The sequence below is a fragment of the Peromyscus eremicus genome, chromosome 3, assembly GCF_949786415.1.
Source record: "Peromyscus eremicus chromosome 3, PerEre_H2_v1, whole genome shotgun sequence".
NCBI lineage: Eukaryota > Metazoa > Chordata > Mammalia > Rodentia > Cricetidae > Peromyscus > Peromyscus eremicus.
Genome location: NC_081418.1, coordinates 47,205,608 through 47,277,696, shown reverse-complemented (window position 1 = coordinate 47,277,696; position 72,089 = coordinate 47,205,608). Strand labels below are relative to the sequence as shown.

At 41.4% G+C, this 72,089-nt stretch overlaps 1 long non-coding RNA gene across 2 annotated transcripts; it reads left to right on the top strand.

Moving 5' to 3' along the window:
• Positions 1-24,749: 24,749 nt before the first annotated feature.
• Positions 24,750-69,534, top strand: LOC131905740 (uncharacterized). 2 transcript variants are annotated; one of them, XR_009378034.1, is made up of 2 exons: positions 24,750-24,859; positions 69,334-69,534. It is a non-coding gene; the product is annotated as an uncharacterized LOC131905740 (long non-coding RNA). The 2 variants fall into 2 exon arrangements; XR_009378035.1 differs by lacking the exon at positions 24,750-24,859 and adding an exon at positions 49,360-49,460.
• Positions 69,535-72,089: the final 2,555 nt, after the last annotated feature.

Sequence of the window (72,089 nt, the reverse complement as noted above, 5' to 3'; positions counted from 1 at the left end):
ACAACATTGGATGCTCCTCCCAACATGCTGTGCTTTATAGGATTTGTCTCCATGGAAACAATCGTTTCCCATGACCTGCCCAAGTTCCTCTATCACTGTACATATTGTCTTCCCTTTCAGGGTTGCCTTTTGTAACCAATTCTCACTTCATCTAATTTCCTCATACGTCTTTTACTAAATTCCCTCAAGTAATAGTTCCAGCTATTACTAACTCTTTTTGTGCCACTACTTCAAGAACTGCATGAGAAAAGCCATGTGTAAAAATCAAAATATTGTCTCTGTCTCATCACAGACCTTCTATCCTATTATTTCACAAAGCAACAATAAATTGGCCTTGATTATAAAATATAGACTGAGGCCAGAAAGATAGCTCAGCCAGTAGAGATTGCTATATAAGTGTTAGATAGACACACCTGAGCCCAATACCCAGAACCTCATGAAAAAAAATCTGGGTGTAGTAGTGCTTGCTTGTAATCACAGTGTTAATGAGGGGGGACAAGAGCATCCTTGGGGCTCACTGGCCATCAAACTTAGGTGGCTTTGTGAGATCCAAGACAGTGAGAGGAGCTATCTCCAAAAAATAAGCTGAACAGAGCCTGATACCAAAGGTTGGCATCTGGCTTCTACATAACTGTGTGCACACATGGGAACACATGAGCATGCCTATACACACATAGGGAGAACAATGTAGACTAACTAATGCTCATTTATCTTGCACACCTCCAGTAGATAAGATTTAGGGCTACTATAAAGTCAGCTCATCCCTAAGAAAAATATTAATTATGTAGGGAATTTATATTATGTTTTATTTGCCTATTTGAGTAACTCAAGTCAAGAAACAGTTTATGGAGAGAACCAAAATTCATCATAGAATTTGGAGGATGACTAGAAAGATGATTTGCATGTGAAACTGTAGATTCTATCCAGTAATTAGTTAAGAAGGCCAGAAAGAAAGACAAGGGGAATGAAAGTATGAACTTTTATTACAGATGAACACATTATAGAGATAAATACTTGGTGCAGCAAAGGTGAAAAAATGCTACTCTCTAAAAGTTTATAAAATGGGTAAAGGTTGGGTGACACTGAGTTTCAGGGATGGAGTGATGACTAAAGCTATATCCACTGGCCTTTCACACTTTATCGGAAAGTCTGTCCCCAAGATTAAGTGGAAATCCAATCTGACAGGCCATTATCTAGTACATGAAGTTCCCAGGGCCATTCTGTAAAGAAGAAGGGAAAAATATTAGCAGAGCAGATTAAATATAAAGTTATTAAGTTGCTGCCGATATATATAAGATGGTGTGATAAACAAACCTGAAGTCGCAAGCCAATGTTATTTTTTTTTTCTAGAACATTATTTGATATCAGGGACAGGCAGAAAAATAAGCTTTTTATCCTTGCAAACCCATGTCAAGAAACTTATCTTAACTGCTCACTCACTCGAGACGGCTCATACTGAAAAGCAGCAAGATCAGTCTTCAAATGTGGTGCCCCTGAGAGCAAGGTTCTGGCTCAACACTCTCCTTAGAGTCCCACTGTGGATAGCTGTCCTTTCTGTTGCATACACCAGAGGGAAGCGATGCTCAGTAATTATCTTAGGTCTTCTATTGCTGTAAAGAGACAACATGACCACAGTCACTCTTATCAAGAAAAGCATTTAACTGGGGCTAGCTTATAGTCCAGAGATTTAGTTTGTTGTCACCACAGCAGAACACAAGCAGACGTGGTGCTGGGGAGGTAGCTGAGAGTTCTATCTGGATTGACAGACAGCAGGAGAAGAAAGTAAGCCAGTGGGCCTGTCTTGAGCTTCTGAAACCTCAATGCCCACCCCCCGTGACACACTTCCTCCAACAAGGCCATATATACTCAAACAAAACCATACCTCCTAATAGTGCCACTCCCTAAGGGCCAATAGAGGTCATTTTTACTCAAAACACCACATAGCCAGCCAGAGCCAAAAAGACAAGCTGTGCACGCTGCAGAGGGCAGAGTAGAAGTGACCCAAGGCCTTGAGGAGCCCAGAAGACCGTGAGTTGATCGCAAACATTGGGCCTGGTGTTGTTTACACAGGTGGAGTTTGGTTTTGCTTTGGTTTGATCATGGCTGTGCCCTGGTTCTCCCTCTTGAAGTAGAAGGTATTCAATTTTGATTTTTACAGGAGCCCACAACTCAAAGACTTCAAACTTTTAAAAGAGACTTTGGCTTTTTGGAGAAATTGGATATTTTAAAGAGACTAAAATTTGCCAGGCAGTGGTGGCGCACGCCTTTAATCCCACACTCGGGAGGCAGAGGCAGGCGGATCTCTGTGAGTTCGAGGCCAGCCTGGTCTACAGAGCGAGTTCCTGGGCAGGCTCCAAAGCTACACAGAGAAACCCTGTCTCAAAAAAGAAAAAAAAAGAGAGACAGAGAGACTAAAATAATGTGTTTGAATTTGTAAGGACTGTGGGACTTTTAAAGTTACTTATAATTTTAATGTGAGATCTTAGGGATAAGTAAGAAAGGAAGGGCTGTGGCTTGATAATGGAATGTCTGTATGTCAAGTTTACAGGGCTATCTAGTCTTATGTCAACTTGACACAAGTTAGAGTTATCTGAAAGGAGGAAATCTCAGTTGAGAAAATGTCTCCATAAGTTCCAGCTATAAGGCATTTTCTTAATTAGTGATTGACAGAGAAAAGCCCATTGTGGGTAGTGCTATCCCTCTGCTGGTAGTCCTGGGTTCTATAAAAAAAAAAAAAAAAAAGCAGACTAAACAAGCCAAGGAGAGCAAGCCAGTAAGTAGCATCCCTCCATGGCCTCTACATCAGCTCCTGCCTCCAGATTCCTGCCCTGTTTGAGTTCCAATCCTGACTTCCTCTAATAATGAACAGCAATATGATAATGAACAGTGTAAGCCAAATAAACACTATCCTCCTCAACTTGCTTTTTGGTCATGGTGCATCATTGAAGCAATAGAAACCTTAACTAAGACAGCAACGTGCATTCATTATTCTGGTCCTTGGTTCCCATAATAAGGAAGAATAATTTTACCCATCCCTGATTGGTGCTACATTTGACAAAAATCGTTATTCTTATGAACTTGCACACCTCTTCAGTTCACATGGAATGAATTAACTACTTCTAACAGTAAATCATTTATTATTGCACCTGCTCCCAGTAGTATGCTGTTTTCAAACAGATGGACAAATGGTATTCAACAACTGTAGAGGAAACCAAGGACTAACTTTGTGCAGGTGGAAGGACCCACCTTAGTATTTTCCTCCACTTACATCAGCTGCCTCTTTGATTGCATTTCTCAGAAGATAACTGATTGGGAACAATGAGGCAGGAAGACTTTTCATCTGTGAGAGCGTGCATTTCAGAAAATTCAGCATTCCTGACCCCACCAACTAAACACTGACATTTTTCCGGCCCCAGCGACAATCTAAAAGCCCTGGGTGTTCATTAATGTCCTCTAGAGGGTGCTATGTTCAGTGGTCCTTGAGCACTGCTAGTGCATTAGTGAGCTCACTTGGGGACATTAATCAGCAGTTGGGTTTTTGTTCTTTTTCTTGAATTAAAATAAACTTTATTCAAAAATACATTTAGAATCTGGATCAAGTGAAAAAAGAAATGCACACGAACTCATTCTCTCACATGAATTGCTAAAGTTCAACATGTTAAATTTGTTGATTTCCTTTCTCTGGGAAAGGATTGACTTTGCCCCTTAAAAATTATCTTAAATGTTTTATACAGACTCACATTCCTAATATGAGATGATTATAGTTGAACAGCTAAATAAAGAATACCAACAAGGTCAACTGGGCTCTAATCACCACAAGAGAATCAAGTGCCAACTGAAGACAGGGAAAAGAAAGTGGATAGCCTACAGCACCACAGGAGGAAAGGCAATCGAGGTCGAAAGCGTGCCATCTGGAGTGTTCTGATCCCATAGATTGCACTGATGGCATTTGATGGCCGTTCAGGCCTCCGCCAATGGGGATTAGTTTTGTCAACCTTCCCAGTCTAAGAGCCCTTGCAGGTCATGGGCCCTAGAGAGCCCTGACTCCATGGCTTTGGTTCTAGCTGTGCATTTGCTGACTGAATATTCTTGATCAAGTCCCTGAGCCTCACTTTCCTCCTGGGTGAGAAGCATATTGATGCAGTGAAGGATAAAACAGCCTGAGAATTATGTACGTTGATGTATATGAAACATACAACAGAGATTGACTCTCCATGAGAGACTCTGCTTGGTTTGTTCTGGACACACACTCCATTCCAAACAATACACTTAGAAACACCTCTTTTAAGACAATCCAGGAACTAGGGCAAAGAGCTGACTCGAACTGAATTGGTTTGGGGTGAAAGTAGTAAGGCAAATTGTCCTTTCAGTAAACTTTTAGAGAGGATCCCCTATTTGTTATCTTATGCTGTGCATAATTGGAGATGCATATGAATAAAATCAGATTCATTACGGGAAATGACATGCACAGGAGAAAAAAGGTTATGTAATTTAATATAAAGAACCACCCACATTGTACTCCTAAGCAACCAAACCCCTCTTGATCTGGATAGAAGGAAGCTCCAGGCAATAACTGGGATTCTTCAGTACCCTCACTCAGGGACCCCAATGTCAATCTCAGTAATGTACTCCTTTCTGATCTGAACTGAACAATCACTTTGCTTTGAATAAAGCTTCTGATCAGAGGCCAAGAACCGGGAAACATCCAACTCAGACCCCAGCCCCAGTAACCCTGGGATTAAGTGCTGTTAGTGGCTTTATGAAAACCCTTCTTGCTCTTCCTCACCAGGAAAAAGCAGTCCCTAGGCTTATAGTTATACAATAAATGTTAAGTGAGCCCTGTCATGTCTCTGATTCTGATTTCATCCAATTTGATTAAAGTAAAAAACACTAATGAGAAAATTTGAAATATTCAGTTAGGAATTACAAGGTGGTGTTTATAGAACTATCTAACATAATGCACACATGCTGGTTTTAAAATGTATTGGTTCCTATCTGTCCTTAAAAAAATAAAGGACAGTAAGAAATCCTTATTACTGAAACCACAGGATGGACAAGGGTTTAAGGATGAAGAAAAATGGAGAGCCTAAAGGTAAAAGAAAACAAAAAACAAATAAACAAGACAGCAACAACAACAACAAAAGGGTAGAGGGCTTGGTTCACCCAGACTCACTGTCATAGTCAGCACCTGCTACACCTAGCCCCCACCTGCCACCTCAGATGTCACCCAGCAACCTCCATACAACACTCACTCCTATAAACCTCCATCTAGTTTTTCCCAGCAGTGAGAGCCCTCCACTCTCTATCACCTACAGTGTCACTTAAACTCAGGAATCTTCATAAATTCATCACTGTACGTAAAACATTCACAAGGAAACAGAAATGTGACTTTTCCTGAGTTGATCACACACAGCACTGTTTGGAACAAGTACAATTTATCTTCTACAATGGAAATTCGTCCTCCAGGTTTTCATTGTTCAAGGAGATTGCTTGGGCAGAGAGATGAGGATGTTGGAGACTCCGTTTCTACCTTGAGGAATAAACTTTGACAGCAATTGCCTTCTGTTGAATTCTAGGGAGATGGAGAGAGAGAGAGAGAGAGAGAGAGAGAGAGAGAGAGAGAGAGAGAGAGAGAGAGAGAGAGAGAGATCTTATTATTGTCTTATTGTTGTTGGCTTATTATTGTTACTAACAACATCTAGGCAAGCTAGATACCTTCTAAGACCCCTTAAGAGATGGTGGGCGAGGAGGTTCTGTACCATAGGCTGAAAAGCAATGGACCTGATCACCACGTGACATGTGTAACATATGGGATGTGACAGTAGTCAGCCTGTCTCAATCACAGAGTGGCTTCCTGTACTATCCTCAGCCCTCTATTTAGGACCTGGTTATCTGGAAAGGCTTTGCCCTGCCTTGTAGCATGGATCTTAAAAGGTCTTATTAGTAAAATCAAACGTGGAGCCAGGTATTGGGGTGAATGCTAGAAGATCAGAGAAGCAGAACAAGCCACAGCTACCTCACCTTGCCAATTCCTCAGCTGATCCTGTTTCCTCAGACTGGATCCTTCTGAGTTCTCATCTGAATGGCTCTCAGCTGAACTGCTGCTAAAAGCCTAAAAGCTTAACCAGCTCTAGTTCCTGGTCCTCAAGCCTTATATATCTTTCCGCTTTCTACCATCACTTCCTGGGATTAAAGACTCACTTCCTGGAATTAAAGGCGTGAGTCACCATGCCTGGCTGTTGCCAGTGTGGCTTTAAACTCACAGAGTTCCGGATGGATCTCTGCCTCCCAAGTGATAGGATTAAAAGCATGTGTGCTACCATTTTCTGGCCTCTGTATCTAGTGGTTGTTCTGTTCTCTGACCCCAGATAAGTTTATTAGGGTGCACAATATTTTGGGGAACACAATATCACCACACTGCCTGGGAGGTGACTCTTTCCAGCCTTAAACAAATGAGAAAAAGAAAATACATAAAACGATGTTTCAGGCATTGTACAACAGGAAGCTCACGGTTGTGATGGCCAAACGAAGTAACTGACAATGGCCCACTTCGCTGTCTGGAGGCAGAGGTCAAAGTTCAGGGAAATGAACCAAAATCTATCCTGCTAAAGAGCTGGAACTAGAAAGAAAGATTGAGAAAAGAGAATGATGCAGAGAGAGAAAGAGAACTCTGAAGAGGAGTCTCCTCAGGTCTATGGTTGAGTATAGATCCATGCACACATGAGAAGAAAATTTCTGAGGTTGGAAAAAAAAAGCACTAAAAAGCTGTTAACTTCATAATTCCAGAATTTATACTGAGTTCAGAGTGGTGTGTGAGCCCACTAACCAATATGTAACAGTAGAATATTGGATAGAATTCTTAGGAAGCTTATGTTTTTAGATGTTGGACGGAAATAAGACTGCCCCATAGCTATGGTACCAACACATAAAGGCAAACCTTGCAAGGATCCAGCTTATCTGGGAGCTGCTTAGCTGTACACCAGAACAAAAGCCAACACTGCTTGAAGAACTCTTAGAAAATATACATTCCAATAAAGTAACATTCACAACATTCAGCACAATGTAGAGAATGAGACTGACTTTAAAAGTTATTTCATATCTTATATCCACAGTGTAACAATCAATGTCAACTTAAATGACAAGATATGAGAAATACCCAAATCGAACTTACAGAAATTTAAAACATAATAAAATGAAAATATATAGAAAGTTTTCCCATGCAGGGTTCAAAAGAACATGGAGACACATTGTTGGGGGTAAAAAGTTTCCTAGAAGAGTTATTAAAATCGTGGGCAGACAAATGAACAGCAGCACAGTGGGAGCTCTGAAGAGAGTTCAGACCCCAGCGCCAGAGTCAGACAGCGTGGTGGGGACTCTAAATAGAAGGATCAGCCCATGTGGTAGCATCAGAATCCTTTCTCCTAGGCCTCTGGGGAAGATTAAGCATGAGCCTGTGGCTAGATTCTCTGTTTTCCCAGCAGGAAGCAGGGAAGTGGATATAGAACAAGATGTGTTGCCACCCCTGGTACCTCTTTGATGTAAACTCACTTTCCCAGGTAAGAAGTCTAGGCACCTGGAAGTCTATTAGCTGGAGAGCCACAGGCAGTGATCTCAATAGGGTGCCTGCTGGTGTCATACCAGAGGAGGGGCTGCTGTGTGTATTATGGCCTGAACAGGAGTCTGGTCTGGATTCTAAGAAATCTAGAATAACACTGATAGCAGGTTAAACAGTGCAAAGGAAAATTCAGGAAATTTAATGATGGGGACAGCCAGGTATGATGGCTCAAATCTGTAATCTCAACACTCAAAGATAGTGAGACAAGAGAATTCCAAGTCTAAGGCCAGCCTGAGCTACAAAGTGAGTTCCAGGACATCCTGGGCTATGGTGTCTACAGTTTGAGACACTATCTTAAAATAAGACAGAGGTGGAGGAGGATGAGGAGGAAGAAATGGAGAAGGAACAGAAGAAGGGGTGGGGAGTCCGAAAATGAAACATGAGGAAAGCAGACTTAAAACAAATGTAGACTGGAGGCGATATTAAACCATCTACCAGGTATGACTAGAGCTCCAGAAAGGACTCTGGAGGCGATATTAAACCATCTGCCAGGTGTGACTAGAGCTCAAGAAAGGACTCTGGAGGCGATATTAAACCATCTACCAAGTGTGACTAGAGCTCCAGAAAGGACTCTGGAGGCAATATTAAACCATCTGCCAGGTGTGACTAGAGCTCCAGAAAGGACTCTGGAGGCGATATTAAACCATCTACCAAGTGTGACTAGAGCTCCAGAAAGGACTCTGGAGGCGATATTAAACCATCTACCAAGTGTGACTAGAGCTCCAGAAAGGACTCTGGAGGCGATATTAAACCATCTACCAGGTGTGACTAGAGCTCCAGAAAGGACTCTCGAGGCGATATTAAACCATCTACCAGGTAGGACTAGAGGTCCAGAAAGGACTCTGGAGGCAATATTAAAACATCTACCAGGTACAAGTAGAGCTCCAGAAAGGTCTGTGGAGGCAATATTAAACCATCTACCAGGTATGACTAGAGCTCCAGAAAGGACTTAGCAACAGAAAATACATAGAACTATTAACCACATTCTTCTAATTTTAACAGGCCCAAGAAGCTGATAGATCTAAAGTAAAGAAAGGACATCAAGTTAAGTCCTCCACACTAAAAAAAATAAATAAAAATTTGTGATTGAAGTTAAAATTGAAGCTGGTGATCTAGAAGAAGCATTGAAAAAAGAGGACAATAAAATGGCATCTGTAGGGGGATAAGGGAACAGAACAAACCCATACTTAAATTTGGCAAATCAATAAATATCATCATTTACATATAAATTAGTGTTATAGAATATTAATCTTCAATAATCCAAAACAGAAATCAAATGTTCAATTTTAATTTTTTTGTACTACTTGAATTTTCATTTCCATAAAATATATTTCTTCTGTAACTGTATATTTTTAAAATTCAAGGTTTAGTCATGGGGGGGGGGGGTGATGGCTATTCTTGGTTGTCAACTTGACTATATCTGGAAAGAACTACAATCCAGAAATGGAGGGTACACCTGTGATCCAGATCTTGAGGCAGGAAGACAACATGCTTTTGATCTGGATCTTGAGGCGGGATGACACACACTTTTAATTTAGACCTTGAGGCAGGAAGGCACACCTTTAATCTGGGCCGTATCTTCTGCTGGAAGGATGATGAAAGAAGGAAGGGGGTGTTAATCCTTCTCTGGCTTTCCCTCACCTTGTCAGCACATTCATTCCTTCACTGGCATTGGAGCTTACTTCTTCAGGATTCCAGTATATATGGGAGACCAGCTGGGACACCCAACATCATGGGACTGAGCAACTACTAGATTCTTGGACTTTCCATTCACAGCTAGCCATTGTTGGATTAACTGGACTGCAGCCTATAAATCATCCCAATAAAGTCTTTATATCTATCTACTTGTCTATCTGTCTATATGTCTATTTATAGACAGATATAGATGATATATAGATGATATAGATATATAGACATATAGATATATATATAGAGAGAGATTCGTTCCATAAGTTCTGTGATTCTAGAGAACACTGACTAATACAGGGGGAAACAGATTTAAAAAAGACATAAATCATAAAATTGAAAGACTTCCTATGTTAAAAAATATATATAAATAAACACTGCATATGTAAGAAATAAAGATAACCTACTGAAATTTACATCATAGTATAAAATCTTGTTTAGACAACTGGACTATTGAGATTTAATGGGCTTGGCTTCTCTGTGGTGTCTAGAAGACACACTCTGGCAGCAGGCATCCTCTGGCTCTTACTATCTTCCTGACTCCTTCTCTCTTTTCCCTGAGTCTCAGGTGTGGGGTTTGTATTGCAGATGTTGCCAAAACAAGACCTGCATAAGTACAACACCAGTTAACAAGGATGGAGGGAAATTCACAAGGCCTCACACCAGATGAAGAGCTACAGGGAATCAAAAGCTTCTAAGAGAGGGGGAATCAGTTTTCTCTGGGGAGAAGCCTCCCCTGATAGCTTACCCAATCCCAAGTGGTCAGGCCTAAACATATATACATATGAGCAACATGAAAGGGACTCAGTAGGTTGTGAATGTGTATGTGCATGCATATGTGTATACATACATACATATATATACATACATACATACATATAATTAAAGAAGAGGTCATGATTTGAGAGGGAGGGAGATCACAGACAGAGTTAGAGGACGGAGAGGGAGGGGTAGAAATGATACAAGTACGGTATTCATGTATAAAATTCTCAAAAAGTAAAATTTAAATTAAAAAATCAAATATTAAAATTAAATTAAATGATCTTACAAATCAATCTGCACTGAAACAATACATTTTTAAAATGTTTTTTTTTAAATGCTCAAATATGAAATCCAGGTAGAAACTCAATTTCAGAGAGGATGAGATGCAAAAGCAAGCCCACAAATATGCTGAAAAATAAAACATATTTACAATCACAGCAACAGAAACACACCGTTTCTTCTTCTATGTGAGTCCTGTGGGAATGATTGCTCAAACAAGGAAAGCAGGATACTAAAAATGTCTCTAGAACATTCTTTACTGCAAAATTTCAGTAAATCCATATAGAATTTAATAAACTAAAATAAACAGTGTGGTATTTTCAACAATCATTTAAAAAAAACACCACAACCTGCAACAATATTAGTGAAATTTATTTAGCTATAGGGTATTAGATTTAACAGAGTATAAAATGAAAGCTTGGAAAAGTATTATGATAAAATATTCAATGCAAATAACTAACCATGAAGCAAAAGTAATTTGTTCTGCTTCCTAATACAAATAAAAGCAGAAAACAGTGTCATACCAATCACCTGAATTATAAAAATCAACATAGCCACAGGAAATCATTGAGCTTTGGAAGTTTAACAGTGGCCCTGACTAGTTATTTTTAAAATTGAACAGACTATTACGTATTAATTTTTTAATAAAAACTAATTTATAAAGTGTTTTTCCAAAGACTTTAAATGAATGGCTCTGAAATACACACATGGATAAATGCATGCATGCATATGTGTGTATATGTGTGTGTACATGTGTATGTGTTTACATATGACAAATCTTAATAAATTTGAATGTACTCATTTTATGAGTATTTTTATATCTGTGTGTACATGTATGTGTATATGTGTATGTGTGTGTATGTGTGTGTGTGTGTGCACATGTGCTTCACAGCACACACATGTGTGGAGGTCAAAGACAAATATCCAGACTTGGTTCTCTTCTCTTACCTTATGGAATCCAGGAATCAAACTCAGGTCATCAGGCCTGGAAGCTAACACCCTTACCCAGTGGGATATCTTGCCATTCTGGGCAAGGAGTTATTATGGGACTGACTCTCTTCTAAGGTTCAAGGAAATTTCTCCAAGAAGTTAATTAGAGTGCCACTAGTTTGGTGTCATGCTTTTAAACATAATAAAAATGATGTTTGCTTCCCAGAAATCACTGATAAAATTAAAAGGAACAGAACACAAATTCAGGTCTGCAAATATAAATGCAACAGAGTTTATGAAGAGCAAACGAAAACTCCAGCCACAGAAGAGACATGTGTTGTCTCAGGTAGAAAGAGAAAGGTTTACGTTGTCACGTGAATCTCCATGGTTCCAACTACGGGTGGATTTAAGGACCTTCTAGGGGAAGCGGCTCAGCCAGTGTCACCGGGAGTTGGCTCCTGCTCTGTCCCAGTCTGCTCAAGCCTTCTTTGAAGTCTCCTTTGTTCATAACCGAGCCCACCTGCCCTTGACATACACTGAGTCTTCATCTTAGTAGTGTTTTGTCACTCAGAAATCATAAAGCTGTCCCCAGTGTAAGTCACTATTTATGCAATGGTGTTTGTACCTGTTGCCGTTCTCACTACTGTGACAACACATACTAGGCAGGCAGTGAGTGACTCAAGGGAGGAGGGCTTATTTGGCTCATGGATTGAAAAGATGGTTTATCATAGCAAGCAATGCATGGCAGTGCAAAGCATGGGGCGGCTGGTCACACTGAGTCTGTTCTCAGGAAGCACAGGGAGATGAATGCTGATGCTGAAACCAATGTCGTTTTCTTTCTTCCCTTTTATTTGGTCTGAGATCCTATCATACGGGATGTTCCACCCACATTCAGACTGAGTCTCTTTCTTCTTTATTAATTGCTTTTTTATTGCTGTCAAAGGCAACTTAGGGAAGAAAGGATTTGTTTTAGCTCACCATTTCAGAGCGACAGAGTCCGTTATGGTGGATGGCATGACGTAGCCTCAGGAACAGGAAACTAGCTGATCACTTTTCACCCATGCAGGAGGGAGAGAGGGGGGAGAGAGAGACACAGATAGAGACAGAGAGACAGAGAGAGCCAGAGACAGAGAGAGAACAGGAAGTAGGAGAGACTGCACTCAAGGCCCATCCCTATCTCCATGCTTCCTTAGCAAGGTTCTACCTCTTAAAGTTTCTGAACAGTTCACTACCAACTGAGGACCAAGCATTCAAATACATGAGCCCATGGCAGACATTTCATACCCCTCAGTCAATCTTCCCTGGAAAAGTCTTTGCAGACACACCCAAAGATATGACTTATTAATGCCATAAGTGTTTCTCATTCCAGCCAAGTTGACAATCGAAATTAATCATCACAATCCCCACATAAAATCCATTCTTCCATTCATTTATTCAATTGATTATGCAACCAATACTTTCAGTAGTTTGCACTTTGCTGGTTTTAGAGCACACACTGGTGAAAAAGGAGGCATTTGCATGTGGAGTTAAGAGGCAAGTTAACAGATGGATACAAAAGAAGAAAGAAGTCCTCTTAACATCACATTTGGATGGCACTGTCCCCAGTTTATTGATAGAGTGGTGACTGATGTCTAAGGAGTACAAGACACATTATTCATGCGGCTGACTATGAAGTCAACAAAACAAATCAATTTTCCTCTTCTTGCTGAAGATAAATAACAGCAGTTCTATTCACACCTGTAAGAAGCTACAAAACACCCATCAAAGTTTATGAATGATAGGCAAAGGAAGTCCCAAGATAGATCCTAACATCATTTTCCATTTAATAAAGAAAAGTTGCTGGAACACAATAAACATCATTAGTTATGAGAAATGTTTCTTTGGCTTTATAAGTTAATTAAATGGGAAAGGGAATTTTTTCAAAACAACAGAAATATAGCTGAGGCATAAGTTATAAATTCAAAGAATATTAAAGATGGCATAAGTGACATGGTTCCTGTAGGGTTTAATCTTCGTTGTTAATTAAATTTGGAATCACTTAGGCTCTCTAGGCATGTCTATGAGCATACTTCCCAAGAGAGTTGTCTGAGAAAAGACCTATCCCGAGTACAAGAATCACAGCCCCAAGGTCTGGTGTTCTAGTCAGAATAAAAAGGGAGTGGGGGGTCAGCTGAGCACCAGCGTTGGACACTCACTCTTTGCTTCCTGACTGTGGATGCAATGTGCTGGCTGATATAGACTCCCATTGCCCTGCTTCTCCATCGTGATGGGCTTTATTCTTTCTTAAAACATAAAAGCCAGAAGAAATCTTCTCCCCTTAGGTTGGTTCTGGCAGCCATAAAAAAAAATGTAAATAACACGGACTCAAACAGTCACAGCACCTTACTGAAGATCTCAACTCAACTCACAAACTAGATTTCAATGAGAACTGGGCCTCCTAACATCTAGCCATGACATATTTGTTACTGGGAAGTTTTTCTTTGAAGGGGAGAAAGGGGGTCCCTCATTTTAACACCTAGTAAAGGCTAACTTTATTTAAAGATAAGAGAATAATAGATAGCTTTATTTTTAGATGTTTATCTATCTCCGTCAAAAATAAATTTCCCCTACATGAATCACCCGATGATTTACCTTTATGCACAAAAGGGAAAAATCAAGGTTCTATATTTTATTTAAAAACAAAACAGTGGAGCTGAGAGGGTATAGTTCAGGTGGTAAAGGGCTTGCTTATGGGCATGAAGGCACGAGTTCAACCCCAGAGCACACAGAGAAAGCTCTGAGTGTAGAGGTTGGTATGTACTTGTGATCCTAGCACTGGGGAGGTAGAGGCAGGTGAATACCTAGTTCTCACTTACTATCCCAGCCCAACTGTCAAATTCCAGGTTAATGAGAGACCCTGTCTCAAAAAAAAAAATGGATGATACCTAAAGAACAACATCCAAGGTTTTCCTCTGAACTACACACACACACACACACACACACACACACACACACACACACACATTCACACACTCACAAAAATAAAAATAATATATCTCCTACCTTTCATTCAGCAATTTGAATAGTCTTATCCTTGAAAATCAGTTGGTATGAAGAGCTTCTGAGATCTGAGGTCTAACTCTGAAAGCAATACACTAAAATTTAGCGTTTGGTTCCTCTAAATAGCTTTTGACAGAAAGCCTCCCAGTCTATGTATGCTATATTCTGTAAATGTTTTCAATCTCTAACTTCATCTAAGATGTTTCTTAGCACCTGGGCCTTTGTGCCAGAACCTACAGGTTTCTTTCTTTACTGAAGCTGCTCTTTGTGCAAGCTTACAGTTCTAAGGCTTTCCAGAAAGAAAACATGCTGGAATCAAACAGGAGAGTGCAAGTCAAAGAAGTTTAGAACCCCACTAAAAAATAGACATTATTACATTATTATACAAGAAATAGAGGCCCATAATTTTCTGTCTCAACATCCATCTAGGATGCATGGTTGTGGCATTTTGAAAGGTATATTCTAGGGGCAGGAGAGAAGCAAAGAAATATTTACATATATTTAGCATACATGATGACCTCAGAGCTACCACTACTATTTCATTTATTCAAAGACTATTTATTTAATATCTAGTGCCAGATGAAGATCTAAAAACATGGGATACATCAATGAACAAAATAAAAACCCCTAATGGGCATGGAACAGATTGAGGTAGGGGATGTGGGTCTTAGTGCCATTTTTAACCATGTGACCATATTTTCTATTCAAAATAAAATTTTAACATAAAAAACCTTGCGCTCATGGAATTTCATGAAGTGAAAGGGAGAAAAACATAATCAACCCAATAAATATATCGTGTGTGAGATCATATGTTAAAAAAGTAAAGACATGCTGGGCAGTGGTGGCGCATGCCTTTAACCCTAGCACTTGGGAGGCAGAGGCAGGTGGATCTCTTGAGTTCGAGGCCAGCCTGGTCTACAGAGTGAGTTCCAGGACAGGCTCCAAAACTACACAGAGATACCCTGTCTTGAAAAACAACAACAACAACAACAAAGTAAAGATACAAGAAAGGTAAATCTCAGCAGAAAGATAGGTCAGAGCACTGAAAACAGGTTGGGAAAGACATCCTGAGAAAGTCAGAAATGGGCAAAGATTTGCAGGAAGTGAGCAGTTATATCAAGATGTCTGCCACAGAAAGACAGCTGTTGTAACTTCTCACTGTTTCTTAGAATTTTTTTTAAATGATCATGTACAAATCGAGACTAGAATATGGGTCACTAGAGGCTAGGGAGGAAGTGGGGGAGGGACTAGAGGGATATTCGATTAGGTACCCAAGTATAGTTGTATGGAGAAATCATTCTAATGTAGATTAGTAGAAGAATTATATAAACGATAAACCAATTTACAGAGTTGAAAATAACTGGAGACAAACTTGAAGATTCCCAGCACATAGGAACTTCAATACTTCAGAAGTTAAAAATGTTAATCACCCTAATTTGTTCATTAGACTCTATATGTGTATATCAAATTACCATACACAAATACAAATACTATGTCAGTTAACTTTTAAGAGGATACAAAGAGGAAGCGTATTCCAGGTAGAGCTTGGGAGAGACATGGTAAGTGGCCAGGGTGTTTTAAAGGAGGAACAAGAGGAAAGGGAGGGGGCTCAGAGACTTGAGGGGGCAGGCTGTGTCAGATCTTGTGACTGGTTTTGCTCTGAGATGGGGATCTGAGGGGAGCAGTAATTAGACCCAACTTCTGTTTTAGCAAGGACACTCTGCAGGTGGATTGGAAACAAAGAAGAAGAAAGACCCTTAAGAAGTTATTCCAATAACTCAGGTAGGGAGTATGGTGGCTCACCCTTGGGGGTTCATCCTCAAAGCAGACTGGGAAGAAATACTTGGACCTGATATAATTTGATGGTTTTCTAAGTTAATGCAGAACATGAGAGGAAGAAGAAAGTCTAAAACATCTACTAGGTACTATTACAAGGAGGACAAACAAACCACCATCAGCTATGTTTGGAAAGGCTACAAGTAGAGCAGGTGGGAGGGGAAATTATTTAAAACTGAAGAGTTTGCTTTCTTCTACACAAGCTGCATATGAGATACCTATTAGATGCAAACAGAAGAGCAGAGTAGGCCACGGGCTGTGAGGAAGGAGCTCTGGTATAAAGGCCCACGTCTAAGAGTCATCACAAGGGGCGTTATTTAAAGCCAAGAGTCTAAATAAAATTACCAAGGAAGTTTGTAAACACAGAGAAGAGGACCAAGTTCTGAGCCCCAGACTATCCAGCATCAAAAGTCTAGGCAGACAAAAGAAACAGTGAAGAAGAAGGATGAACCTAAGAAGGACTGACTAAGATGTAAGCCCAGACTTGTCAAGTGAGAGACATGAGAAGACACAAGAAAAGATAAAAATCTTTCCCACACGAGGGGGTCTTCAGACTGCTAGTAGAGTTGGCAAGATGTAGGTCATTGGTGGCCTTAGAAGGGCAATTTTGGTGGCATTTATGAAAATAAAAGCCAATTGAAACAGCTTAAGAATTAATGGGAAGAGAAAAGTTGGGAAGAATTAGGTTTTGCTACAGAAGAGAATAAAGAAATATATTAGTTAATAGAGGAAGTGGAATCAGAGATCTTGTTTAGTATTGGGGTGAAAGAAAGGCATATTGAAATGTGACGGCCATCCCTAGTAAAGAAGGGAGGGGATGGTGCAGACATAACAGAGGCCTGCTCAATCAATATCTATGTAGCGGAAGAGATGAAATCTTGTGAACCAGCTAAGTTTAGGCTGAAGCAAAGCCGCTTTCTAGAGGAACAGGAAAGGAAACAGAAGTGTGGCTGCTCAGTGTTGGTAGAGAAATGTAGGCTTCTAGAAATTCTACCCTGATTGCTTTGAAATAAGTTTCTCACCTGAGAATGAGATCACAAGAGCAAAACAGGGAATGTAGGACAGTCTCCTTCTAGGTGAGCATGAGAGGAAGGGCTCCAGAGACCAACTGTCTGACTGCCTGGCTACATAAGGAGCCTGCCCAAGGTGTATGGTCATGAATCTAAAGTGAAATAAGATAGTGTGGTGCTGTTTTCCTCTCAAGACGTTCAGTTGTATGGTACAGGCATAGAAAGGCAGAGACTGTTTATCTAGGTGGTGGCTTTGCCAAAAAGGAGGAAGACTTATGTGGTAGACACACAAGAATCATTATGATAATGGACCCAAAAGCCGAAGCTCAGAAGACAGAGCAAACCTAAGTCCATGCACATCATCTGCCCTTCTGTATCTGTCTTACCTTGCATGTGAGTGAGTGATCATGTTTTCTATACTTTCTAAAACTAAATACAGTAACCAAACCCATACCCATGACTACTCGGTTAATAAGCATTGATGGTCTAGTCACTTGTGGGTGTGAAACATAGCAAGTCCCCAATCTCCAGAAAGCCTTCCAAAGACAAGCCCCACTGTCCTTGGCAGATGGTCTATAATTTTTATATCTGAAGCACCATATGTCGAGTGCCAAGGCACTATACATACTTAGCTTTGAATTTTTAGGTTTGGGTGATAATGTATTTGGTAGCACCTGTGCTTTATACTGTGCCATCCAGAAGCTTCTATTTTCTCCTCCCCACACATTTATCACCTCAACCAGATGCTCCCAATTTCCTGCTTCCTCAGAGCACAGCCTGGCCAGCCTGGGATGGCCTCCCATTTCACCAGGTCTTATGTAAGAGCCCTGGTCCAGGAGCACTGAGATGCCATCTGTCTGTTGCCCTTCCTGTTTCCTAGAGATTACTGGATCCCTACCTGCTGTCTCAGAAACATTTGAGGGATGAACTCACTTGTTTTCCATCTCATTGATTGCTTCATCTCTAACCTGCAGATGTCTCTGATCCTCTTTAGGACTGCCATACCTGATCTGGGCTTTTTCACCTAGGTACCAGTGATGGCATCAGTAGAATATGATTGAGTTCTACAGCATAAACGATGACACCGCCAACCTCATTCAAAAACCGTGGAAGTGTTAGCATCCTGACATTCGCGCTCCAAGTCACTCAACACTGTCGTGATGACACAGATTGAAAGTTATTCACATTCTTACTTCAATACATTGGACCAAATAGCATTTTAAGTAGATATTGCTATAAGATACAGGCTTTCAAGTTGCTATCCTAGGAACAAGGTGTACTGCCAGGGACTCAGATGGGAACATACCTCATTATCAATGCCCTGTCACTTACATTACTTAATTTTTATTTCAGGCACAGAATCAGTGTGTCCACAAAGGTTTTTTTTTTTTTTACCTTTATGACTTTGACTTCCACTTTTGAAACTGAAATTATTTCTATTATAATTATGTTTAAAGTTGGACGTGAATATAATGAAATCGCATCACAAACCAGAGCAAGAAATTACAGCTGAAGGCAAATGCATTTTGTACACAATTACTCATAACTGGGAGTGTTATGATTCTTGGCTATGTAGCCCAGGCTAGCCTCAAACTCACAGTAATCCTCCTGCCTTGGCCACCTGGGTGCTCGAATTAGAGGCATACACCACAATATAGGCTCAAAAAAGTCTTAAGTCACCATTTTGCTTAGTGAGACAAGCCAAACATTTGAGTTTGATTTTTATAAACATCTATTCAGTGCTTTATAAGTATAACATAGCGGTTAACTGCAAGCACCAAGGAAATCAGTTTAGTGTGCTCATGCATTCCTCCTCCCAAAGAGAGAGAATTAAGGATTAGAACTAATGTGAATAAAGAGAGATAGCTTTGCAACTCAGATTCCACTTGGCTTGGGCTGTGCATACGCTCCTCTTCTACCAATGCACTCAACAGCCTACGACACTCACCTGCATGTGATAGGAACACATACCCCTCTCCTAACCATGCACCTAGCAATCCAGGACTTCCCCTCCCTATATCAAGCAATGGAAATGAGAAATCCCCCTTAGCAACCTCTTCATCATCCTTATTTCTATTCAAATGTGTTCCTGGATGTATCCAAGATTGGGAGACAGAGAACTGACCCATCCTAGACTGGGTTGGGTACATGCACAACAAGGCAAACTATGCCCTCTGAGTAAATTTGAAGGAAGAATCCTCCATTTACCATCTTATACCTACACATAATCAGTCATATATATGATTAAAATCAAATGCATCCTGGGAACAAACATATGAAGTAGAGAAACTTACATAACCTAAGTCCACTGTTCAAAACAGAGAACCACCCAAGCTACACCCCTAATGATCAACTCCTTCCTTTGGGGCATTTATGAAAAGAAGTCCCACATGATTGCAAAGACCCCCATGTATCTCTACTCAGGTGACCAGTTGCCTCTCTTGGAAATGTGTTCAACATGTGTACTTTTACTTTGCTTTTAACAGAACTGCCTGCTGGCTGACTATGTGTGTGCATCTTTTCTAGTTCTTTGAACAGGACACTGAGAACTCCAAAACAACCAGGCAGTGACCACCTGTAACAGGACTACTGTGTTCCCACCTGTGATCTACATGAAGATAACAATCTCATTGCTTCACAGCCAACCTCCCATGATAGAGCCAGATTTATCCAAGTACCTAAAAACTATAATTTGACAACTTTTTCATGATTAAATATGCTTTTTCAGATTGGTATTTTGTGCCCCCAAATACTAAAGTTTCCATCTAGATTAACTTCTTGGGTGGGAAGAGATCCAAACGCCATAAGTAGTAGCACAGGAAAAGAAAAACTTAGCCAAACTTTAAAAATATACCAAGTCATGGGTATTTGTGGATTATTCATCACCTTGCCTTAAAAACGAAAACTCTGGCATTTTGCTTCTAGTAACCAGATTCGTAGTCTTTGTAATGACAAGCCCCCTTAGGAAGGTTAGACAATCAGGATTTATGTAATTATTTGTCCCACCTCATGCATTCCAGAAGCCATTTAGTCATTCTACCAAGTGATAGGGGAAGAACTGTTTGCTTTAGCACTGTTGATAAATGGATCTTGTAAGTCGCCCTGACTCCTTTGAAGCCCACACCTAGTAATTAACCCTTCCATCTGGAAGCATCTTTTTCCACACTTCTAGTCGAGAGACATCAAGATCCTAATAGCTGTGACTTCAGCAGGCCTCCTGCTAATGATACTTTCTGCTTCCGTTCCCGATTGCTGGAACGCTTCCCTCTAATTTAGTGACCTGAAGAGGGATATTAGGAAAAGTGGAAAACAATCACTCAGAAACTCATTAAAATATCTCAGTACAAAATGAGAATGGCCTGCATGAGGAGAATAAAGAGCGGAAAGGATTAATAAAGATTTCAGAGTCATTACAACAGCTGTCAGTCTGGCTTAGTCAATCAGAAAGAGAGTGGAAAAGAAGAGGGGGGAGAAATAGAATGGAGGTTAAAAAAAAGACTACAGGAGCTGCTCAAACAAAACGAAAATAACCTTACATCGCCATGACTGTCTGTTCTGGAACTATCTTTATGAAGAAATCCAGTCTCTTCCTGAATTCAAGCACGATTTTTATAAAAATTAAAAAATGGTTTCTATCTTTTACTGGAGAGTATTCTGATAGAGATTGACAAGTTCAATATCCCTTGGAAGTAGCTCTGCCTGGAGTTTAATACAAGCTGGTTATTGATACTCACAGGGGCAGATTGCTTTTGTGGGTACGATCAGACAGACTGAGACTCAAAAGATGGATTTTCATATCAGATAAACTGTTTATGAGTTATTTGCACTTAATCTATACAGTTGCCCTATGGGTATTTTCATGCTCCCATGCATACCAGAGCCCATAAGCACTTAGATAGCTATAAATCTAATAAGAGACAATAAAGTCTGTCATCCTTAAGAGCTCAGGTCAACTATCATATAGTCAGAGAGACTTCTGCCTCCTTCCACCCCTCTCCAGCCAACATCAATACACTCTTACAATATCACACCCTATCCTTCCTAGCTTGGGACAGAGTGTGTATTTCTGTGTTTACTGTGTCCCTCTAGCATGCACTTCAAGAGACTGAACTCTGGTCACCATTGTATCATATCCAAATGTATCTAAGGATAATGAATTAAATACTTCCTTAAGTATAGGTCTAGAAAAGGGGTCTAGACTATTGCATGATCAAAAACTAATTGTTTATCTTCTTTTCCCAAGATTTTTCATCTTGGATAAAATGGCCAATTCAATAAAACTTTGTCCAAAGCCTCACGGATCACTCAGCTGTGCCATGGCCTCCACACTGAGGCGCTCCCAATCTGGCACTTCCCACCCAGCATTTTTTAGGACTTACTGTTTTTTTATTTGGGAGTGGGGCTTTGGCTGGGGAGACAGCTCAGTCAGTAATGGGCTTGTTCTACAGAGCACCCAAGTTTCATCTCCAGAACACCCATTAAGGGGGAAGAAAAGGGGGACACATAAGATGATAAACCCTTGTAATCCCAATGCTGGAGAGGTAGGAATCCTCAGCTCATAAGGTAGCCTACTTAGCAAGTCCAACACCAAGGAGAAATACTGTATCCAAAGAAAAAGTAAAGGGTGGATGGCTCATGGCTCCTGAAGAATGCTACATGACTATTCTGTGGCTGCTTTAAGTATTCACCTACACATGCAAATGAGCGCATGCGCACACACACACGCGCACACACACACACACACACACACACACACACACACACACACACACAAAGCTTCTGACAAGGCCTTTGGCTGCTTATTACGAAGTGGCAAACTGCCGCTGTGGGTCATCCCCTCCAATTCTGCTTTCATTCTTTCCCTGTGAACCTTGCACTCACCTGTGGCAGGCCCTCTCCTGCTCCAGTAAAGGCTATACTCACAAACATGCAGACATGCTTTAAACCATGGGCATTTCACAGATGCTGCTTGCATAAGAACTAAGTTCTGGTGAAAGGGGCCAGCTTTATTCAGCTATACATATTGAAGTGGATCATCCATTTTCTAGCTAGTTCAAAAATGAGACGGTAATATAAATTTCTTTAAATTCTGTTCACGTTGTGTAAATGTAACTATTCAGATCATCAACTGCTCATTTTCCTCATGAATATGATCAGTTTGATATTTTTCCAGTCTTGAAATAGTGTTGATCCAGTGTGGGGAAAGTGGTGGGTGTGTCCCCAAGCAACTTGTTTAATAGCACAGTTGTCCAAATATCTTGTTTACTTTAGTCAACTATTTTGACCCTGATAAAGCCTTACATTGCCCATCTTTTAAAAAACTAGGTGGCATCCAGCTATTTATTGCAGGATGAAGGCCAAGGCCACAGCACCCATATAGACATGAGAGAATGACTTTCAGGAGTTGGTTTTCTCCTTCTACAGTGTGGATTCCTGGGATCAAACTCAGGTCATCAGGCCTGGCAGCAATCACCTTTACCCAATGAGCTATCCTGCTGGTCCCAATACTGTTCATCTTTAATCAGGGAATCCAATTGTGCTGCTTACTGCTGAATCAGGTTTTTAATCATTCATCCAAGTTTTATTAAGGAATGAAATGTATCAAAAACACTATTAGTGTTCTGTCGGCTCTTGCAGCCCCTTCAGAGTAACGAAGGGTCTCCAGATAGTTCTCCTTTTGTCTGTTTACTGTGAAATATGGGTGCTTCCAGCTTGTCCTGCCTAAACTTTGCCCCCTTCCTGACAGCTGAATGCAATAGACCAAATGTGTCCCTTAGGAGAAGAGAAGCCCATCCCTTCCTAAACATTTCTGCAGAGTCCATGGGAGGGCTAGCATGTATCAGGGGCACTTGTCTCTCCTGACTCCAAAGCGTTTGTGCCTTTTTTCCCTCAACACTTCTCTGTGTACCTGAGTCCCCATGAGTCATACTCTCCTGCATTTCCCAAGATGGCTCCCACAGCAAACAAGCCTTAGAGTCATCAGCTAATCAGCTTTATCAAAATCCAAGCCATCCTCTTGGGCTGACAGTACAAAGGAAAAACAAACTCAAAATCATTACCACTACTCCTGGAGCTGAGAGTGATGCCCCAAGAACCCACGTCTTCTGTCAGAGGAAGCTAACATCAGCTAAGGAGGATCTCGGGAGCCCCTCAAACCCACGATGAAATCTATCATTTTATTGTGTTTACTTCTTCTTTACCCTTATTCTTTCTCCCTTCCAGCTAGGCTTAGACCCTCCCTTCAGACAAATTTACTGTTTTCCCAAACAGAATTCCTCTCCCTGGGATGAATTCTGGCACAAATGTTAAGATATGTAAATACCTGCAGTCAACATTTTGCTTCAATAAATGTGGAGTTTCCCCCTCTGTGTTATCCACATGCATCAGCTTTTACTACTGTTTGTCTAAGCAAAGAATTTTTCAACCTGAAAAATTCAGCTGGAGTCACTGGAGTCTTTAGAATTTCCCTTAGGGAGACTAACCTGTGGGAGGCACTTGGTCCTAAAAAAAAGGGGTTACTTTCAAGACATGTCGTTTTCTATGACTGCTTTCCTTTGCCTCCTACCAGTGAGTGTTCTCTATTCTCTCTAAAAGATGAAGAAGGCAAATCCTTGAGTTTAACCCAAATACAATACTACTTGAAGGATGTAGGAACAGTCAACATTTCACAATGATCAAGGCCAGTTCTGTTTTAGTTCAACCACCAAGGGTCTGTTTCTTAAAAAGAGTTCTCTGGGAATAGATTATTGCTTCCTGTTTCATTCCTAGAAATGGTCTTCCAAACAGCTCTTTAACCCCAGCTAATAAGAAGGGGAAACATTGCATTAAATATAGCTTTGTTTACAGGCAACCCATTAGCATGCCCCTTAGATGTCTCTCAATATTACTTTCTGTATAATGTCCAAACACTGATCAGAAAACTGAAGTGCAAACAACGCTCCATGACCGACATATATTCTCTCCGAACAGTAAATGCAAAGGGGTGGATGGCTGACAACCTTTCACCTTTTGCCTGGGTGTTTGGAGGTCTTGAAATACCAAACCCAATCCAAACTCACCCATAAAATGCGAACTTCACTACTCCTACTGTGCCTGCTAGGCAGCCTGAGTTTTCTCAAACTGACAACGGGCCCAGAAGCTAACATGAAAGCATTGGGTAATTTGGAGACATGCCCTTAGTATTAATTACATCATCACACTAGCCATCAATTCTATTATCTGTTCTTTTGACCTCAAATCAGTAACATCTCTCTAAAAATAAAGTTAATACTTTCTAAATATGCATGGTAATTATAGACAAAAATGAAAATAAAATATTTTCGTGATAAAGTAAGTCAGCCATGATCTTGCCACTCTAAAGGTAATCCTCTATTTAAACATGTGTCTATATGTGAAAATGTACACTGCAGTTCAACACTGAGACCCCATCCACATTGCAATTTAAATTCTGTTGACTACAGTACTTTAATATTTTAAAGGTGTCCTGTTGACATAACAGTCACCCTGATGACAAGAAGGTCTGCTAAGGGTCACAGTGGCCTCATAGGTATCTCTGTCCAGCCCAAGCCTCTATAGATCCTCCCCATGGATACCTTTGGGATGCCAGTAGATGGCCCACCATAGCTCAAAAATGAAATGGATGCCAAGATGGCTGACACAGAGACTGGGGTCCAATCATGCCCTCTGAGATTCCAGTAGACAGGTACAATTCTGATTTCAGAATAGTGTTCTTGTTTCATATTCACTTTTCAGTTCACTAATCAGTATATTCTGGCTACTAGGAAACAGATGGTCCTGCAGGTCCAAAGCAATTAAAAGTTATATTCATGCATATTTCTGAAAGACATTGGTTAAAAAGTAGCTTTGGGGACTATGAGGAACTAATAGAAAAGGGAGCAAGGTCAACTGCTATGTAGAACTTAAAATGGCAGTGCTCAAGGTATTCCTGCACCCCAAGCACCAGGGCCTTCTATGCATCTCCCGTAGCATCACCTCAAAGCAGTGGCAGCTCACATGAAGATACTACAAGGTAGTGGTCCATGACAAGCAGCCATTTGAAACCAAGGTTCTGTTATATTTCCAGATTAGGAAGGGAAGAAAATAAAACATCCAAGCAGCTTCTCATATACTAATGTGAGATAACCCAGGAAACTAGTGTTAGTGGGGCAGGGGAGAGGCCAATAAACATAAATCATATATGGAAATAAGATATCTAGAGTATGTGTATGAGAGGGAAAATTCCCATGGCCAAAGAGGTACCTCTCCATATTTAGTTATTTTCTAACAATTCTATATCTATTTTGTTCCTGATCACACATGAGTATAATCTGTTTGCCTTGAGTTGATCAAGAAATGGTTGCTTCATTCTCTCTATAACCATCATGTTTTGTCCTAAAGATCATGAAGGGCTTTAATCCCTAGTAAATGTACTTAACCTCATTTTGCCTTCTCAGAAGGCAACTCCAAAAGGCATCTCCTCTGAGATGAATTTGAAGGTTTCTGACCCTAGAGTGGACCACTCAGAATCACTAAGAGAATAAGCTGAGTGAGGCTTCCTTCTGTCCCACACAACCAGGGAGTTCACAGCTACGCCCTATAAAGCCAGGGGAACAAGGCAGCCTATGTCTAAAATAAACTTTTTTGTCAACTCTTTTTAAAAGACAACTCCTACTTGTTTGGACCCTGTGCAAACAAGGAGACAGGCAGACTAATGTTCTGTGAGTCATCTGAGTCATCTACAAATTAAGTGGATTCAAAAGAGTAAATGAAGACGCATTAAATGGAGCAGCATGAGCTGAACATTTGTGTGATGACTGTGCCCACAGGGCATGCTTGTCTCACCACAAAGATCTTTTCGTTCAGTTTCTCTGAAAGACAAATGATATAGGTTTACTCTTCAGTGTGGAAAGCTGGGCCATGTTTGAATCAATCTAGCAGAATAGAAAAATCAGGAGGAAGAGGAGGAGGAGGAGGAGGGAGGGGGAGGAGGAGAGGGGGAAGAAGATGAAGAGGGGAGGAGAAAACAGAAGGAGGGGGAAGAGGAGAAGAAGGGGCACAGGGTTACACTGTTTTGTTCTGTTTTAACTACCCCATTTAACCCTCGCAAGAACCTGAGGAAATAAGTACTGCCATTCCTATTCTACAGACAGGGAAGTTAAGAAATGAAGAGGTTTAAAAAAAAAGTTGTCAGGATGAAAGGCAGGAGCAGAGCCAGGCAGATCTCTGTGAGTTTGAGGCCAGCCTGGTCTACAGAGTGAGATCCAGGACAGGCACCAAAACTACACAGAGAAACCCTGTCTCAAAAAAAAAAAAAAAAAAAAATTGTCAGAGTGCTGTAGTAAGGTGGGTAGGCAGGGTTCAAGGCCGGAAATTAAAGGTATAGTTAGCATTATATCAACACCTGGATATAAAGGAAAAAGTAATGTTCTAAGTCAATAGTGTTGATTTTTCTGGAATTTGGAGTTGATTCAGTTGGGTGAATTGTTTTCTTCTGATGTGAGTGACTTTGTCACGGAAGAAGTCTCTACCTAAAAGGCTAAAACACAAGAATTGCTTAAATAGGTATCACAAATGGATACCTTTTGGGTTTGTTTGTTTGTTTTTGTTTTTGTTTTTGGCAATAGGGACTAAATTTAGAGGTTTGTGAATGCTAGGCAAACAACCTACCTCTGGGCCATTTTTTTCTTTTACTGATAGCTGAAGTTAGGTTTTACAAGGAAGAAATGTGTTCCATGACTGGAATAACAGTGTATTGTAAGAAATCCCATTTGAAAAACAATTATGTAAGCTCGAATTAGACATATTTTGAATTTGGTGGCAAAAGATTCACTTCTTTTCTTATTGAAAATTAAATCTCCATTATAGCCAAACAACAGCTTTTGTATTCCTTCTTCTTTCCCATAAGTCACTGGGGATCTGGGTTTTTAAGCAACAATGCTTCAGAGCCTCTAGTTCTGCACCCATCCCAAGAGCAGTTGAGAAACACTCCTGAGTGCCATTTCCCACATCCACCTTGAGACCGAGCTTCTGTGGCCAGGTCTTTTTGATTATTTGCCTTGTCAATAACAATAACAACAAAAAAAAGTAATCAGACATTTTCTTTCTCAATACCATTTATTAACAATAATCACTGATACTATTAATACGGATTCCATTTATTCAACAAGACAAATGAAAGTTGCTCAGTTCAGAAGACCTGGCAGTGGTAGCAGGCATAACCCCAACATACAAGCAACTGTGCATCTTTGGAGAGCAGAGATCTCATCTTGTATTGCTATCCCCAGGATCTATAAATTGTTAATTCCAGTATACACAACTTTTAAATTGGTTAGTAGACTGAAAAATGTGACCAATAAAGCTAATCCATTGATAAGTGTCTTCCCTTGATTCCTTACAAGATATAGAAATCCCCTCTTATCTTTGAAAGATCCATCCCAAGACCCCTGGTGGCTGCCTGAAAGAACTCTAACATAAATATGATATGTTCAATTTATAACTTGAGCACAACAAAAAATTATCAACAGTAATGACAAAACAGAAACATTTTAATAATACCCTGTGACAAAAGTTATTTAAAACTGGATGAGTTGTTTTTATTAAATGGGTCTCTCCAATTAATATTATTGGAACACAACTGATCCTAGGTAACTGAGACAACAGAGGGTGAAGCCATGGATGGATGTGTGAGATGTTGACAGAAGGGAGGAGGGAGGGAGGGAGGGAAGGAAAGGGAAGAAAGACAGGGTAAGATGGTTCCCAAACAGCTGATAAACCGGAAAAGAAGCAGCAAGGCAGACGCAAAGACGACCAAGGGGAGACTCGAGGACGTTGGAGGCATGTTAGTTAGTGTGAGATGTAACTTTCCATTCAAGTCTAAACCCTGGGCTAAAGATAGATAGAGTCACCAGCCTTCTGCCCCATATCTTAGCACTGTCCTGTCCTTTCTACTCTGCACCCCATCTGATATCTCTATTAGATTCCTATCTCTCAAGTATTAAGAGCCTGGGTATAAAATTTCCCATTTAATCTATTTTCATGAAGCTGTGTACCCACAGATCAGGTTTCTCAAGAAAGTGTCTATTCATCCCTTATGTAACCAGCTCAATGAATGCGCATCTTAAAAGAAAATAATAAAGCAGCTTGGAGACAGGAGCTGGGCTTGTCTGCTAAGTGGACTTGACCCATAAACAGATGCTCAGCGACAACGGCCTATTGGGCTGCTCAGTGCTAGAGTTTCCCAATTCCTTGACATCCCCATCACCAGGGTTTGAGGGGGTCTCAATAGCTCCACGGACAGCAAAAGCTCTTTGTGTGAAATAAACCTTAGAGCATGTTTCTGTGGGATTATCCCCACGACATTCAGATTCCTGACAGCCTCCATTGCCTCCTGTATGTCCATCTGTGCCTGACGCACCTTGTATGAACACCCATCACTGCTTTAAACAACAATGGATGAGTCACAAGACACAGGCTTTGCTCTTCTTTCTAAAATCCATCATTTATCATCCTCTGGCTTTCTTTTGATGTCTTTATTGTGGAATATGCACAGAGGTATACATAATATTGACATACTGTTTAGAGAATAGAGACATATCTAGATACCTAGGTTTTTTTCTTCCTTTTCCTTCAACAGATATTTTTCAAACATCTTGTGGACTCCTTGGGAAATAATTAAAACATTAAGTCCAGATTGAAATATATATACATATACATATATATATATATATATATATATATATATATATATATATATATTCCATCCCTGTAGAAATAAATTGGGAAAAATCCATAAGACTTTGAAGAAAGTTTCTTTTTTTTTTAAGTTGGAAAAAAAATAAAAAAAACAGAACCAGGTTCCACACAGTAGCATTGGCTTCCTGACTTAAAAAAAAAAAACGTCTCTCTTCATCTTCCTCTTTTTTTTTCTCATCTATTTTCCTCTTCTCTAAAGTCATGTGGCATTAGACAATAAACAGTCCACAGGTGGTAGCTCTCTGAGGCATAGCTTCAGTGTGACCACCACGTGACTCCAGGACAAGGTGAAGAAAAACCCCATTTCCAGCTGTTCTAACCTGGTGCCTACCAGCAGTCTCAGCAAAGGAAGTACAGCCTAAGGCAAGACCACAGTCACCTTCCACAGCCTGTAGAACTCCCACCCTGCTTCTGCTGAAGACACTTTAACTCTCAGGTGCACTCAGTCACCCTAACTTGGAACTGAGTTGCCTGAACTATTTTCGTCGTCATTGTGAAAGTTAATATTCACCCCCCACAGAGAGGGGGGAGGTGGGGGATGGGGGAGAGGGGGAGGAAGAGGGAGAGAGGGAGAGAGAGAGAGAGAGAGAGAGAGAGAGAGAGAGAGAGAGAGATCCCATCATCACTCCCATCATCTTTCCTTACACAAGGGAGTGCTCTGTACCCGGCGTCTTAGTTTGCTTTTTTTCTTCTTTTTTCTTTTTCTTTATTCTCTCTCATACAAAACATCCTGAACACAGCCTCCCCTCCCTCACTTCCCCCAATCCTCCCCCAGATCCACAGTGGCTCCTCCTTTTCCCTTCAGAAAATAGCGGGCCTTCCCATGCTATCAACCCAACATGGCATAACAAGATACAATAGGACTAAGCACAAACCCTCATATCAAGGCTGGACAAGGAAACTCTGTAGGAGGAAAAGGAGTCAAAGACACCCACACTCCCACTGTTAGGGGTTCCACAAATACCCCAAGCTAACAACCACAGCATGTATGCAGAAGACCTAGAGTAGGCCCATGTAGGCTCCACAATTGCCTCTTCAGTCTCTGTGAGCCCCTAGGAGGCCTGCTTAGTTGATTCTAAGTGCCCTCTGGCTCCTACTATGCTTCCTCCTCCTCTTCCACAGGGTTCTTAGAGCTTGAGCTGATGCTTAGGCATGGGTTCCTGCATCTGCTCCCATCAGCTTCCAGAGGAAGCCTCTGTGATGACAACTGGTATCCCTGTGTGCCCAGCACATTTCTAGAACTAAACAAGCTTGGATTGCGTCCAACCCTACCAGATTCTAAGAGAGTAATACTTTAATTTTGCTGATGAGAAAACCAAAACTCAGAGTAGTTAGAAAACAGCCACTGAGGAAGCTGCCAGGATTTGGTTCTAGAAAGTACTACTACTGACTTAAATGTATAAATGACTGACATGTTTGCTCATAAAATGAGCATTGTGCATTTTTCTTAAAGCTAGATCTGATCCGTTTGCAATACCGTCCTTTATTTTATGATGTGACTCTTATTTAACAATATTAAAAATGTCCTTTCCTTTATGAGAAAATAGTGGCATATATGGTAGGTGATATAATATGAATTTTATTACTTAATAAAATTACATTTTGGAAGTTGTTTTTGTAGGTGAAATTGCAGTCAAGAAAGCACTCCCTCACAATGTCTGTATCCTGCAGGAATTTGAGAGGAAGTTCAATTGCTCTCATGCTTCTTCTGCAAGATCTGGTTCCCTTAGGAGTAAGATATGGAGAAGAGGAAGAGCCAGTGGGGGAAAGGAATGTCTAATATTTATTATGAGATTTGTTCAATTAATATTTTTAAATATTTATTTTTAATTTTTTGTATTCCTGTGTGTGTATTCCTGTGCTGCACATGAATACAAGTACCTGTAGATGCCAGAAGAGGACACTGGATCCTCTGGAACTTGAGTTGCAAGTAGTTGTGATTCACCCTATGTGTGTTCTGGGAACCTAACTCTGGTCCTCTGCTTAATCAGTACATACTTTTAACCACTGAGCCATCACTCCAATCCTAAGACTCTCTTAATTACAATTAGATGATTTCAGGTTTTTTTCAATTATCATATAGATAATGTATCTGAAATATCTGGGGATCAAAATTCAATTTATGTCTCTACCTCTCTTGACTTGGATCTCTACCATCAAGTACCACAAAAGACCATTTTGGTGAATGACAGCCTACTCACAAGACCATTAGTAGTCTGTACTCATTTTTTTTATTGTTCCAATAAAACACCTTCTATAAGCAACTTGTGGAAGGACGGATTTATTTAGGCTTACAGTTACAAAGGGTTAGGGTCCATAATGGTAGGGAAGTAGCAGCCAGAGTGGTTGGAGCAGAAGTCAAGGGCCCAAATCTCAAAAACGTAAGCAGGAAGCAAAGGAAGTGAAGTGTGAATAGTGCATGGCTTTGAAACTTCAAAGCCCACCCCTAATGCACTTCTTCTACCAAGGTCACATTTCCTTGGCCTCCCCAAACAGCACTACCAACTAGAAACCAAGTATTCAACCACCTGAGCCTATGGGGAAAATCCTTATTTAAACCAACACATAATCCCATAAATTTATAGCATGCTAAGGTGTGGTCACCATCGTATTTTGTGTGCTTCTAATCTGTGGTGTTCATAAACAAAAAGTTTCTAGTGACTCATGTGGTGATATTGTGTTCCCCAATATATTGTGAACACTAATAAGCTTATCTGGGGTCAGAGAACAAAACAGCCACTAGATATAGAGGCCAGAAAATGGTGGCACACATACACCTTTAATCATAGCATTCCAAAGGTAAAGATCTGTCTGAATCTCTGTGAATTCAAAGCCACACTGGAAACAGTTAGTCATGGTAACACACGCCTTTAATCCCAGGAAGTGATGGCAGGAAGCAGAAAGGTATAAAAGCCGTGAGAACCAGGAACTAAAGCCTGGTTAAGCTTTTAGGCTTTTAGCAGCAGTTCACCTGAAATCCATTTGGATGAGGACATAGAGGCTTCCAGTCTGAGGAAACAGGATCAGCTGAGGAATTGGCGGGGTGAGGTGGCTGTGGCTTGTTCGGTTTCTCTGATCTTCCAGCATTCACCCCAATATCTGGCTCCCGGGTTTGTTTTTATTAATAAGACCTTTTAAGATTCGTGCTACAGACTCATTTCTCAGGATGTGTTCCAGTCTGTAAAAGACATCCTAACTCTGTTGGCTTAAGTCAGGCTCAGGCTTCATGAGCCAAAAATGTATCAGCACCCTCAGTCCTTCTCTATGTTATATTCAAGTTTAAAGAAATGTAATTATCTTTGACTGAATCTTAGGTCTCACACCCACCCTTGAAGGAGTGGCTATGGCTCAGAAGTGGTTTTATACTTCTTGGCCACTTTGATTTATACATCTGTATTAGTTATTTTTCACATTGCTCTCACAAAATGCTTGACATATGCAACTTAAGAGATGGGTGGTTTATTTTGTCTCACAATCTGAAGAGAGAGTCTATCATGGCAGGGATAAAAAGCAGTTTGTCTCCTTATATCTGCAGTTAGAAACTAGAGAGAGATGAATGTTGCTGCTCAACTCTCCTTTTCCTTCTTATTCTGTCTAAGAGCTCTTACAGAACGGTGCTGGCCACATTGAGGATGGGGTCCTCCCACCTCAGTTAACCTGTTCCAAATGTACCGCCACAGACGGCCTAACTACCATCAAACTGACAATATGAACCCCACAACATCACACTCTAAAGCTGGTCTTAGAGCCCACCCTAGAAATAGCTCTTCATCTGAGAGAAGTTAGAAGTTTGGTCCTCAAAAGAGACAATGAGGCATTTGACAAGAGAAGTAAGAATGATGCCTAGCGGTCAAGTCAGGAAGTAGCCATTGTTCATGGAATGTGAATCACTCTCTGGGCTTTGGGATACTCCCCTGTCCCTTCTCCCTTTAAAACTGAAAGAAAAACAAACGATCCTTGTGTGAGAAACAGGTCCTCATCTTTAATGACAAATGACAAGTTGAAGAAACCAGTGAAAAAGAAACAATTTTTAATACTCGACTCTGCAGAATAGGAAACAAGCCTAGGGAAAAAGCAAAACTGGCTGGCATGCCAATTTGACAGTAAACAACAGTTTTTAAAAGTCCTTGATTTTTGAAAAATTCCAGCCCTCTTTTTCCCATAGGCTGGTGCTCCGGGGAGATATGTTGTTCCTACTCATCTAGTATAGAACCTCCTCAATCTCCCCATCCTGTTGATTCATGATGCAAAGTCTTATCTAATGACTATCCCAGGGCTGCTTAAGATTGCCTCCTTTTCTTATCATGGGCTCAAGAACATAGCAAACTATCCATAAATATTCAACCCTCAAAGTTCTGAGACCAGAAGGTACCAGCTGCCAGTCAAGGGAGAGAGGGCTCTGCATCTAGCTTATCTGTGACTTGTTGGTAAGTTCTAAGTATGCCTCCTGCTGAAAATGGACCAAAGCAATTTCTTACACCTGTGTATTTCGGTCATGACTTGATGGGAGATCAGCATCTTCTACCCAGCCCACTCCCACAGAGCAGTGAAACACCCGGGACCATTGGCCACTCTCCCTCTCCTACTTTACCAAGAATTAAGACTTGTTTAAATAGTCATCCCTTCTTTCCCGACCCCAGTTGAAAGAGCTGAGGTTAAAGACACTAACTATGGCTCAACTAATCCAGAACAACTCCAAAGGGATGTTAACCAGATAAAGAAATAATTTTATCCTAAAGGGATTTAAAACCCTCCCAAATGGCCATCTGCACCTCAGCAGAACCTGCCCTTTAACCTTAAGAAAGCCACTTGTCAGGGCTGGAGAGATGGCTCTGTGGTTAAGAGCCCTGTCTGCTCTTCCAGAGGTCCTAAGTTCAACTCCTAGCACCCACATGGTGGCTCACAACCATCTCTAGTGGGATCTGATGCCCTCTTCTGGCATAAAGTTGTACATGCAGATAAAGCACTCATATATACATAAATAAATAATTTTAAAGAAAGAAAGAAAGAAAGAAAGAAAGCCACTTGTCTAATTAAGTACACTAGCATGTGCTGGGAGACAAGATCTGCCTCACTAGCACATGCAAGGACAGCTTTTTCATTTACTCTGTAGCAAACACAGTAATCACAATTACAATCGCACAACCATCCCAGAAACCCATTCCCTGAAACAGTAAATCTGTCCAATCAAAATTAAGTGTTTGGGGCTGTAAACAGTACTCAAAGCTTCTCTCAAAATCTAAAATAAGACCATCATTTTCAGCTCCAGATACCACTAGGTACCCACACTTTGGCAGTAAATAAAACTGCTTTAATAAAATATAAAGCTGTGACTAAATTTAATATGGAAGAGATCTGAGATCATTAATCTTCAGACTTAATGTGAGAAACGGTTCTCATTATTTCCCAAAGAAAATGTTCATATTTGGGGAAAATAATAGTCATAAAATAAAAATAATTTGTTTTGGGTGTTAATGTAAAAGCACACTAGTCAAGTTCAATCTGGGCAGTCATCTAACACTAGGTGGCACAGTATATGGGCTTCAACGGACAAATGTCATTATAGAATTGATATGTCATCAGAGATGATGCCTTGCTCAGTCCTCCATCCACTTACCATCTCCTCATGGCTCCAAACAGCATTCGTGTCCACTAATCCCTCCTTCTCACCCCTTCTCCCAGTTCCTAATCTCATTAAGCAAACTGTAGTTGAACTTACTAGACATTTTGATTCCTCCTTCAAAGCCACCACTAACCTAAGCCTGGGAAGATGTTAGTTACTTTTTTTATTGCTGTGCTAAAATACGATTACCAAGGCAACTTATAGAAGAAAGGGTTTATTTGGGGCTCACGGTTCTGCAGGGTTAAAGTCCATGATGACTGAGCAAAGGCATGGAGTTGGGTTCACGTCTTGACCCACAGCATGAAGCCATAGAAAGAGTGAACTAGAAATGTCACAAGCTTTTTAACTCTCATACTTCCTCCAACAAGGCCACACCTCCTAAATCTACCCACACCTCACCACTAACTGGGGACCAAATATTTCAACATCTAAGCCTATGAGGGACATTCTCATTCACCCACCACAGGAAGTAACAAACATCCATGCAGTCATAGTTTCAAGAAGGAAGTCCAGCATGAGTCCAAATATACCTCATCTAACCTACACCTAGCAAACTAACAGGTGATCTAGAAAAACCAAAATGAGGAAAGACAGACTAAGCAGTCTTGGAGAGATGACTTATTACATGGGAATAAGAAGTAGCCAACAACAGTAATTTTGATCTGGTTTTAAAGTTACATAAAACTAAATAGCTATACCTCTTCAGAGTCCTAGACATGGACAATGGAGGTCCCATCTGCTAAGAGACAGAAGGAATGGAAGTTTTCAGCAAAGGAGAGTGAGCTATGGGATCCTGTGGGATCCAGTAGATTTCCAAGGTGCCTTGTCATAGATCCAAGTTAGACTTTGGTTTGATTACATGCTAAGTTGCAGTTCTTGATATAGAACAACCATACACAAAAACCTCAAGCTAATGTCCCTTGCTTATTGAATACTTCCAACTATTTGGAAAAGTAGATTTATCTTCACAGGCTTATCATAATTGGATTGTGAATCAATATAAGAAACCTATTTTCTAACAATAGCTTAATATCTAGAGACAGCAGGAAGAACACGTACACAAGCAACAATGTGACTTGTCACCACCCCTTACCATTTTCTTCTTAATAATCTTATTTCAGAGATTGAGAAATTGACAGACATTTTCCAAGTTGCACAAAATGGAGTCAAAATCATCACCTGAGATGTCAGAGAAGTTGAAGCTCCTCTCTAGCTCTGCAAGGAATAATGCATTTTTATTTCCCAAATAAAAGTTTTGAGCTAGCTTTTCAATGACATTTCTTACTAACTTTACCCAAAGGTTTTTGGAAGAAATCCAGTCTTGATCTATAAACCAGAAAGAAATTCCATGCTAATGCTAAGCCTGATACATTTTGGACATTAGGATAAGTGGCTATTTGTTAAGTAACAGTTCATCACCCAGGTTATGGCATTCTTCCCTGGAACATTCTTTCATTTTAAATATATCATCTTTGGGAACTTTATATCCCAGCATAACCTGGCACACAATAAAGTATGCAATTGCTTAAAATATTTCAGGCACCAAGTTGGTTACAAACACAAAATAAGCCTCTTTCATTTATCTAAAAATAAACATTAAAAGATCAGAAGCTTTTATTTATCTACAGCAAATAATTTTCTTAGCTTTTCTGACACACTTGTAGCCATTGTGTTGAAACTCTACAATTAGAACATGATTCACTTGCCTTTGCCTATGACGGTACTGTGAGAGCCCTTACTTGTGTTTTTCTTAGAGACCTCCTAGGGTGACAAGGGAAATCTAGAATCCAAATTAGAATACAAACCCTCCTCCTTAGAAGATGCTTTTTATAAGCCCAGATATTTGTTCTACAAATTGTACGAGAATGAAAGCAACTCCCAGTAAGATTTCCAGGCCCATCACAGCAAAGCCAGCCTGATACCAGGTAGCTCCAGAACACAGCTGAATATAAAGAGGCTGTGGTGGGCTACCTATAAATCCAGCACTTGGAAGGCAGAGGCAAGAGATGCACAGAGCAACCTACTCAACTGGCAAGCTCTGGCTGGGTTCAATGGGGAGACTCTGCCTCAAAGAATAAGGTGGAGAACCATCTCAAAAGATTCCTGATGTCAAGTGAGCCCAATACCAGGTAGTTCCTTAAATGGTTGTGGCCAAGGAATGTGTCACACTCTGCACTTCTCTTGTTCTTCTTCATTATCCCATCAGACAACACTGGCAATATATTGTGTGCAGCACCCTCCCTTCCTGAGAAGCCAGAGTTTCTCAACCCAAGAAGTATACGAGAACCACCTGGGAGAAACTTGAAATCCTGATGTCCAGACCAGTCAATTCTGAATCTCTGGGAAGGGAACCCAGAGACCCCAAATGATGTATATTAAGAACCACTGTTAGGAGACACGCATGTTCAGGTATGTAGAAGGGCATCAGATACAAAATCAAAAGTACCACTCAATAGGACAGTGACAAATGGTCACCAAATTTGCAGTCATCTTTCTGCTCACTAGAGAATCATAAATAGCCCTGGGATTGCTTGAACGTGAAGCTCAAGGAAGTGAAACCCAGAGATCAAGTTGCAAAGGCAGATCGGGCCCTAGACTGGAAGACCGTGAGTAGAGCAGATCGGTGGACTTTACTCGGTGGTCGCTGGGGACTCACGGAAGGTTTGGGTGCAGTGATATGGCAAGAGGACATTTTAGAAAGAGCCCTCTGCTAACAACAATGGAGTCAAGGGAACAATAAAGGAACAATTAGGGTAGTCCAGAAGAGAGGCCACACAGTCTAGAACAGCAATGGGACTGGAAAAAAAGGGAACCCTTCACTCTTGAAGGAGTGATGTGAGGATTGACAGGTGTGGACTCAAGCTAAGGCAAAAAGAAATCAGAAATCAGGAAGAGAAATCATTTTTACCATGTTTAGTTTGAGAACCATCTAGTGAAAAAAAATTACTATGTAGTCAGAAATATGAACCTGGGGGCAGCAGACAAAATGGACCACCATGAAGCTTTTCCTGTCCTCAGACTACAGAGAAGTTTAAAAGGAGATCAGTGGTCAGCACACCCAGGTCTGAGGAGTTCCATGTTGACTGTCTTCTTGACTACCAACACCCAGCAAAGTTCCTGGTGCATAACAAGTGTTTGATAAATACTAAGTCAAACTGAATGGTCAGGAGCAAATTAAGAGGTAATGTTTGGGGAGATTGAAAAGGATTTTGACCAGTATCATAGACTTGCTGAACACATGTCCTGCTTGACTTCAATAGTGTGAAGAAAAATATAGGAAAAAGTGCATGAAAAAAATCCTGATATACCAGTGGGAGCCACAGGACCACCAAAAACTAATACAGGATGCTGGAAGGCTAGCTGCCCAGCTGTCCTGGCTATGTAGTTAGGAAAGAGCACCTGTAGTCTAATAACCAGCCCTTCCCAGAGCTTAACTCCTAAGGAGCTGGTAAGGGAAGCTCTATGGATAGAATGAACTAGGCCACTGAGCAGAAGATTTATGTTTTGCATAGAGCTTCAAATATAAATTCAAAATGCAAAACAACTGATACATAGTGAAAGAGATGACTGGTTGACATCTCAAGGAAAATCTTTTGTTAAGAAATGAAGTAGCACTTCCTACAATACCACTGTACTAATCAACTTTCTGTTACTATGATGAATGCCTGAAATAAATCAACTTATAAAAAGAAAAGAGTCTGGAGAGAGAGATTGGTGGTAAAGCCCTTGCTGAGTGTGGCAGTTCACCTGTAATTCCAGCACTCAGAAGATCACCTAAGCAAGCTAGCTAACTAGACTAGCTGATTGGTGAGCTATGGGTTCGATTAAGAGACCTACTTCAGTGAATAAGGCAGAGCAGAAGACTCTCTAGTCAACCTTGAGGCTCCACATGCACAATGTGTATGTGCACCTGCATATATGTGTAGCATGAATCTTAAAAAGTTCTTATTAATAAGAACAAACCCAGAGCCAGGTATTGGGGTGAATGCTGAAAGATCAGAGAAGCAGAACAAGCCACAGCTTCCTCACCTCACAATTCCTCAGCTGATCCTGTTTCCTCAAACTGGAAGCCTCTGAATCTCAGCCAAATTGCTGCTCAAAAGCCTAAAAGCTTAACCAGACTCTAGTTCCTGGTCCTCACACCTTATATACCTTTCTGCTTTCTGCCATCACTTCCTGGGATTAAAGGCGTGAGTTACCATGCCTGGCTATTTCCAGTGTGGCTTTGAACTCACAGAGATCCAGATGGATCTTTGCCTCCAGAAGGCTAGGATTAAAGGTGTGAGTGCTACCATTTTCTGGCCTCTATGTCTGTCTAGCGGCTGTTCTGTTCTCTGGCCCCATATAAATTTATTAGGGTGCACGATATATTGGGGAACACAATATCACCACATATATGTGTGTATCCCACACATGTGAACATACATACAAGCACACATACCACATATACATGCAAAAAAGAAAAAAGGGAAAAAAAGGGGAGTTCACATTGGCTCCATTTCAGATGTCTCCATTCATAACCAAATTGGTCCTGTTGCTCTGAGCCCATGGAGGAGCAGCTATCATGGTGGAAGTGCAGGGCAGAGCTGCTTTCCTCATGACCAGAGACCAAAGGGAAAAGAACAGAATAAATAAAAGGACTAGAGTGACAATAAGTCCTGTAAGGGCTTGCCTCCACAAACTGAAGACTTCCCAATAGGGCCCATCTCTTTATATATATATATAATTTAATTTTACAAATCAGCCATGGATTCCCCTGTCCTCCCTCCTCCCACCCCCCTCTGCGCTCCCCCAACCCACCCCCATTCCCATCTCCTCCAGGGCAGGGACTCCCCTGGGGATTCAGCTCAGCCTGGTAGATTCGGTCAAGGCAGGTCCAGTCCCCTCCTCCCTTGACCCAGGCTGAGCAAAGTGTCCCTACATAGGCCCCAGGCTCCTAACAGCCAGCTCATGCACTAAGGACGGATCCTGGTCCCACTGCCTGGGGGCCTCCCAAACAGTTCAAGCTAATCAAATGTCTCACTTATCCAGAGGGCCTGATCCAGTTCCATGGGGGCTCCTCAGCTATTGGTTCACAGTTCATGTGTTTCCACTAGTTTGGTTATTTGTCCCTGTGCTTTTTCCAATCATGGTCTCAACAATTCTCACTCATACAATCCCTCCTCTTTCTCGATGATTGGACTCCCAGAGCTCCACCTGGGGCCTGGCCGTGGATCCCTGCATCTGCTTCCATCAATCATTGATGAGAGTTCTACCATGACAGTTAGGGTGTTTGGCCATCTGATCACCAGAGTAGGTCAGTTCGGGCTTTCTCTTGACCATTGCCAGTAGTCTATTGTGGAGGTATCTTTGTGGATTTCTGGGGACCTCTCTAGCACTTTGCTTGGGCTGTAGAGCTAAACAGAGAATTCTCAACAGAGGAAGTTCAAATGGCTAAAAGACATTTAAGGAATTGCTCAACATCCCTAATCATCAGGGAAATGCAAATCAAAATGACTCTGAGATACCACCTTACACCCGTCAGAATGGCTAAGATCAAAAACATGAAGACAGCTTATGCTGGAGAGGATGTGGAGCAAGGGAAACTCTCCTCCACTGTTGGTGGGAATGCAAGCTTATACAGCCACTTTGAAAATCATTATGGTGCTTTCTTAGAAAATTGGGAACCAATCTCCTCCAAGACCCAGCTATACCACTCTTGGGCATATTCCCAAGGGCCCATCTCTTAAGGGCTCCATCACCTCTTAGGAGTACCAGCTGGGAATGGAGACATGGGGTGTTTGCAGAACATTCCAAATCACCAGCGTTATTATACAGATGATGCTAGACTTAGTAATTCCAGTTGTAATGCTTAAATTAAACATCAGCCTGGAGAGAGAGAGCACTGGCTGCTCTTCCAGAGGACCTGGGTTCAATTCTCATCACCCACATGGTGGCTCACAACTAGATGTAACTCCAATTCCAGGGGATCCGATGCCATTTTCTGACCTCTGAAGGTAACAGGCATGTACACAGTGTATAGACAAACATGCAGGCAAAACACACATGCACATAAAATAACAATAATAATTTCAAAATTAAAAATAAAATTAAATAAATAAAATGAATCCTCACACTAAAGTATTTACAGCCAATAGTTTAGGGTTTTGTATAATCCACTTTGATATGTTTCCTAAAACATTCTTTCCAGAAAAGTTTAATGAGCAGGGAAGACCTGAAGGTGGGCAGTACTATCCCATGAGCTGAAATCCAGAAAAGAATAGAAAGGAGAAGGCAAGCTGAGCACCAGCTCATCTGGCTCTGTTTGCTGACTGCAGATTCAATGTGAACAGTGGCTTCATGCTCCTTCCACTACATCTAGAGCTGTTGTTACACGCCACCCCCACCATGGTGGATGGTCCCCTCAAAGGATGAGCCAAAATGAACCCCTCCTTAAGTTGCTTTGGTCAGACATGCATTCACGACAAGAAAACTAACTAATACAGGAGTGGGTTTGTTGTCATGATAAACCCACCATGCTGTTTGTAGGCCTTTGGTACAGGTTTGCAGAAAGTATGTGGAGGAGTTTGGAATGGCAGGCTGGAAAAGCTTAGGATGTTGTAAGCGACTTTAACAGGCCATTCTGATGGAAGGTTGGAAACCAGAATGCTGAGAGAAACAGACAATGAAGGCTGGGCTCGTGAGGTTTCAGGGAGAACAGGGACTTCATCAGGAACTGAGCCAGAGGTCATTCATCTGATATTATAGCATTTCAGAATCTGACTTTTTTCTTCCTATGTTCCAAGAACTTGAGTGAGGCTGAATTCAAAAGTCATGGACTGATTTATTTGGGAGGGGAAATTTCACCACAGGACAGTGTTCATGCTGTGGCTTGGTTAACACTCACTGATCTTAGATCTACAGGGAGACAGCATAGAAAGATATGAAAATCTGCAGTTTGAGGGGAAAGGACAGTGAGAGTTGGAAATTGTAGACAACGTATATGTGGACAAAACAGTTCTAATTTTTAAAGAGATTAGCACTGTTAAAGAGAAACCTGGTGCTATGTACTGAGACAGTAGGAAAAGTACCCTGAGAAAAAGGCCTACCCACTAGAGGCTCCAGCTTGTAACAATGCAATTACATTTGAAAGGAAGGCCTGCATTGACAATGTTGTTGAAGGGGTTCCCCAATCCCAAAATGGCCACCAAAGAATTTTTTCCTAGGGTCAGTCTCAAAGACACAGAGGCAGACGCAGCTGTCAAAGGGGCCAGGCTACATCTCAAGCAGGCAGCAGAGTCATTCACATGGTACTGACTTAGCAGACACAGACAATTCAACTATGAGGAGTTCTGGATGCTTGTACCACCATTTCTACAGCCCCTGATACCAACTAATGTGTGGCAAGGTCAAATTCCATTCAAGGGGCCCTAAGCAATGCTGTGTGAAGATAGGAAAGTAAAGCCTCAGTTTGAAGGGAGCCCCTGTTAAGGGACAGTTGACTTCATTTTCTTTTTAATTAAACAGTGATGGACTTTGATCATGTCCTTAGCTAGATGATAACTTGTTTTGTTTTGTTTTTGTTTGTTCTTCTTCAATAATCTTGTGAATAACACATTGTAAATTGTTTCTATTGTTCCAAGAATTGACTGACTGTAAAATGTTTTGTGTTATGTTAACTGTCTGACCATAAACCCATAACATGTACCTTTCCTGTGATCATAAAAATAACTACAAAATTCCACTTTTAATCATTTGCTTGATTGGTATAAAGGGACTACTTTGCCTTTAATCTTGGCCATTTTCATTCTCCTATTATGGGCTGAAAATATGGCCCATCTACTAAGAAATTTTCATCCTGTAATATCTAGGTTTAGCTCGTGGTTTTCAACACTATAACACCCCCAGGATGTTGGTGATGCCAGGGCTATGGGATGCCCACCAAAGAAAGCTGCAGGCAGGGTAGAGATGGCTAATGAGAGAGGTATTTGCCCTGCTAGGCTTCAGTCTTGCTTTGGTCAAGTATTTCCTTGCTATAATCTCATTTCTCCCCTTTGAAACTGGAATATTTATTCTGTAACATTGTATATCAGAAGCATGTAGTCTTTTTTCATAAAGGACCGTGATTAAGAGGTTTGCCTGAGTCTCCAAAGAGACTTTAGACTTTTGAACAGGATTGGGACTACTAATGACTATGGAGACTTGTAGAGATAGACTAAATTCATTTTGTATTATAAGATGAAAATGAATCTTTAGAGACCAAATGTAGAATGTTATGATTTAAAGTGATGTGATTGACTGTCAAGCTGGGGTTAATCATTATCAACTGGACAATGGAAACACACACTTGGGTATATCCAGAAAAGTTTTTTTTTATTTTTTATTTTTTTTTTTTATTTTACAATACAATTCGGTTCTACATATCACCCACGGATTCCCTTGTTCTCCCACCTCTTGCCCCTCTCCCCTTCCCCCCAGCCCACCCCCATTCCCATCTCCTCCAGGGCAAAGCCTCCCCTGAGGACTGAGATCAACCTGGTAGACTCAGTCCAGGCAGGTCCAGTCCCCTCCTCCCAGGCCGAGCCAAGCGATCCTGCATAGGCCCCAGGTTTCAAACAGCCAACTCATGCAATGAGCACAGGACCCGGTCCCACTGCCTGGATGCCTCCAAAACAGATCAAGCCGATCAACTGTCTCACCCACTCAGAGGGCCTGATCCAGTTGGGGGCCCCTCAGCCATTGGTTCATAGTTCATGTGTTTCCAGAAAAGTTTAACTGATGAGAGAAGACTCACCCTGAATACGGGTCCAAGACTGAATGCAAAGGACATGGCAAACAGCACCAGAATTTCCCTCTTTGTGCTTCCTGACTGCAGACAAAGTGTGATAAACTACATCACAGTCCTGCCACCACACTCACCTCCGTGCCTTCCCCACCATGAGGGCACATACTCTCAAACTATGAGCCAGACGACAGCCTTCCTTAAATTGCCGTTCTCAAGTGTTTTATCCCAACAACAAAAGTTAGCTAATACAGCATGCATATTAAAACTATTAAATAGCCCTATTTTTTCTAATGCTTACAGTAACATTAAGCTATATGGGCCCAACTTTGTTTTTTATAATCAATAAGTTCCTGAAATTTAGTCATTTTTCCCAACATAATATTTTTATTAATTATTTGTGAATTTCATAAAAACGCACCCCAAACATACTCGCTTCCCATTCCTCCCAGGTCCACCTTCCCACCCTTGTGTCCCCCCAATAAAAAACACCAAGTTCAATTTGTGTTGCCCATATACTCACTGGAGCAAACTCCTAGTGGGAAGCCCCTTAAAGAAAATAGGCTCCTTTCCCCCTCCCACATACACATCCACACCCACCAGAAGCCATCAACTGTGAAGAGCTATACTTCAGTATCTCCTTTAATCCAGGAGGCAGAGACAGGCAGATCTCTGAGTTCAAGGCCAAACAGGTCTATAGAGAGAGTTCCAGGATAGCCAGGGCTACACAGACAAACCCTGTCTCGGGAAAAATAAAATAAAAAAATTAATTTAGTCAGCTTTTAACTGATGTGTAGCACATAGTACCAACATGCCATTAACCCATCTTTTAACCTAGTGTGACTTATATTGTTATCTACAATTATGCTGTGTGTTACACACGTGTGTGTGGATGCACATGCAGGTGCGTGTGCAGGTTTGTGCACATATGTATGAAGGACAGAGGACAACTTTGGATGTCATTCCTCCTCAAGCACCACCCACCATGTTTACTGAGAGGGACTCTCCTCACCTGGAGCTCACTAATTTAGGCTCAGCAGACTAGTCAGCAAGTCCCAGGGATCTGCCTGTCCTCCTAGCCACTGCTAGGATGACAAGTATGTACTATGGCACCCAGCTTTTTACATGTGGATTCTTGATGGTGAACTTGGGTCCTTATGCCTGCTCAGAGAGTGTGTCACTGAGTAAGCTTCCTCCCCTCCACAATTGGTTTTTGGGGTTTTTTTGTTTATTTGTTTGGTTGGTTGGTTGGTTAGTTTTGGTTTTTTTCGAGACAGGGTTTCTCTGTGTAGTTTTGGTGCCTGTCCTGGATCTCGCTCTGTAGCCCAGGCTGGCCCTCAAACTCACAGAGATCCACCTGGCTCTGCCTCCCAAATGCTGGGATTAAAGGCATGCACCATTGCCACCTGGCCACAATTGTTTTTTATCTTATGGATGTTGCAATAAAGTTCCTTCCACATGTCTTCAATGCATTTTTATTCTTTTCTGAGACAGGGTTTCTCTGTGTAGCTTTGGCACCTTTCCTAGAACTCACTCTGTAGCCCAGGCTGGCCTCAAACTCAGAGATTTGCCTGCCTCTGCTTCCCATGTGCTGGGATTAAAGGTGTACACTACCATTGCCTGGCTTCAATGCATTCTTAAAACTTTCTGAAAACTGCAATCTGAACTGCAATGTATGAGAATATGAACATTGAACAGAACATTGAACTAGAAACTTTGGTTGAGTCTATCATCAAAGTGAGATGTCAGATCTTGGATAAAAATATATCATGATTTTATATGTGTATATATATTATGTAATATTATATATATGTATATAATATATATAATATATATAAGATAAAAATATATCATGATTCTAGTCTATTTAAAACAAGGTTTCACTACTCTTCTACCTTCAAGAAATATCCAAGGGTCAGATTGCTGAAGATGGAGAGAGACCAATGATGAGAATTCCAGCAGAGAATCATTCTTCAGTCCCATTCTGCCATAGTCCCCGATGAAAGAATAGATATGGGACTCCTTGATGCTCTCCTTAATCACTGAGTCTAACTTGATGAGCTTAATTTGTTACTCTGGCAGTAAGGAGAAGGGTGAAATGGGACCAAATTCCACCCAAATAACAAAAAGGGTTGAAACAAGTCTTTGGCTAATGGCCAAACCAAAGACAAGATGGCTTCCTTAGGCTGACCTGTTCTAACCCAGTCACTGCCATGTCCACCTGATAGTCAGAGATACTGCTGGGGCCATGATCAACCATCATGCCTGGAGAAGGCTTGCCTGTAGATGTAACGGTCTTATTAAATAAGAAACACAGAGCCAAATGCAGAGTTAAAAGCCCAAGAGGTCAGAGCAATAGCTAAAAGCTGATGCTAAAATCCCTTTTCTTACCCTTCGCTGCCACTGCTGTCCTTCCCCTCAGAAAGAGACCTACTTCCTGTGTGTCTGTCTTTTTATTGACTTTCTGTTCTGCCTTCTCATTGGCTGTAAACCCAACCACATGACTTCCTCGTCACTGCCCATCTATACAGACCTCTAGGGATCTATGGTTGGTAGATTAAAGGTGTGTGTCTCCATGCTGGCTGTATCCTTGAACACACAGAGATCTGCCTGTCATGTGATTGAGATTAAAGGTATGCGCCACCACTGCCCAGCATCTGCTATGGCTTGCTATTAGCTCTGACCCCCAGGCAACTTTATTTATTAACATACAAATAAAAATCACATTTCAGTACAAATAAAATATCACCATACTTGCCAGCCACCTTGTGAGTGGTTATCTATGTAACATCACTTTCAGACTATGGTTAGGGGACAGGGAGGGTAGCTCTTGGTTCACTGGAACTGGCATCATTTTACCCCTCATGACCACAGGATCTCTGCTACTATCATCATCTGAGGACAGGTCTCCTCTATCAGGTTCCATATCCCTGGAAACAGCCCCCAAGAAAGGGAAGTTGTGTTAATAGTGATTGTGTCAGTGGGCCTAGGTTCACTTACAAAACATTCGAGAATGGCTGACTTGGGTCCAACACCTGCAAAATTAATAGCTCATGCCCAAAACAAAGCAAATGCACTGATTCAACAAGTTATAGACCCTGTTTTCCCAATGGCTAGAATTGAACCAACAGGCTGATATAGTATCCTTTTACCCGCAGGAAATACAGTCTAAAACAGTGATCAGAGAGCAGAATTTTTAAATACCCTCCTCTCTTCATCACACCAATCCCACTAGAAGAACTTGGCTCCAAAATATGGATGCTGAAAGGTTAGAGTCATTGACTCTCCTGGAGAGAGACAAGAGGACAATCAGTAAGATGTATATGAACTGAAAGTTCCAGAGACCACTTGCCAATGAACTCCTTAGTACCCAGCAGACAAGCAAGCTAAAGAGTAGAAGTATCTGAAACTGATACCCATGAAGAACTAAGTTTGGCACTTGACAACAAGACTAGAAATGAATGTGTCTGAACAATATTCAGAATTGGCACCTTTAGTTCTAACTGCCCATGTGCAGTTATAGCAACTGTGTGGGATACAACAAATGTATCTTAATCTGGGTCCCCAGACACAAACTCCAAGAAGGATCTGAGTGCAAGCAGTTCATTTGTGAGTAAGATATCCATAGGGGAATGAGAAGCAAGTATGGAAAGCCAATATTGTCAACAAATTTATTGCTATGGTGTGGTGATATTGTGTTCCCCAAAATGTTGTGCACCCTAATAAACTTATCTGGGGTCAGAGAACAGAACAGCCACTAGATATAGAGGCCAGAAAATGGTGGCACACACACACCTTTAATCCTAGCATTCCGAAGGCAGAGATCCATTTGGATCTCTGTGAGTTCAAAGCCACACTGGAAACAGTCAGGCATGGTGACACACGCCTTTAATCCCAGGAAGTGATGGCAGGAAGCAGAAAGGTATATAAGGTGTGAAAACCAGGAACTAGAGCCCTTTAAGCTTTTAGGCTTCTGAGCAGCAGTTCAGCTGAGATCCATTCGGATGAGGACACAGAGGCTTCCAGTCTGAGGAAACAGGATTGCTGTGGGATGGTCTGTATGTCAAGTGTGTTGCTGATTGGTCAATAAATAAATCACTGATTGGCCAGTGGCCAGGCAGGAAGTATAGGTGGGACAAGGGGGAGAATAAAGCTGGGAAGTGGAAGGCTGAGTCAGAGACACTGCCAGCGGCCACAATGACAAACAGCATGTGAAGATGCCGGTATGCCATGAGCCATGTGGCAAAGTATAGATTAAAGGAAATGGATTAATTTAAGCTGTAAGAACAGTTAGCAAGAAGCCTGCCACAACCATACAGTTTGTAACCAATATAAGTCTCTGTGTTTACTTGGTCGGGTCTGAGCGGCTGTGGGACTGGCAGGTGAGAGAGATTTGTCCTGACCGTGGGCCAGGCAGGAAAACTCTAGCTACACGGGATCAGCTGAGGAATTGGTGAGGCGAGTTTAGTTGTGGCTGGTTCTGTTTCTCTAATCTTTCAGCATTCACCCCAGTACTTGGTCCCAGGTTTGTTTCATTAACAAGACCTTTTAAGATTCATGTTACACTATGGGTACTGGTGCTCAGCTCTATAAGGCTACTCTAAGAATCAGTATAGAAAACTAGAAGTCAACATGTGCTGAAGCTGGAGCAATTATTCTCCATCCCCAGGCCAATCAGCCATTGAGGGCTGCTTCTAAGAACTCATTTCTGATACTTAAATTCTGAGTTGTTCTTTTCAAGTGTGTGCTACATCCAAAAACGAGCCTCCAGTCCCAGAGTTCGCAGATGTTCACAGTATGTGCTCTCTGGCATGCAGCGGTAAGTGCTTCAGGTATGTAAAGAAGACACCAAAAGCATATGCTACCATCTGCAACCCGAAGAGGGCAGGACAATTAAAAGTTCTGATGAAGGTCTGGGTTACTGTGCCAGCTTAATTCCTAACTAAGATATGGGAAGTTCAGAATGGGTGATGCTAAAGGCAGATGGAGACTGTAAGCACACCATCAGGAGCAGCTACAGTACCTGGAATACCACACTCTATGTCCATCCAGCTGGGATTATTCGTCTCCTCTCCACGAAGGGATTGGTGCACTTAGTTCATAAGCATTGAGTCAAACTTAAAATAAGTGAAGATCATAATTAGATCAGATGGCTGCTCAAGGAGACTGTACCTATATACATTCTTTCCTTGTCACAACCTAACAGAAGCAACGCAGGGAAGAAAGGCTCTTGGCTCACGGTTCAGTAGGTACAGTTTATCATAACCAGGGAGGCATGGAGGCTAGGGCAGCTCCATCTGTAGTGGAAGGAGCGTACAGCGTAGCCTGTTCACATCCACACCTGGGCCAGACTAACTGGGTCAGTCTATAACCCTCAAATCCCACCCCTATGAGTCTACGGCCACCAATCAGAACTCATGTTTGAGATGTTCCACAACCTCCTGAAACAGAACTAGCAATTGGCAAGCAAGTACTCAAATACATGAACCTATGAGGCATTCCACATTCATCCCATAACTGTGAATCTGATTAAACCTGTTTGTATCTTCTAGATCCCCTTATTAGCTTCCTGGACCGTGTTCACAGCCCTAAGGGTTGACTAGTACTTGCCAGTGTATATGTGGACCTTCCCTTTTCCATTATCACATAGCCCAGACCAGCAACCACACATGTATATCTTCTGGCTCCTTTTCTACTTCCAGATTCAAATGATGATTCTGGTATCCCAAACAGCTGCTGGTGGTAGCCAGATGATGGAAGCCAGATGTATGATAAAGCTTCCTGTCCAAAGACAAAGTTTAACTAACAAGAAGTAGGAGGAACCAGGTGGATAGATCTGTCTCTCTCTCTCCTCTTCATGTCTCTGGTTCTGGTTCTATCCAGGCTCATGGAGATGTCCTGCATCCTGAACACCTGCTAGAGCTTTTCAACCTCTCAACATGCAAGCAAGGCCAGGGCATGAGCTTTGTCTTGGGGTCTGTATTTTAGAAAGCCTCACAGAAGATTTAACACTTCAAACAATGATAAATCTAAACATCACACTCAACTCAAATTTTTCCAATCACTCAGGTACTGTGCATTCTAGCCTCAGCTCTTCATGGAACATGGGCTATGGATGAAGAATTCTCAAAAGATTCTCTGCTTCCCACCTCTCCTAGATATGAGGAGGTGAGGAGTCTCAACTGTCTGTTCCCACTATCATAGAATCACTCACCATCAAGCCTTCCCCACTGTGAGGGACTGTAGCCCTCAAACTGTGAGTCAAAATACTTCCCCATATACATCCCCCCAAAAGAGAGTTCTCAAGAGAATTTGTAAATGACTGTTCCAAGACTGAGAATACGAAGGTCTCAATCAGTAGAAGGAACATATCCATTCTCTAATCAGACCTCCTACTGAGCTGTTTCCTTTCCTAAGCATCCCACAGGCTGCAGCGCACACACACTCTCAGGGAATGCTAACCATCCAACCCTGCAGACTCCAGGGAGTTGTGCCTTCTTGACATTCTGGTCTCTGCTGGCTCCTCTTATTATTGTCTGCTCACCCATGCTTTTATTTTATAGTCAGCATTTTAAGTATTTTGTACTGGGTTTTCTTGGGACATTTTGTCCACAATATTGCCAGAGAAAAAAAATTGGAGAACATTTGCTTTTACTTTGAAAAAAAATGTTAAATTTACAGAAAAGTTGAGAAAATAATACAAAGAATTTTTCCCAACTATTCCAGATAAATTGCTAAGCATGATGCCCATGAACTACCTACCTCTGCATATCTCCATGTTTCCTGTCAAAATAATAATTCTAGAAAAATCTCATATGACCATCAAAATCAAGAAATTAACACAGATTTTCTAGTCTACATACTTACTTCAGCTTTGCTATCTGTCCTAATGTCCTTCATAACAAAAAGACACAATTCAAAATGATGTATTTATCTTGTCAGCAAAGGCTGTCATGAGTCAGCTAAAACATGACTGACACTGACATCTGTACAACTATGAGCCAGCATAAAATGGCTGACATGGGGTGTCTGGGTACCCCCAAAGTAAACCGTGATATAATCCGTTAAATAACTACTTTCAGCAGAGTTCCCTTTTGTGTGATTTTATATAAACATGGGCTTGAGGTCAGAGCCTCTGCCTTGTGTTTGTCTGTAGGTCTGTGTTCCTACCCTTCTGAGGTCTGTTGTGTGTGCCTTCATGCCTGCTAGCAACTACCAGCCTACTAAGCTTTCCTCAGGAGTGAATAAAGTATGTCTTATCAGTCTGTGACCACTTGAATTCTCTTCAACCTCCCAGCCTCCTGTGAACCTCTTGTTGGCATCATCAGAACGTGGAGACCTAACAGTCTTTCTGTTCTCTTTCAGTCTAAAACAGTTCTCTGCCTTGCCTTGCCTTGCCTTGCCTTGGCCATTACAAGCTGGACAATGCCAAAAATTAAAGGCTATTTTGGAATGTTCTTCTTAGTTTGGATTTGTCTAATGTCTCCTTGTGAATATACGAAGACACTCAGTCTGATATTCAGATTGTTCCCGGTTTGACTCCTGGGCTACCTCAGTGAGTGAGCTAAAAATTACATGTATGAAGCCAGAAAGATGGCTCAGCAGTTAAGAACAAGTATTTCTCTTCCAGAAGACCTGAGTTTGGTTCCCAGAACCCAAATCTGGGGGTTCAAAATTTTGTGTAACTCATTTCTAGAAAGATACAATGCTTCTAGTTTCTGTGGACACTCACATGCACCTACCACACAGAGACACATACATTAAAAATGAGTCTTTAAAAAAGAAGTATACCTATGCAGATAATTATGTGTGCATGTACATAGCACATGTATATACATTCATATATACACATACATGTATGTGTGTGCATATACATGTGTATGTATGCAAGAATATACACACATATATGCATAAATGTAGGCACATATAGAGACATGCACACACACTCATACATGTATACAAGCATACATATACTTATACACAGATGCATACATATGTGCATGTATAAGTATATGTGCATATAGGCATACATGTATATAACACAATCATGCACTACCATACACATAACTTAAATCTGTAAAAAGGAAGTATACCTATGCATGTAGATACAGGTATATGTAAATTAGTTTGTGTATTACATACATTGGAATATATTTTCTTGGTATGTGTGTTTAACTACATTGAAAACCTCAAATTTATACAAATACTGCCAATTCTAATCAAACACCAAGATTTATTTCCCTCTCTCCCTGAATACGTTTACTTAGTTCAGTGAAAATCATACACACAATCATTTTCCAGTCTTCTCTGCCTTTTTCATCTGTATATGGACATGGTTCTGTTACCTACTCAACTCTATACATAATACCGGTTGGTTACCATCACCATCCAAGTGGACTCCCTCCCACCTCAAACTGAGCTCTTGGAATCCTCTTGGAGAGTCTTCCTGCATCATGCTTCTCAGACACCTTCTCATCATGCCAGAGCATCACCTCCCTGTACCAAAGTACTCACTTGTGTCCATGCTTGCCTTAACCAACTTGACTTCTCATACACCCTGCTGGACAGCTCTCTCGTGCAAATGTCCTCCACCTACTCTTGATCTGGCCTGTGCTAGGCTCACTTCTGCATGGAATGAGTTTCTCGAAGTGCTAGGACTCTATCACCCCACCAGAGACCACCATGGCTAGCACCTGTCCATCCCATGATTGCCTATCAAAAACCCTAATAGCTGTAGAAATTATCCAGGGTGAAAAGTAAAAAGAAGGACCTGAGATATTTAACATACCTGCTAACAATCCAAAGTCAACAATAGTCACACCTTCATTTTAGTCATTTTGGGTACTTCAAAGTGCCAACACCTACCACTACGCACTGTTGGTGCATAAAACACAACTCTCACCTTGAAAGGAATAGAGAACAAGTATATCCTGAAATCAGGCATGAGGGAGCATAGCCCAGGAACACTAAATAACATCTTCCAACATGGTAATAGTTTCATCAAGTTTTTAAAGCAAGAGAACAAAGAAAACCATAAATCAAGGTGCTTCAAATACATTGAAGGGGATTATTAAGCAGGCAGCTTACAGGAAAGTGGGGAACCCTCTACCATGGGCCTCTGATTCTACCTAATGGTGTTCTTAGCATTGAGGTCGGTGGAAGCAAAGAATCTGTTCAAGCACCCCAAAAAACATTGTACCTACTGATCACAGGGCTAGTAGGGCACACACAGAGGTGTCCAGTGAAGGACTGTTTAAGGTGATCATACATCCCAAGGTAGTTTGGGCCTGGATCTGCAGCACTGCAAGCTTCCCGGTCTCGTTAGCACTAATGCTAACCCATGAATGAGCCTCTGCAGTGTTTACTATAGCACAGTTGTTCTCTGGGAACTTCAGTGAGCAGCGCTCACCCAAGAATCCCAACCCATACCAACGCCAGTCACTTTCTGCTATTTCTCCCCTTTTCACAATTTATTCACCACACTCACTGCTCTTTCAATCTTGGTTTGTACTGATCAGTTATTGCTCCTCCCCACATGTCCTTAGGGAGTGGTGCTTTTAGGGGGTGTGGCCTTGTTGGAGTAAGTGTGACTTGACTGGAGGAAGTGTGTCACTAAGGGATTGGCTTTGAGGTCTCAGAAGCTCCAGTCCGACCCAGTGTCTTGACTTGAACATTCTTCCAGACACACAGCCTTAACCACTAACATTCTTATTTGACTATTAGACTCTGTGCACTGTTTCCAATTTTCATTTGTGCCCCAGATTCTAATTTGACCTTACTCCAAGTAATTACATCATACCCATTTGCTCTAGTCGATTCGTTCTAACTGGTTCCACTGATGACCCTGAAATGTCTTGTGACCACAAAGGACCCTGTGTCACACCAGTTGTCCCCGTCTCCTCCAATTCTACTGCAATGGCTTCCAAAGTGATGTTCCTGCTCTCCGATTTCCTCCTCCTCCCTGCTGCAGACACTTCAACAGCTCTCTGACGGCCTCTCTGTGGTACTGAAATATTAAGCCAAGGATAAGAACTGTCAGTTACTAATCCACTCTTTTGTATTCTTTCTATTGTTTCCTATAAGTAAGCCCTGCTTTCTAACCTAGTGATTTGTTTCTTCTAAGAGCCCAAGGAAGGCAGAATGTGGTGGTACAGCCCTGTAATCTTAGCACTCAGGAGGCAGAAGCAGGAGGATCACTGAAAATATGCAGCCAACATAGACTTTATAGGAAGCTGCTGGCCAGACAGGGCACATAGTAAGGCCCTGTCTCAAAAAGAAGATATATAAATAAGCCAGATTGTAACTATTTAGACTTTGTGCCTCTGTAGATTCAACTACTCATCAATGTAGCCAGAAGTCATTGACACCACAGAAACAAATACAGCTGAGTGTGTTCAGTTACAAATGCTGCTGTTTGACTTTATGGTACACTAACTGTGGTGGTTTAAATAAAAATGACCCCCATAGGCCCATAGGGATCAGCACTATTAGGAATTATGGCCTTGTTGGAGTAGGGGCAATGTTGGTGGAGGAAGTGTGTCACTAGGGGATGGGCTTTGAGGTCTCAGAAGCTCAAGTCAGGCCCAGTGTCTCACTGTCACTTCCTGCTGCCTATGGATCCAGATGTAGAACTCTCAGCTACCTATCCAGCACCATGTCTGCCTGTGCACCGCCATGCTTTATGCTATGATGATAATGGACTAAACTTCTGTACTGTAAGCCAGTGCCAATTAAATGTTTTCCTTTATAAGAGTTGCCTTGGTAAGAGAGTTGGTTAGTTTGAACTGCTTAGGGGGAGTCCCCTGGCAATGGGATAGGGATCCATCATGGTGCATGAGGGGGCTTTTTGGAGCCCAGTGCCTATGGTGGGACACCTTGCACAGTCTTGGTACAGGGGTAGGGGCTTGGACCCGCCTCAACTGAATGTACCAGGCTCTGCTAACTTCCCATGGGAGGCCTTGCCTTGGAGGAGGTGGGAATGGGGGGTGGGTTGTGTGAGGAAGGCTAGGGGGGCAGGAGGAGGGAGGAGAGGGGGATCTGTGGTTGGTATGTAAAATGAATAGAAAATCTCTTAATAATAAAATAAAGAAAAAATTTAAAAAAAGAGTTGCCTTGGTCATGGTGTCTCCTCACAGCAACAGAAACCCTAACAAAGGCAGCGAAGCGACCTGTGATCTGCAGGTTGTGATAGCTGTGGTTTTCCTTTATCTTGTGCAGAACGTTTCATAATGTTGGCCATCGCTATGCATTAGCATTAACATTCCAGGGGAGAGTTCCTGCCTGTTCTAGCCCTAGCCAGACGCCTAGCCCAATTTAATTTTAAGCTCCCATACCAAATTCATTAGCATTTCAGGAGTTACTATGATTACTCTAAAGTCTAGGAGCTGTTCCCTTGTCCTCAGCTCTTAACATTAATTAGACATTTCAAGGTGCTTCTTAATGTATTAATTCATTTGGCTCAGTAGAATATTTTTCAGAGAAGGCACCTGAGTGCACAAAAGCACAAATGGCCAGGCACAGAGGAGAGAAGCCAGTTACTCCATCGCCCTAGAATAACCATCATACTACTTTAGCCTCTTAAGTCCTGGAAGGATCCTTCTTTCCTGTCTATATGTAACAGCTTGCATCTTTTCCTTCCTGCCTTAAAACCATTACTTTTAGAACATGTGGGAAATAATTAAATGGACATGTAAGCATCTAAAATCATGGAAATAATCACACTTAGGTGTGTATTTTCTACTATAAGTAAGTATATTTGCGCTTCGGTTTTGTTTAAATCAGGAAGACGCTCACTCTCAGTCAGGCTACACAATGCTGAGACCCTATAACCATCAGGATCCTGCAACTATAGATCTAAAAGCAAATTTAACCAATGATCTTCTAAGACTGACAAGCAACAATTCCTGAGACAGCATCCTTAAACAGACATATCTGTTTCTACATCAGTAGCTAATGAGTATGGAATTCCAGGAGCAGCTGAAGGCTGGGGGTGGGGCAGAGAGGAGAGTCTAGGGAAGAAGTGGCAGAAGGAGAAGATCAGGCCCCCAATGACATCCTCCAGCTCACTCTGCAGGCTGCGCACTCCACCCAGCTACCTGCACTTTCCTGTGCAGTTCCATGACACTGCCTGAAACATTCTGAACTTTTTCATAATACCCTGCTATCCTGTTTTTGGTCTTCAGCACCCACCTTTTACTTACAAAGAGTTAAGAGAAAGCCAAAATCAGCAATATCCTCTGATGAGAATCTCAAAAAACATGATAGCACTCTCAAGAAGTCGCTGCCAATGGGAAGCCATTCTAACTCTCCCAGCTTCACATCCTTCAAAACAAGGCATCTGGAGAAATTCAGGATAGGAGTCATACATGTTACTCTTACATAAGGACAGTAGAAACTTCTTTTATTTGCCCTAAATAATGTAATACTCCAGATAGGAACTTTTTTTTTGCCTTTCCTGGAACTCACTCTAGTCCAGGCTGGCCTCGAACTCACAGAGAGCTGCCTGCCTCTGCCTCCCGAGTGCTGGGATCAAAGGCGTGCGCCACCACCGCCCAGCAGGAACAAACTCTTGACATAATCTTTCCTGAACATTTAAGATCCAGTCTATACAGAGCATACCTTGCCATCAGTTGGGAGCTATCTTACTTTTCTACTGACGTGATGAACCACCATGACCCAAAACAGCTTGAAGAGGAAAGGGTTTACTTCACTCACAGTTTCATATAAACAGTCCAACATCTAAAGCAGTGAGGGCAGGAACCTGGAGGCGAGAGCTGGTGCAGAAGCCAAAGAGGGGCACCATTTACTGGTTTGGTTCACATGGGTTTGCTCAGCCTGCTTTCTTATAGTACCCAAGACCACCAGCCCAGAAGTGGCCCCAACCACAATGAGCTGGCCCTCCGCCTTCAATCACTAATTAAGAAAATGCCCTACAGGCTTGCCTATAGCCTGATCTTACCTAGGCACTTCCTCAAATGAGGCTCCCTCCTCTCAGATGGCTGTAGCTTTTGTCAAGTTGACGGAAAACTGGCCATCACAGGAGCCAATCAGGAAAAGGAACAGAGCTGGTAATTTCACTTCTGGAGGCAGAGGGAGGCTGGATGAAAAGAAAATACTGAGATAACTCAAAAAGCCATTGCTTGAAATAATTCCACCTGTAGAGTTGGGCACAACAAAGAGGAAAGACTGACATGGATTGAGCCTGAAATATCAGAAGAGAAGTCTAAAGACCTGACTCAAATCTCTGAGAAGGGATTCTACCCACTACTTTCTGTGTTGAGGACAGAAGATAAAAACTGGGGTGAGGTGCCACCCCAGGTCAATGGTGAGGTACCTTCAAAGCAGGAAAGAGGATGCTTTTTCTATCCTGTGTTCTAGTTTTCTTTCCTGTTGCTATTATAAAACACTGGCCCAAAGCAACTCAGGAAGGAAAAGGTTTATTTGGCTTACAGGTAAAGTCCACCATGAAGGAAACCAAAGCAGGAATTGAAGCAGAGGCCATAGAGGAGTGCAGTTTACTAGCCTGCTAAGCTACTTTTCTTAAAGAGCCCAGTCTTCCGGCCTAAGGATAGTACTGCCCACAGTGGCCTTGGCCCGCCTACATTAATTAGCAATCAAGAAAATGCCCAGTGATCTGATCATGCCTACAGGCCAGTCTGATGGAGGCAAGTCCTCAATTGAGGCTCCCTCCTCTCGGATGACTCTGGTTTATGTCAAGCTGACAAAGACTAAGCAGAAATCAACCTAATCCAATCAATTCTAGAGTCCTGTCAGTTGAACCCAACACGTAACCTGATGCCATATAAAAGTAAAGGATGAAGATTGAAGAAAACTGCATAAAAGTTCAGGGAAATTTGCATAGTTGCAGAATCAATAGTACTTTTCTTTTTAAAATGTTACCAACAAAACAAATTTAAATCTCTAAAAAAAAAAAAAAACCTCAGGTCAGGATCCATTTTTAGATAAAACAAAAATCTCTTCTTAAGGAGTGTCCCAGCAGTGATACAAAGTAAACATAATGACCAGAAACCACACACACACACACACACACACACACACACACGAACTGATGTCTGACTGGCCCGACTCCTGTATCCCTGTGAACCTCTACCATCTTTCTCTTATTTCATTTGGGAAGCTGCCTGTCTTCTGTTCTCCATACAGTGGCAGATGGGCTTTCACTACAGCATATTTTATCCCCGATGTTTAGAAGGCATTAGACGTTCCATAAACAAAAATCAGAATGAGAATGAGAGCTTCTGGGGCAGTGCCAGCTAAGGGCAGGACCTCTTGAGCATAAATGTGCACAGGCTGGAGAGCTGAACATTCTATTCTTCTCACTCAAGAAGAAAACAGAAGCAAGCATGAAAAGAACAAAACATCCTGTAAGTTCTTGTCCAAAATTAAAATCTACCCCAAGTTTCCTGAATATACAAATTATTTATGACATGAATCCAACAGGAAAAGTAACTTTTACTTGAAAAAAAAAAGGCACTGTGTGTTCTAACTTTTGACAAAACTAACCTGCATAAATCTTGCCAAGACTAAAGACAAGTTAACAAACAAAAGGAATCAAGTAAATAATCAAAACATGTAGACTAGTACAACATTTTATTACAATGGAAAAGGAATATTCTTTTGAACAGTTAGAGAAAGAATACATATTGAACATTATATTCTATGGGAAACACAACATTTTTGTTGTGATAAAATATGTCATTTTAGTCAGGGACCTTGTCTTAGTTATGGTCTCTACTGCTGTGAAGATCACAGCAACTGTTACAAAGGAAAATATTTAACTGGAGCTGGCTTACAGTTCAGAGGTTTAGTCCATTATCATCATGATGGGAAACATGGCCATACACAGGCAGACATGGTGCTGAGAAGTAGCTAAGACTTCTACATCTGGATCAACAGGCAGCAGGAAGTAACGGTGAGACACTGGACCTGACTTGAGCTTTTGAAGACCTCAAAGCCAACCACTTAGTGACACACTTTCTCCAACAAAGTCACACCTACTCCAACAAGGCTATACCTCCTAAAAGTGCCACTCCCTATGGATTTATGGGGGCCATTTTTATTCAAACCACCACAGACCTCAAGTACATGTTTACATTATTGTGCATCCCCAGAATTAAGTTTTTAAGTCATTTACCATATTACCACAAAGTACAAAGAGCTAGCTTTGGCAGGGCAAAAAAGGGGGCCAAGAAGCTAAGAGAAGAAATGAGAACAGATTGAAATAAAGGTATTAAAAAAGAAAAGAAAAAAATTATTAAAACACAATGTAACTTTTAATAAATTCACATTAAAAATCATATTAGAGGCTATAAAAAGACAACTGTTGGAAACACATTCAGCACTGTGAAGGACACATTTAATAAAGTCTTACAGAGAAAAATGGAAAGATGTGAGAAATAGAACAATGGAGAGAGAACAGAAATAAAGAAATTTGACTGGTCTGTGCACATCAGGACAGCCCTGTCTCCATAGGAATGATTGGTTCCTAATGGTCATGTGACTTACAATTAACCAATCAGAGTGACATATGTGATTTTTTTTCAACAAATGGGTGGGGGAGGCAGAACAAGTATCCACATAGTTTGTCCTAGGAGAAAAAATAAATAGGTTAACTGGAAAGCAGAAGTGCAAGAGCAGTGAGCAGGGCCTGGGAAGTGGAAAGGCTGCAGAGGTGGATGGGAGAAAGCAAGGACAAATGAGGGAACAGGATCTATGTGTAGTTGGGTTTTTTTGGCTCTTTAGCTCTTTTATTCTTTCAGCTCTTTGGGGCGCCCACCACCCAGCTCCCAAATAAATCACACACAGAGGCATATTCTTAATTATAAATGCCAGGCCTTAGCTTGGCTTGTTTCTTGCCAGCTTTTCTTAACTTAAACTATCCTGTCTACCTTTTGTCCCAGGGCTTTTATTTTTTTCTTACTTCTGTATATCTGACTTTCACTCTTACTCTGTGACTGGCTGGGTGGCTGGGTGGCTGGCTCCTAGCATCCTCCTCTCCTTGTTCTCTTGCTCTTTCTTCCTTTCCTCCCAGATTTCTCTTTCTATTTATTCTCTCTGCCTGCCAGCCCTGCCTATCCTTTCTCCTGCCTAGCTATCGACTATTCAGCTCTTTATTAGACCATCAGGTGTTTTAGACAGGCACAGTAACACAGCTTCACAGAGTTAAACAAATGCAACATAAAAGAATGCAAAACATCTTTGCATCATTAAAACAAATGTTCCATAGCATAAACAAATGTAACACATCTTAAAATTGTATTCTACATCTGTGCACACTGCATGCACGTGTGGAAACACCACACAGACTTCTTTAATTTGTGCAGTTGATACGTGTCAAGGATACTGAGTGAGATTTGTGTTCAAATGTAAGAACAAATATTCTGCTCCTGCTTGGTCTGTTTAAGGAAGCTTGTAGTCCTAGCAGCTACTGGCCCGTGGATCACTTAAACGAAGGCCGGTATCCTGGAAAAGAAGCAATGAGATGATTGGGGAAGACAGAGCACAAAGACCTGGAGCTCTGATGACATCCTGAAGCAGATGTTGCCATGGGGCAGAGGAACATGCAGCACAGCAGACGCTTCTTTGCAGTCTGACGTGCATCCCTCTGGGGTTTTAGGGCTTCTATGTGCAGAGAGCTAAAGCATTGCCATCCTTCAGGAGAATCATAAAAGCTGGAGCCTGAGTGGATATCACAGAACGGAAAAGGAGTAGCAGCAGTGTGCAGAGTCCAGCCTAGGAGTTTCCTATGGGCCTGCAGACATCTGGAAAGCTAGAAGGCTTGAGCTTTCTTGAAGTTACCTTCTGAAAGCAGAGGGCTTTTCTGGGGTGAGAAACGTAATAGAAAGGAGGGCACTCAGGGGAGGAGGCTGCAGCTGATCCTGGAACTGTGGCTTTGTAATGGTTAGCCTTTTGGTTTGCATCATTAAAACAAGTGTTCCACAGCATAAATAAATGTAACACATCTTAAAATAATATTTTATGATCTATACGTGTTGACCAGGTAATTATTATATGCCATTCTAAATGTTTCTGTGAAGGTGATTTTAAATAAGATGAATGTGTATACAGCAAACTGCTCTCTGGAATGTGGGTGGGCCTCATCCTGTCACTTAAGACCTTAAGAGAAAAAAATAATTGACCTCCCCCTAGGAAGGAACTCTGCAGATATCCTGCCTTGGCACTCAAACTAAAGCACCATCCCCAGTCTGCCAGCCTACCTTGCAGACAGAACTTGGCAACCTCCACATCTTTCCCTTTGCTTCCACACGGACAAATACCTCTAAGTGGAAAACACAAAAGCCATTCAAATTTGAGCCCCAGAGTGGGGTGACTGCTTATTTGGTAACATGCCTGTTTGCAAACATGAGGTCCTGAGTTTGAGTCCCTGGCGCCCACACAAAAAGCCAGTCTTGGCTTCTTGCATCTGTAACCCCAGCACTGGAGGTGGGCGACAGAGACAGGTGGATCCCTGGAACTTGCTGGCCGGACAGCCTAGCAGAATCCATGAGTGCCAGAGTCCAGGAGGGCTCTTGTCTGAAGTCAGTTAAGGTGGAGAGAAACAGAGAAAAACATTGACATCCTGCTCTGACCTTCACACACACACACACACACACACACACACACACACACACACACACACTCACAACACCAACATACATTTGAAGAATAAAATAAATAAAAGTTTTAATAACTTGCAGCTTCCCCCTTCTCATAGGTTTCAATGAGCCAGTAACCGCTATCTCAGAAACATACCAAAAAGCAAGAGAAAGAGAGGAAAGAAGAGAAGGACTCAAGCAAGGGGAACTGAAAGGAAAGCAGACAGGGAAAAAGATCTAGACAAGTGAGCAGGTGAGCAATGCAGTTATGAAGTGGAAGGCCGCCCAGGCAGAGATCGTTAACTTGGAGTATCGATCATTTGCTAAAGCCAAAGAACAGTTCCCAGGAACAATGTAACATACATGGACCTATGGTAATAGTGGAGTATCACAGAAATGAAGGAGAATGCAGGTAGGGAAAACATAGTTCAAAAGTGACTCTACAAAATGTTATCCTGGGGAAGCCAATAACTATGAGACAAGCCAAAAAAGTTAGCAAATAATCAGTCTACAAAAGTTCTCAGAATACTTTATGACTGCATTTCCAAAAATACTTGAATGAACAGATAATTCTCTGGCTCAATTTTTTCAGGGCATAGAGAAATGGTAAAAGGGACCCAATTCATGCCATGAATCTTACATAACCAATTCTAACCCCAAAATCAGGAGGGGCGGGTATTTTAAACAAGAAAATTTTACATCACTCATACTGTTTTAAGTACCATGCTAATTTTAAGGGAAACACCAGTTCATTTTATTTATTTTTATTATCTGCCATGTTAAATAAAAAATATTTGCCAAAAGCAAAAAATTCCAATGCTAGAAAATAAAAAATTACCAAAAGCAACAGCCAGTAAGACCAGATAGGATCATGATAACACATTGATAGATGCAGATCAGACATTTGCTGTGTTTCCCAGCTCATCCCTAATGATCCGTTTTAAGCCAGGGGCTGTTATACTAACAATGAAACATTGTAGACATCTCCATTAAAACAAGAAGCAAGCCAGGAGACTCTATGTATCATCGCCATTACTAACATTACTCTTCAGGAAGTATAAACAATAGGGGGGATAGAACAAAGAGGAATAAATCTTAGAACAAAAGAATCTTTCTTTGCAGGGTAGAATTGCAAATATGACTAAAGGCTCTAAGAAGTTCAACTGAAATCAATTGAACTTTAAACATATAGAACTCAATCATCTTTAAACATGTCACTAATACCAAGTGTAAAACCTAATGGAAGAAAAAAAAACCTTCATAGTTACAGTTACAAAAAAATGATGAACTGCCTAAGAATCCAGTGGTTTTTGTTTTTAATGTAAGACATGAAAAAAGCTAAACTTCACTGACAGACTTTGTTGAAACAAAAATAAGATGGAAAAAGGTTTCTCGACATATTAATGAGCCAAACATCTCATCAGCCATTAAAGAGAAAAGGCAAACTCCTGGAAACATGGTTTAAAGTAAAGCTCATTAATATTCAAAGATATGCAGACAGGAGTCAAAATGGCACATTTTCACCTGTCAACAGCAGGAAGGCTTTGTTCCTGCCCTTCATTCTGTTCAGGTGTTATAATCAATACCAGTGAGAGTGGAAGTAAAAACAGACACTTGGGCCGGGCGGTGGTGGCGCACGCCTTTAATCCCAGCACTCGGGAGGCAGAGGTAGGCGGATCTCTGTGAGTTCGAGGCCAGCCTGGGCTACCAAGTGAGTTCCAGGAGAGGCACAAAGCTACACAGAGAAACCCTGTCTCGAAAAACCAAAAAAAAAAAAAAAAAAAAAACAGACACTTGGTTAGGGACTTTCACACATTTCTAGTTCAAGCATAACCGTATTCAATATTTCTGAAATATAATTTACATAAAATTGTTTGAGTTATAGTATACATTTTTACACCAACAAAGTTGGGTTTTAGCTCCGAGACACTGTCATAGCAACTTCTTAGCAAATGGAGGGGAACGTCTAGACCTCCAACACTGGAAAAAGCTTAACACATTACAGTATTATAGGCCAAAATATTACTCAGCCATTAAAAGTGGTGTTTATAAAGAATTTTGAATTTTATAGACAACTACTAATATGTGGTTATGTAACAGTCAAGACATAAAAACTATATTAAAATTAAGTTTGACAAGGGTTTTTTTGTTTGTTTGTTTGCTTGCTTGTTTTGAAACAGGACCTCACTATTTACTGACCAGTAACTCACTATGTAAACCAAGCTAGAGATTTGCCTGTATCTGCCTCCAGAATGCTGGGATTAAAGGGGTGCACCACCACATCCTGCCTTTTTAAAGTGAGAATAAACTTAGATACCCAAGTTTTCTGAACACTAGCAGTCCCTTGATGCTGGGTTTCTTTTCTTTTTGTTTTATCTACTGCTATTAAGAAATTAAGAACACTGTGAGCTAGAACAATGGCTCAGAGTTTAAGAGCATTGGTTCCTCTTCCACAAGACCCAGGTTCTGTTCCAAGCACCCACATAATCAGCTGAATCTCAAGTTCCAGGGCGTCTGACACCCTTTTCTGACCTCTACAGGCACCAGGCATGCACATGGTACAGAGACACCCAGGCAAAACATTCACACATATAAACTAAAATAATTTTTTTAAAAAAGAAAGAATTTAAGAACACAAATTATTGCTTAAAATGAAAAACATAGAGCAAGTATTTATAACTTTGGTTTGTTGATGAATAAACCATAGAGTGTCTCCCTTAATATTGTGGGGTGCGTGAGCACACACACACACACACACACACACACACACACACACACACACAACTAACTGCTTAAGTTATGTTATCATGATGTTTCAAAAGGTTTAGTTATAGCCGGGCGGGGGTGGCGCACGCCTTTAATCCCAGCACTCGGGAGGCAGAGCCAGGCGGATCTCTGTGAGTTCGAGGCCAGCCTGGGCTACCAAGTGAGTTCCAGGAAAAGGCGCAAAGCTACACAGAGAAACCCTGTCTCGAAAAACCAAAAAAAAAAAAGAAAAAGAAAAAAGGTTTAGTTATGCCAGAACTTTAAAGCTCACTGACTGAAAGCTTCCAGGAAAGGATTTAGAAGAACCACAGATAAACCCATTCTCACATCTTTAAATTAAAAAGATTATGACATTTTAAACATGACTATTTAAACAAAACTTCTGGGGTCTGGGAAGATGGTTCAGTGGGTAAAGTATGTTTCACACATGCTTGAGGAATTGAAATTCCCACATGAAGCTGGAATCACACCCTATCTGTGATCCCAGCACTCCTATGGGGAGATGAGAAGCAAGGCAATCTCCAGAAGCCTCCAAGTCAGCTAAGCTAGCTAGCCTGGGGTACATAGCTAGCCTGGGGTAGATAGCAACAAAGGAAGAAGGAGCCTCAAACAAAGCAAATATGGGGACCAACACCCCAGATTGTCTTCTCAACTCCACATGACATGGCACACACACTCACATACACAAACATGCACACCCATACACACACACACACACACATACACACACACTCACACACACAACTTACACAGAAACAGCAAACTAAGAAAGCTGTGCTACACGTGCACGTGATAGTTTGTTTCTATCTGCGTGTGTATACTGTATACAAGTGTGTAGATATTGGCTTTATTATTTTATTGTGCTTCACTTTGCTAAAACCATTAAGGTGCTTACCAACATACATAGGATCTCGCGTCATAAAGTGAGGCGTAAGAGAAGCAGGTGAGTCAACAGGCACAAAGGCTAAAATTAGGTGGAAAGGGTAAGGTGAAGCCAGAGTACAGTTGGCACGCAGCCCAGGCCCACGGTTTCAGTTTCCTTGTGAGCTTTACTAGGTGGTGAGCAACACATGATACTTGGTGCAGAGGAGACAAAAAGAAGCAGTTGCTTGAGAGAGCCCAGCTTCTGCCACTTCGGACATCAAAGGAAGGTTCTCCCATGGGTCCTCAGAAGGAGGATAATCTGTAACATAATGAATGTCCCCACAGATAAACAATGCTAGGTATCCAGTCCATTGAAAGCTGTGACCCTGTGACACTCTGTCCCACCACCATTGATTTGTCCTATAACATCTATTATTGATTCACAGCTTACCGTTTTAAATCTGTCTTCATGCTAATAGCTTAAACACAAATCCAATGAAGGCAGAAGTTTTCCTGTCTTGATTATTTATCTGGATTCCCAGTGCATAGAAGAGTATCTGGCATGTAGAAGTGTTTAAATATATTTTTATTCAGGACTAGGGAAATAGCCTAGTCAGTCAAGAGACTATAACATAACCATAAGGACTTGAGTTCAAATCCCAGACACCCCCATAAAGAGCTGTGCACTGCAGCATACCTCTGTAACCCAGCTCAGGATGGTGGGAAGAGAAGAGGATCCCTGGAGCTCAGTAGCCAATTGGTGTTGCCAAAGAGATGAGGTCCAGGCTCAGTAAGACACCCTGTCTTGAAAACTAAGGTGGAGCACAATGGAGAAAAACACTCAGAGTCAACCTCCGGCCTCCACACAAACATACACAAACTTGGAAACACATGTGCACAGAAGTACCCAAAGAAACACACACACACACACACACACACACACACACACACACACACACATATATATATATACATAATCAGTCAATGGATTCATGAATTGTCATCAGCTTTATGATTGTTATGAATATGTCTTTATGTTTGGCAGGATTCCTAGAACTCTTCTGTAATTATGCAGGATTGTTCAAGGTAAACCAAAGGATAAAATTAAAACATCATTTATTGGAAGCCATTCTATAAAAATCAAAACAAGGTGGACTAGAAATGCAGCTGTAAGTCAGGCAGGGAATGTCCACCCTAACATCCAAAGCAACCAATTAGCTCCACGCTTTGGCCCATCCTTCATAAACATCCTTCATTAACAGACTCAATTGTTCTGATGAAACAGCAGATCTGGGTTGCATTCACTCCAAAGCTGCCAGAGAAGAAGCCTGTGATGCTCCCATGAGTTCACAGCTATATAATAATCATGTAATAAAATCAGTTGTCAATTGAAGTCAGTCCTGCTTGATCATAGTAAAGCAATACATTGAGCATAAAGGAGAATGTCCCCCAGCCCCTTGGGCAATGAGGAAGGGCATGCCATTTGTCTAACTCATCTTCAAGTAGTACTATTCCTTGACTACAGCAAGAGAGAGGACCTAGCCAAGAAACGTCCTTGTTTTATTTTTACCAAATAGTGTTCAGATCCTAAAAGCCCATTCACATCAATCAGACTCTCACAGTGACAGCTAAAGACAATGCCAAGTGGGAAGTACCACATGCCTGTGTTGGAAACTGTGTCATCCAGCACACATCCCCATCAAACCTGAAGGACTGATGTCCCTCCCACTGGCTACCTACCTGCAGCTCTCCTCTGCCAGCCTCTTTGGGATTCACCTCTGCTGAGACGAGTTAACTGAACCAGGATTATGTTCCTTCCTGGGTATGGGAATACCAGGCACAATACAGAACATCTAGTTAAATTTGAGTTTCAGATTAGCAACAAATTGTGTTAGTATAAATATATCCCTAATATGGTGTAGGGTATGCACATACACACACACACACACACACACACACACACACACACACACACACACACAAAATCATTCACTGTCTACTTGGTTCAAATTTAACAGAATATTGTACATTTGCGTTTGCTGAATAGCCATCTTAGCTAGCCCATACAACCTGAAGCCAATAACTGCTGCACTGTGGTAAGTAAAGAGGCAGGTGACTCGCCCCATGTGGAACAACCCTGAGAGATCATCCTCATCTCAGATCCCCTTGAGTCACCTGAGATTTTCCCTGAGCCTCTATTACAGCCCAGTTTTTTGCTCTGACCAGTTAATTCAGAAGATCATCCTTTGAAGGCTAATCTTCCCTAGAGCCTGCTTCCCTGGAAAGACAAGCTGGGGCAGAGAAGGTAAAGGGAGTGTTTTGTTTTACTGTTAAAGGGATGGGGTGTAGACACTAGTAGAAGAAAGGGACTCCTTTGCTGACTGAGTCTAGACAGTTCTAGACAATGCTGTTGGGACAGGTATGTGATGGGCAGGGAAGATTCGGACATGCAGAGACGGCTTCCCTGGAGAGTCCTACAGGGCTACTTGTGTGAGGGTCATTGAATGATCTGGCTCATACTATAAGGTGAGTGGCAAAGGAAATCGGAGCTCGCTAGAGAGAAAGCATCAAATCAAGTTGTGGGGAGAATGTACATGTTGGAGTCCGATGCTGCCAGAGACACTTGTCCATCTAACACTCTTTGGGCTACAGTTTAGAAGGAAATGTCTAGCCATTTGTCATCCTTTATGGTAGGAAAAAGATAGAAGAGGAAATTAATAGGGAATATATTAGTCCTGTCTTATAGTGGAGCTTCCTCAGTCCTTCTTCCTGTTTTCCTTTGGGAGCGTAAGAGGGTAAGCTGGAGTTCTGGTGTGGGGGGCTTATTTTAAATATAGACACAAACAATCTCTTCCATTTTATGTTTTACTGGTTGTTGGTTTAAAACAATGATTTTTCTTAAAAACAATTCACATAATTAACTCCCAGGAAGATGTTCTATGGAGTTCCTATAGTGCCAATACTTTTTGGAGTGAGCCATTAGCCCAGAGGGGCCTTCTTTATCCCAGCTGAAGTACAGCCAGTATAGCCTTTAAGGAAATTATTTCTTTTTTCTCCATGCCAGCCTCTCCTGGACCCAGAATGGCCCCCTCAGGGGTCGTGGGGGGGGGGGGCGGGGACTTTCTCTTAGCTAGAAGATTCTACTTATGTAAGGGGAAGAAGCATGGCACCATTATTTCAAGGCATCTTCAATTTCCATTCCCAGTACACTCCAGTTCTAGGCCTGTTTCGTAGGTGTAGCATTCCTGAGGTTAATGTGATTGTCTTTTGTGTCATGGTTGCCCTAGCAACACTTGGTAACTAAAGTCAAAGTTGTATTTAAAGATATCAGGTTAGAAGCTGAAATGGATCAGAAAATTCATAATCAAAATGGTATTACTATACCATCTCTTAGGCCACTCAGTTTCCCTCTGTGTTCTCATATGCACACATCCATATGGAAATCAGCTCCTTCTCTGCTTCTTCAGCTGGTTGCTGAAGTTGAACCTTCCCCTAGGGTGATGGTTGTCCAAATCAAAATGGAGTGACTTATGCCAGACTCTAAGGAAGAAAGTGGGGAAGAGAGGAAGAGGGAGGAACAAGAAGAAGTGGGAAGAAGAAGAGGAGGAGGGGGAGGAGAAGAAGCGGTAGTTGTGGTTGTCATGGAGGAGGAATCTTACGTACAGCCTTATACATGCACAGCCTTGAATCACAACCTTACATAGAAAAATAAATGCGTCCATCCTTAGACTGGTACCTGTTCCTGACCGGTTCAGTGAAGGTTTCTGGTTTCAAAGAAACTTATGTAATCCTAATTCTGCCTTTTAAAACATTGATTTTTTTTAAACTTCTTTGTTTAACTTCTATGAACACAATCATAAATTACTATAGCAAAACAACACCACTGTAACACTGTTCTTGGATAAATTTATTAACCTGTGGAAAATCACTCTGTTTGTCATTTGGTCTGACAGTAGTTATAGAAATACACAATTAGGAGAATTGTGGACTTTCATCATGTAATTCTAAATTTAAGTCAAATATGAAAATCCTGATCATCAATGTCCAAGTTTCATTATGACTCCCTGAATGTCCCAACTATTGCTGCCTCTCCATCCACTCGTCCCTTTCCTCCCTTGTCTCTGTTGAATAAACTATCTATTGTATTGGGTTTTTATTGCTCCTGTAATTAATTGTCATAAATTTGATATTTATTATCTCATAGTTCTGGGAGAGGGCTAAAGGTGTAAGGCAAATCTCACTGGCTTAATCCAAAGCGTCTGAAGGGTTGTGTTATCTTCTGGAAGCTGAAGGTTTGTTTCCCTGCCTCCTCCAGCTCTAGACGCCATCAAAGGCTTTGGTTTGTGCTCCACTTTCCCTGTCTTCAATGCAATGGTGTAGCATTTCTCTGACCTGTCTATCATCACACCTATTTCTGATCACAACTCAAAGGTTCTCTACCATGTTTAGATTGGGACTACACTGATAATCTATGACAGTCTCCCCATTTCAGGATCTTTAACTTACTCACACATGCAAATCCCACTACCGAGGAAGGTCCCACAGTCCCAGATTCTAAAGGCTAGGGATGAAGAAGTAGAAGCAATCACTCCCCAGTATACCAAATAGTCTTCCTCATTATGCTGTGAATAATTGAAACAGACTCAAACACATCTAAAGACTTAGGACATATGTATAAACATACCAGATTTTAAAAAAAAAAATTACCTGAGTTCCATACCAAACTTCTCTTCCACATGACTTTGTTCCATGGAATGATACTGGTTATTTGACTGGGATATTTTCTGCCCTTACAGGACCATGAAACTCCTCCTCAGCATCCCATATGAGGCAAACCAGTGTCTAACAACACAGCAGCTGATCTAACGACCAAGGATCCCTCATGAAAACTACAAATGTGCATAATTAACCAAACAGACTAATACTTACAGAACATTTTTAAAGATGGAAGATCAGAGCACTCTTGAACTAGGCAAATAAACTATGTGGGTAGCTTCCTATGTGTGCGGACAATTCTTCAGAAAGTTGGAGTGGTTCTAATTTCCAACCCTGGATTAGGGAAGCTGCTTATTTCTCTGTGAAGTAGGCTTGTGTTGTGAGCTTCTAAACATCATATTTAGATCCTTATCAAGCTGAAGTGGTAAACACACTCCTTCTGCAGCAGATGGAAATGAAGAATGCCTTCTGTCTACTCACAGGATAACGAGATGAAGGTGGTCTCCCACTTGGGACATCATGAGAGTCCTAGAAAACTGAATAGTGAGCATTCAGCAGGAAAAATCATCAATACCTATTTTCTGCTCCCCAGCAAGCTCACTTCCAGGATCACCTGCCTTCTTTACATTCCTTAGGAAATTTATATGCAGATTTTCATTCTATATTCAGCTTTTGCACTTAAATAAAAATCAAGATTTATTGGTTCTTCCTTCTTCCATGAAAACTCTCTCCATAATTTACCATTTGATTTTCTAAAAGACTTAAGAAAACATAACTTTTGGGAACTGAGATTTTTTAAATAAAGTTGTGAGTAGTTGTTTGTGGTCTACATCAGATATCCCTACCCACCTCTGATAGTTTGAATGTAATTGGTCCCCATAAGTTCAAAGGAAGTGGCACTATTAAAAGGTGTAGCTTTATTGGAGTAGGTATGGCCTTATTGGAGGAAGTGTGTCACTGTGGTGGTGGGCTTTGAGGTCTCATATATGCTTAAGCCAAGCCCAGTTTCTCAATTCACTTCCTCTTGCCTGCAGAAGATGTAGAACTCTCAGCTCCTTCTCCAGCACCACGTCCGTCTGCATGCTGCCATTTCCCACCATGATCATAATGGACTGAACCTCTGAAACTATAAGGCACTCAATTAAATGTTTCCTTTATAAGAGTTGCTGTGGTCATAGTATCTCTTCACAGCAATAGAAATCCTAAGACACCACCCCACTTCTACCTCAACGACTAATAGGAAGCTGATGTCAGCCATGAAAATGAGTAGCAATGAGTCTTAGAGAAGCGCTAGGAAGAGGAAAGTAAGAACATATCAAAGTAAAGGACTACCCAGAGTTGAAGAGCATGGATATTTCACTCTGAAAACATCAGTGCCAGAGTGGAGCCTGGCATGCACTGATCACTCAACAAATGTTTGCTGGGTAATGAAGCTTCTTGTTTTTCATTAGATAATTCCCTGGAGCCTGAGTTACAAATGGTTGTGAGTTGCCTGATGTGGGTGCTGGGAGTCTAACTCTGGAGTCTCCACTCTTCACTTTTATGCCATCTCATCAGCCCCATAAAGATATTTCCTGACATGGTGAAAATATCCGAAGTATCGCTTGCCTTGTTGGAAGTGGTACCTCCTGCAAACCCTTATAAATAGGAAAGGGCTTTCCCCCACCCCTTGCTTCCATCCTGTGTCTAGTACCCACTTGTACAGACTAAGCAGGGTGTGGTGGTCCACAGAACAAAGAAGGTAAAGACAGAAGGAGAGTTCAAGGTGAGCTGCAGATATGCAGAGAGTTCTAGGCAAGCCTAGGCTACGTAAGAGCTTGTCTGAAAACAGAAACAAACCAAAAGACTCTTGTGCAGACTGGATTCTTAGCAGTCATACAGGACCACAAGAGCAAAACACGTACCACAAGGATAATGAGATCTGGAAGTAGCTGTGGTCCCTCGGGATTTCATGAAGCCACGGATCCATCCTGGGCTTCTGGCTTCTTACCTTCTTTCACAATGGAAGAGAATGATACCTGCATTGTCAGACTCTGGATAGTAAGCATTAAAGTTACATGAAACCAAAGCTAACTCTATCTGGTTTATTTTTATTGAATATATTAACAGAGAGACACACACAACAAATCAAAAGATATTATTTTTCTTCCCTTGAGCTGTTCAGTTAACTTTTCCACTCATCACTTTCCTGACTTTCCTGAACTTAAATGACACAGCTCTGCTCCATTTAAGCAATGTTTACCACAGACTAGCCCCTGAGAAATCATCTTCAACAGCATCATCGAAAGCAATTTTCCAGCATCTGATTTTGGTGTAAATCATTAAGAGTTTTGCTTTGGCATACTGCAATTATAGCTAGGCAGTGCTGCAGCATGGAATTAATCAAGATGTAGTAAACAGGTCAGCTTCAAAGGATTTCTTAGTTTCAGAGGGAGATAGTATGCAGGACAAGCGAGGGCAGGATATTGAACCAGCCCACAAGGAAAAGAGATACCTATCTCCGAGCAGCTGTAATGAACACCTGAAGTACAGGTACCTGAAACTGGAGAGAGAGCCCTGCCCTTAAGAGGGTGGCAGACTGCTCTTACAAAGGACCAGAGTTCAGTCCCAGCACCCGGCAGGTGACTCACATCTGTTTCTAACTCTTGTTCCGGGACGTCTGATGTCCTCTTCAAGCCTCCATGGGTATTACACTCATGTGCACAAACCCATACTCAGACATATAAATCTATACATAATTAAAATAAAAATAAATCTTTAAAAAATGTATACCTAAATTAAAGAGAGTAGCTCCGCAGGAAAATGAAATCCTTATATTTATTTTCCAGGGAAGATA